Here is a 72,089-nt window from a genome sequence, read left to right as displayed (position 1 = left end):
AAGGTGTGGCACACAGTAAGCACCTCGTAAGGGCTTGGCAAATATAAGTGAATAAATGGCCATACATCCCTTTTGGAAAAACACAGATGAGCTGCTGCCATATGTATTTGCCATGGTGTTGTAGGTCCTTCCTGCTAGAGACGCAGCCTCTCCTTCCAGGTCTGAGAACTGCCTATGTCCAGACACCATTTAGGGATTGCGACTTTTAGAAAGGGATGCCCCTGCTCTTAGCTTCCTTGATTTCTTTTCATTGAAATTGAGATATTCCCTTGCTGACACTGTCTTGCTGTGTTCCAGGATCCACCTCCATGGCTCTAAGTGGGTGACATTCCCCTAACTACTACTACAACCTTGCAACCTGCAAGGTTCCCTGGCAACCTGGAGACCCGGGGAAAAGTCGGTGCTGCAGTCCAAGTCTGAAGGTGGTCCGCTGGCAGAATTCCTCTTCTAGAGAGAGGTCAGGCTTTTTCTATTAAAGCCTTCAATTGATTGGCCGAGGCCCACCCACATTATGGAAGGTAATCTGTTTTACTCAAAATTTACTGACTTAAAATTTTTTAATTTTAAAAATACCTTTATAAAAACACCTAGGATAATATTTGACAACATATCTGGATACTATGGACTAGCCAAGTTGACACACAAAAAAATAACCATCATTTCACATAATAAAGCTTTCTAGGGAGAGTAGGGCAGCTCCCAAGCGATCTAAAAAAGGCTTGAGAGTTTGGAAAAAGGATTGACTTTGGTTTTTTAATGGTGATGAGGGGGTTGGGGGCAGGGTGAAGGTTCCCACTCACAGGCAGGGATTTGCATGATCAGAACCTCTCTCCAGCACCAGAGGAGGTGGCATCCAGACTTTCTTATCATGGATGTATATATGTTGGGTGCAAGAAAGAAAAGGAGAGGTGAGGCTTATAAGATGACAGCAATTACACATCAAAAAACAGGGTCAGACTGTTACAAAAGGGAATGCAGATTTTCCTTAGTTTAATGAATAAGAAAATTTAATAATGGAGGTAGCAAACCAAGAGAAAGAAATATTAACCCAAGTAGGTATAAACCCTACTGGATTAAACTACAGATACCTGCCCCTTAAACAGGAAGACCATTTGAAGCTACCACCATTGCACAATGGAGAGTAACCCAGGACATCACAGCCAGCAACTGGAATGAGGTCAGGTCACGTCTAGGTTTAGACAGGAGTTAGGCCTTATTTCCCTAACACATCACTGATTCTTGTTCTCTCCAGATTGAGAGCACATTGGATGGAATAACCACCTAATAGCCCAGTATGTTTGTAGGTGGGGAGGAATAAAACATAAAAACAGTAGAAATGTAGAATAATAAGAGATAATCTCTACCCAATGGAATTATCCAGAAAACTCCCAAATAGTCTCTAACTTTGCAGAGAGCCTTTTTGTACTATAAGTTACTTAAAGTAAAATGCTAGTGTCAAATTTCACTGTCCTCCATTCCCAGCGACTAAGGGCACCTGAGAGCACTTTAGGCCCCTTTAAGCCATTACAAGATACAATTCCGCCCTTCCAGGGAGCCAGGAGGGTGGTGAACTCAACAAGCCTATAAATTAAGTCATGAGTCTTATTTTCCCAGCAATGCAAGTTCAGAATGTACCATATAATTCTCCAGGCTTGACATACCTCCATTAAAGGGGATGCCCACTGAGTGTGGGATTACAAAAAGAAATTACAGATTTTCTAATAAATGCTTCAAACTGCCAAGAAAATCTGGTTCTCAGGATATTTTTTTCCTTTGTGGCTGAAAATAAACATGTTCATTGCTTTATAGTTTCCTGGAATGATGACATTCTAACATAATTGCAAATTCTTGTGACAGGCAAACAATCTCTACTGACTGCAATGATCTAGGAAGCGCATTTATAATGGCTCAGGGGAGCCTCTATGAGTAGACACAAGTATCACGCAATCATCATGAGGTCTTTTTTTGCAAAAATGGAGCACTTGGTCTTGTACTTTTCTATCAGATTACAACTGAAACCTTTGTTCAGTCTTAAAAGGTACCTCTCCAAGTTCACGAGTGGAGAGATGGGCAGTAAAACAAAGACTTAACACAGTACTGCTTTCCTTATTATTGAAGTCAAGAGAAAGCCAATTGAAATATGTATTACTATATTCAAGTCAGTTACACAGAGAATAAATTTTTTTGTAAGTTGGCTAAATCATCTGAGCAAAAGATTATATTAACGTTCGTGCAAGTAAAATTTCAAGACTAGGACTATAAAGTTGAAGTGAAACATATTCTAGAAGAGATACTGGTATGCCAAGGATTCTAAACTTCACAATTTTACTGGACAATTTTATAAGCGTTTTTGCCAATTACCTAGGCCTGAAGTAATCATTTGATATGGAATATCCGTCCATCAGCCACATCTGCACTCGCAGTTCTAATCTATTTGTCTCTCTTGGATCTAACAGACACTGGAACCCTCAGGCTGTGCTACATGTTGGCAGAATGACTGCCCGAGCATGCTAGCAGAGTCCTGCGACACCTCCAGGATACAATTCCTCTTTCCCTTCATGAGGCCCCACACTTTCCTAGCCAAGGTTATATTGTACATCACCTGATTTACTGGTCTGGCAGCCTGCGAGCAGCCAGGGTATATTTTGAGTGAGTTGCATCTTGTGCTGCAAAATAGACTTTGCATCATATTCAAGCAGGAAGGGAATGCCAGACATTGACAGGAAGGAAAAGAGCACTCCTGCAGGCCCAAAGAGCTCAGAGGAACCTGAAGATCTGAGATTTTCAAGCACATCATCCCACATGTCCCTATTCCAAGTCTCAGGGTCCCAGTTTTATTCAATCCTGGCCTAACCTCAGTGTAGCCAACCTCTTGGGGTTGAGAATCGAATCTATATTGATGCCCCACTGCCTTTATAATTAAGTTCAGGATCTGATCCTTCGCCTTTTCTGACCTTTAATTACAGTAGATGATATCGTCACTATATGCTACAAGTGGGCCCTGTTGGTAATTGCCCTCAAAATGTCTTGCTCCAGTGTATCAATGACTCCTAACAACAGCTACCTAATTCCAAAATCCTTATAACTACTATTCTCAAATGCCTGAGATACTCCTCTCCCTGTGCATTCTGGTCTACACATATCACTTCCCTGCTCACCGCCTGGTCAAGTTCATCATGTACCAAAACTTATGCCAGGATCTATCAGTGCTCCATCTCACAACAGTAATGGGGGTCCTCACCACCAACCAGCGGCATGTGATTCATCTCCAAAGCCCTGTTGTAGATTGTGTTCCTTGGGAAACAAACTCTGAGACTCTGGAATTGCATGCTAGAGGTTTTATGAAGGAATCCTCCCAGAAACAATACCTGTCAGAGGTAAAGGAAGCAGGATTAGGTACAGGGAATTTAAATGCAGTGTAGTTGCGATAGAAGCCTCAGCCAATCCACTGGGGGCTGGCAGAGCTTGGAAGCTCCCTCGGAGTTGCCCCAAGTGAGACGAAGAAGGTCGGGTTTTATACTACCCATCGAGGAGTCATTGTGCAGGTTCTCTCCAGGGAGGAAGTGTGACTTGGGCAAGATCTCTCCCTTTCTTTAGGGACAGGTCCTGGGAAGAAATTCATCTGTGAGCTGTCAGCAACCAACTGTCCCAGTAGCTGGAAAAGGAGGGTTTTTGGAAAGGGTCAGAGTAGCTCACCATGGTGTCCACTATGCCATCAAAGAGAGATTTGTAGTGAGAGGGTAGTTAGAACACACAGAACCTGTGCCCGTTTAAACAGAATTGCTGCAGTTTGATATTCATTTGAATAAAATAATAAAAATAGTAATAATAATAAGTACTTAATGCTATTCATCTTAAGATTTTCCAACTACATGATAAAGTAGCAAAATTCATTGCTAACCACTGTTTGTTCTTTCATCTTCCCCAACATGAATTACGTGTTCTGCTTCATTCACTGTTTGGTTGGAGTATTTTCACAGATCTCAGATGTGAATGACCTGAATTACTATATAGCATCAGATACTTTTCTTAGGTTGTAGTACTTTTACTCAGAACCTGCAGATATTTTTTCAAATTACATTTTTATAAAGTTTTAGCTATTACTAGCAGCAATTTAATGCTGCTTAGTCGCCAATAAAACAATGATGTTGTCCTAAACCATTGTGTGTTATACCGCTGATTGTGAGGTTGTTCAGTGACCACAGGCATGAACATTGTCCCAATTCTTGTCTGGGACAACAACAGGCTGCCCCCAGCTTTGTTTATAGGGTGACATTTAGCCCATGTCCCAGTAGCCACATCACTTTTTTGGCTCTTAAGGTATTTACATATTTTCCCATCTACCCTAAAAGACCTTTGAACTTGATAGAATCCCATTTCCTTTCATATTTTTCTTATTTGGCAGTGATACAATTACTTCAGATAGTAAAATGATGTCTAACTGGATTCTGGCATCACAAAAGCATTTGAGTCTATAGGCACAATTTCTAAGATGATCCTTCCAATAACACATATTTAACATACATTTACCATATTATATCACTTTTAAGGTACATTTCTTTCACATCTCAATGTTTCTGAAAACAAGGTATATCTTCAAATGCTGTCAGTCAAGTGTCAGTCTCGAAACATTAAAATTGCTTGAATATTGTATTAGTTTTCTATTGCTGGTGAACAAACTGCCACAAACATAATGCCTCAAAACAACACAAATATACTATCTTATAATTGTGGAATTCCGAAGTCTGAAATGGGTCTCGCTGGGCTAAAAATCAAGGTGTTGTCAGGGCTGTATTTCTTTATGGAGGCTCTGGGAGAGAATATTTCCTTGCCTTTTCAAGTTTCAAAAGGCTGCCCTTTTTCCTTGACTTATGGAAAAAGTAACCAAGGCAATAAGGTTTTAGCCAATCTTTTAACAATTATAGTTACAAACTTATTTAAATTATTCCAGACTATAGCATCCTCCACCTTCAAAGTCATCAACAGAGAGTTAAGTTCTCCTCACATTGCATCACTCTGACCTCCTACTCCGCCTCCATCTTCTGCATTTAAGATCCTTGTGATTAGGTTGGGCATACATGGATAATCAAGGACAATCTCAATATTTTTAAGACTGGCTAAGTGGCAATTTTAATTCCATCTGCAACCCTAATTCCCTTTGTAATTTACTCATTAATTCCCTTAATTCTCAGGTAATTTACTCAGAGGTTCCCAGAATTTGGATGCAGGTAATTTGGAGGGACCTACCACACATTTACATATCAAAACTTGCAGAACTGGAGACAGAGGTTTGGGTGAAAATCTCAGAGACAACAGTGAAGTGTTCTTTTAAAATATGCTGCCTCCTGATGCCACTGAGGATGATATTTTATGGGAAAATAACATTAAATATCAATGTCTGGGATTTGAAAATGACTCAGAAAAGTCAGATTCCAAATGTGAAGAAGTTTGGGAAACACTTCATCTAATTTATTTCACTTATCCATTCTATTTTACTTACACGAAGGAGTAATATGTGATTAAAAATCTATGTCTAAAGATGTCTAAAAGCAATCTTTAAGTACAAAATAAAAATTCTAAGTGTTAAGAAGCATTGAATCATGGAGCTATGTAACTGGCAAAGATTTTTCTTTCCTAATGGTAAAAAAAAAGACAATGACAAGACCTAGAGTCAATGGCATCTTATATTAACTAAAATACAGTATATGGTCACAGTCAATTTTAATATTTTCATATTTAAATAAAAACATAAATTGTATAAATATATGTGAACGCATTTATATTTTTTCCAAAAATATAATTTTGTTTTGTATCACTGGATGATAGTGCCATTGCCACTAAACACAAAATTGGAATTGTAAGCACTGCATATATTTATTCCATGCAAAGAATTTGATTTCTGCATTAAAAAATAATGGCCAAAACATTATAAAAAGGTAATGTGACCACAAGCTTGCAGATAAAGCTCTTACATACAAGGGCTAAAATGCTGTATAACAAGAAGAACAAAAACAATGTCTTGAAGAAGATAGAACTTATTTTTCTCTCACATAACAGTGAGAGGTCTTGGCAGGGGCTGTGGCTCTCTCCATAAACTTATTTGGGGACTAAATTATTTCCACTTTGTTACTCTGTCCTCTCCAGGTTCTCTTTGTGCTGGAATGAGGCAGAGCCTGGTGTATTTGTATTTTAGCTAAAGGGAAGGGAAAGAGGAATTCTAGGGGAAGTGACTTTTTTAAAGTGGAACTTTTAACAGAGCATAGTCTATGATAACAATATAATAATATTGAAAGTAAATAATAAAAGAATGCCCAAAATCGTCTTAATAACCTTGAAATTTTAAAATACTCTCTTAAACAAACTTAAACTCTGAAAATGAAGTAAGAAGAAAAATTGGGAACTGTTTTGATAATAATACCTATGAGATACAACAAGATCTTTGCAGAGAAAAATTTAAGGCCTTAAGTTAGTTGTTTTTACTGAAAGCAAAGGGGCTAAACATTAAAGAATTAAAATCACCACAAAATAAACCTAAAGAAACTCGGAAACAGGAATCGATAATGACAAGAAGTAAATTAATAAAATAGAGCACACAAAAAAATGGAAAGAATAAATATATCATAAAAAGTTCTTTCTTTGAAAAGATTGAAGTGATTTTTTAAAAAAGACTCAAAAGATAAAGGAGAGATAACAAAAGTGAAATAGGATGCATTTTAACCACAGATTTGAGATTAAAAATTATGAGAATACTATATGTAACTTCAAAGAAAACAAATTTGAAAACCTAGAAGAAATGACTGATTTCCTAACTGAACATAAATCTCCAAAGTAACCTAAGAAGTGAAACTTGAAAATGGTAATTACAACAGAAAGGAGCTTTCATTTCGAAAAAGTCACCGGGGCAATACGGTTTTCTCCAATCTCTAAACAACTATAGTTGCAAACTTCTTTCAATTATTCTAGACTATAGCAAAGATGAAAATCTCTTGAATTTATTTCATAAAGCATAATCTTAATATAAAAATTTATTAAAGATGATAATATATAAAAATTATTTTAATTATAGAACAATTTCACTGTGAATACAGGCAAAATTCTAAACATAACATTAGCAAAAACAGAATCAATGTGCCAAAGGAGCAGTTAAAATGACCAAGGGTGGTTTGTTCAAGGAACACAAGGTGGTTTGATAGTAGAAAACCTATCAACATAATCCCTTACATCCACACAGTAAAGAAGAAAAATCATTGAAAATATTAATAAATGCCAAATGCTATTTGATATGATTCAGCAGTCATCTCTAATTACAAAAAACTCTAAGAACAATAGCAATAAAAGAAACTTATAACACAGAGTCTTTATTTTAAAAAATCAAGGGCATATATTGTCCTAAATGGTAAAACAAGACAATCATCTTAATTAAAATTAGGAACTTAGTAGATATGCTCAGTACTTTCACTATTATTTAATACTGTCTTGGGGATTTTTGAAGAAAACAAAACAGCAAAAAGATACCATATAAAACTATGTATTTTCTGTTGGAAATACAAATGTATGACCAGGAAGTTTATGAGAAATGCAAGTTTAAAAAAAAAAAAAACCTTTATAATCAACAAAATTGGCAAGATGGCTGGATATAAGATAAATATCTAAATATCAATCTATTTTCTCCACTTAGGTAGCTTGAAATGGAAAAAAAAAGGTTATATTTACAGTACAATAATAAAATACTTAGAATAAATTTTCCAAGAAAGCTACAGAACTTGTCCGAAGAGGATCATAACACTATAAAAATATATCGAATAAGATATGGCTTTTGGAATGACATATAAGGTTCTTGATAGGGAAGACAACTTCATTAAAATGTCAATTATATAAATGTAATGCCATTCCAATTAGAATTTCAACAGGATTTTGTTGTAAAGAGCCAGGAAAAGGATTAAATAATTTTATCTTAAAATATTTTGAAGGGCTTTGTAAAAAAAAAAAAAAAAAAAAAAAAAAATGTAAAACTTGTTTATAGCATAAAATATCTGAAAAGCAAGAGAGAAGCAATGCACATAGAAAAACATATGTACATCAGAGATGATATACAAAGGGGAATATTTATAACATACAAAGAGATCTCACAATTTGATTTTTTAGAAGGTCAAATCTAATAAATGGGCAAGGATATGAATAGGCAATTCTTAATGGGCAAGGATATGAATAGGCAATTCTTAAACAGATACAAATTTTCAATAAATACATTCTTTAAACTCAACCAACAAATTCATTAACAGTCAGGAAAATACAAGTTAAAGTAACAATGAAATTTTCCTTTTTAGCAAAAACTAAACAGAATTATAACACTTATTGATGGTAGGGACATGTGTAAAAGATACTTGTAAATACTGCTAGGGATAAATGTAATGTTACAGCCTTTTTGGAAAGTACCATGATAACCACTAAAAAAAATTTTTTAAATATAGTATTTTTTTTTGACCCTGCAATCCCAACTTCTTGGAACCTATCCATAGAAATAAAACCACTACCAGTGAGGACATATATATAATGATGTTTATCAAAGCACTATTCATAGTAGAAAAAACAGAAACGAAGTGGTTAAATAAATTATGAGTATTCCACTCATAACATGGAATACTAAGTAGCCATTAAGAAATACATAGGAACTACTGTATATCAATTAATTTGGAAGGATTTACATGAAATCCTGCTTTATTCTTGTACATGCACATATATAAGTCTGTATATATAACTATATGAAAAGAAGGGAAAAAATGAAAGGTTACTTACCATTTGTTAACAGTTTATTGGGATAGGGATAGAAGAAGAGTAGAAAAGGGATGTGGGAACCCAGCAAAAAGAGAAAGAAAAAGAAGATTTTACTATAAGAATGTGTAACATTATTAAATTGTACACATGTGTAAAGTATAAACTTGTATGTGGGTATACAATTTTTTAAAAATAGGAATATCTAAATGTCACCTATTGGATTGTGATTGCAAAAACATGCAACTGAATTAAGACCCAGGGGAAAGACAACATCGTAAAGCACCACAATTCAATCACTATGGTAACTTGCAAAGTATTTTTGCAGAGCTGTTCTCATAGCTCCCACATGTACAATCAAACAAATATGCTAACCACTAAAATTTAAAGAGAATTGGTCATTTTATGTGTTGTATTAACACATTTAATAGTGTCATTGTACATAATGTGAAATTTATTCAAGTCCATATAATATTAAACAGTCAAGGCCATCTATTTTTGTTTACTCTGATGACTGTAGCTTCCAAAGGACTAATAATATAAAGAAAAAGTTTTGATGGTACAATACGAAGTGATGAGAGACTACAAACAAATATAAGGTGTTCCTTTCAAACATATGTGTGTATATGTATATATGTATGTATATATATTTATGTGTAAAAAACACTTCACTATGAATTTTGTTGAAAAAGAAAAACCTAAAAATAACCTAAAAATGGTAGAAGATAGAATTTGAGAAAATTATAATTTTTCTATTATACTTGATAAATTGTTGCCAATTTTCACAAATACTTGAACTATGAAGTCCCAAAGAAATTGTGCAACAAGGTCCCAGAGAATAGTAGGTCTTTTGGTAAATTTAGAACCAAATGATACTACGTTGTATATTGAAGATTATTTCTCACCTAGATCTCATTTCTATCCAACTGAATCTGGTGTTCTCTTTGTTTGTCTCATTCTTCAAAATTTACCTCCTTCTGCAAGAAGCCTTTACAGACTCCCTCCAGCAGAGGATTTTTTGCTCTCACCATTTATAGTCACTTACCACTGGTGCTATAATGGATGGTTTACATATTCTTCTCCCAGCCTTGCTGTGAGCTCCTTGAGAGCAAAAACCAAGGCCTGGTCCTTTCTGCACATCCAGTGTTGACTGCATACGTGCCAACCACCAGCCCAGCTATGGATTGCTTTTTTCCCACTTCTGTGCTCTTATATTATTTTATTCTTTAATATTCTCAGCCTTTTAAGTAAACTGTTTCTGTAAAACTGATTGTATTTGCCTCTGATAATGTCTTATCTCTACAATCTATTTATGCCCAGCATGAAGATTTATCTCCTTGAATCAATGCACTGCTCCGAATTGCTCTCTAATTACTCCATATGTGCATACTTTGTATTCAAAGCAAGATCTCAAACAGAAACCATAGGGACTATTTTCTAAATTTTCAAATATCCTAGTACCAAGCGTAAGTAATTTAATCATCAATGCCCGTCATATTAAGGAACATGTCTTTTTTCTCTCTCTGGATTTTCATTATACTCTCAAACGTTATTAAATTTATAATTTCCTAATTTAGGAATAGATTAGGGATCACACCCACAAAAACAATGACTTCAAAATGCTTCTAGAATCATACAATGGCTGGAGCAGACCCTGGGAAAATGATGAAAGGAGCCTACAAGAGAACCCAAGTTCTTTCTTCCTCCTAGAGACAGCCCTTTATCCTAATTGCCACACTGGCACATATGAAATTAACAGTTCTAACTACCTGCAAGTATCCCTATGCCAAAAATTCCCTCAGAAAAGTAATGAGACTGGTAGAAATGAAAATAATACATTACGTTGGAAAATAAGAAGAAAAGTAAGTGAAATACGAATAAAGGACAAATAACCCCAGGCAAAATTCTTGTCTAGTCTTCCACAAAAACCCTATGAGAATTAATGCAAACTGCCTGGAAATAGATGGCAAAGTGGGATAGGTACTTGAGAAGCAACTCACAGAAACATAAAACATATATAAATGTTCATCAATACAAAAAAAATAAGAAAATAACTGAAAATAAACTAGAGAAAAGAGGGGATAAAAGTATTTTCGAAGTTTGGTTTAGTGTATTTATTTAGACATTTTGCCCTGAATCTTTACCACAAAATCTTATCTATTCTTCCAAGGTAATCATGATTTGATTACAAAGACAATTAACACTTTAAGCCAATTCTTTGACATAGGCATTTTCATTTTTAAAAATGTAAAGTCCAGTATTAAAATAAATGTCTAGTATCCATGAATGAAAGGAGGGTCTAAATGGCTATTGGACTGATATTCCTTCTTAAACATATGGCATTGACATCAAGAACTCACAATCACTCAGACCAAGACCTAAAACCAGCTGTAATATGAATCTGCTAAAGAAGTAGAGAAAATTCCTGGGCTGCATTAAACTCCAGGTACTTTCCAGAGCTATTGTTTTAACAGATACTCATTATATGTGCGCTTCACTTCGTTATCATTTTTTTTCTCTGCAAGGTTAGTCCAAAGTATAGAACTAAAACCTTACAAAAAGGAGTGACATAAAGAGTAAGATCTGCATCTCTAGTTATCCCAGTAGATGGCTTTTCCATACATTGATGTTCAAATGAATCAGTACCTTGGCTGATGTATCTAAGCTGGAAACAGATCTCTAAACTTCACCATTGAAAATACAGATGCCCTAAAAAATGTATAATTCCAGCTGACCAGTAACAAATACTAATCTTATTAATATTATCTATTTGAGTGTGGACTGGTAAAAAAGTTGGGAGCTGGTAAATTTTTAATATATTACCAAGGCTGCTTAAAGGAACTGAATGGCTTTTACTCATAACAGTGGGCTGGCCGTATTTGCATAGAAGAACCAGCATTCCTAATAAAGGACATAGAGCTTAAAAATAAGAAAATTATTGTGGCCAAAGCAAATATTTCTCATTTGAGAGGAGAAAGGAGTCATTGATTATGTGGATCAGTGGCCCAAAGAGTCCAACTTACATGATAATAGCCACATTGCTACTTCTCCGTGGTGGAAAACCTTGCTGCCATTAATGAAGTCAACCAGAGATTGGTAGCCACTTGCTATGTTGATGTTTCTCAGTAGACAATTTGGTCTTTCTTACTCAGTTAAGAACATTATATTAGTCACATATTGAAGCTATTTTAATAATTCGTTCGTGTTGCCATTTTCTGGGCATTTTACCCTCTTGAAAAGGCAATAGCATTCAAGGAGAGACTTTGGGGTCAGACTGATCCAAGGTCACATGCTGGCTCCACCATTCACAGCTATGCAGGACTGAGAAAGTCACTTTACTTGTGAAGCATCAGTTTCCTTATTAGAGAAAAGGATATCATACAAATTTCAACTTGGACTTTTGCAAAATACCCAACCCAATGCCTGCCATACAAGGCACTCAATAAATAGTAGATAATAAAATTATTTTTCCAGGATGTTACTGGAGAATAAAAGACCTTTTGATCTGAGCTCTTTTAAGTTGTCTCTTCCCCTCTTGTACACCATGTGAAACATGATCATTCTGTATAAGGTGGCTAGGGACAAGGGTTTCCCTGGTTTATGCCTTTCCCTGACTTGCCTTTCTTCCCATATAAGCACACCCTGTTCTTTCCACCCTGTCTCTGCTCAAAAGGCATCTTATCAATGAGGCCTTGTCTAGCCATCTTACAAAAACGCCAACATGGCTCACCCCCATGTCCTTCTTACTCTGCTTTTAGTTTCTACGTGGTATTTAGCATCATCTGAAAATTTTTCTAATTGTTTATGTGCAGACAACCACTAGAAAGCAAGCTCCCTGAGGGCAGGGTCCTCGTCTCATTCACATCTATCCCTCTCTTAGAACAATGCCTGACACACAGCAGATCTGCAATAGTAGTTATTGAAGAAGTACCTTTCCAAGAAGAATAAGCTACCTCCTGACAAGTAATGGTCTGGAAACAACAGAAGACCCACACTCCCCAATCCTCCGTTGGATCTCCTGCAGGGAGATTGCTGTGCTCACTGTCAGGCTGCAAGTGACAACACAGGGTTTGAGAAATGTTTGTCCCTCTGATCTGTGAGTGTACTGTCCATACCACATTGTCATTCATCTTTCTCTCGCTTGTTTGGGTAACTGCCATCTCTCTTCATTTCGAGTTTTAGAAAAAAAGTGCCATGTCTATATAGTTTTCTACCATCACTAATTTTCAGGTGATTTTCGCTTTATGAAAAACTTGTAGCCCTCTTAATTTTTGCCTTGAAGACAATCTACAGTCTAGAAATGGTACACAACATTTTGGGAGATACCCTCTATTTGTTCCAGAGTTTATGCTATGTAAAAGATACAATGGAATATGTGGAGGTGATCATGATTTTAAAATTTTAAACTGGATTAAAAATAATTTTTTACTTTTTGTTACCACCACTTAAAAATATTGTGTGTTTATCATGGTGACAATAAAAATAATGACTATATGAGAAAAATTGAGGAAAATCAGAATTTTACCTAAATTATTTGGGACAGTTACTCCAAATTGCTATCTATATCTATATCTATCTATCTATCTATCTATCTATCTATATATATGTATATACACACACACACACATATATAAAATGAACTTAGAAATGTCAATAGTAATCAAAATATACTCATTCAATGAATTTTTCCTCAACTGAAGCGTATTTGTCTAGCAAATATTACCAATATTAGATTTAAAATATGTGAACTGTATTTACAACACTTACAAATTGTATACTACTTAAAATTGACTTCGTTGAATTAAAATGAAGAGACTATTGACCTCCTGGATGTTGAGTGCACTTGGTTTTAACTTTAAACAATCAACTCTAGGTCAGTCATTTCTTCAAGTCGATATTCAGATTTTAATGGATAATTGAAGATTTCAGATCACATACTCATAAGCTGATTAATTATGATCGACACAGTCCCTACTGCTGAAGTCTGAATCAATGACAAATTTACTCACATTATGAAATTTGTTCACGCAGCAGTTTCCTTTGTTAAGTATTGTCTTAAAAAAAAAAAAATCGGCTTACACCAAAATGCCTTTCTGGCTCAGAAAACAAACAGTAAATATTTAATAGCCTTTTAAATGTCTAATCCTTTAGATAGTAAACTGTATTAAATTGCAGCATTGCATGCTTAAAGCCCTCAGTGACCAACTCTACACTGTGAGATCTAAATGTTGGCAGTAACACTCTCTCCTTTGCAGCTTCTCAAAAAACTGACCATTAAATATTCTAGAGAAAAAGTAAAACATAAGCAAATCCTACATTTTATTTTACTAAATATTAGAATCACAACTACAACTATAGCTATAGAACATTAGTAATATGTAGTATGTATATTCATAAACTACAGCAATCATTTCTAATGAGAAATATTATATTGAATCGTTATAAAAGATAAACTTTTAATTTCATTTTCAATCTATGTTCATTAGCAATAGCAGAGGCTAAATCTTGTTTAAATAGAAATGAATTTCAATATGCGGAATGAATGAATCAATAACACTGTAGGTGAAATTCCACAGGATAAACATATATTTATTCTAAGTAGTATAAAGCTACATATTTCACCGTCTGGGTAAGAATACCTGAAATTTCATGCTTTTGAGTGCTTTAATTCCTTTTTTTTATTTACAAAAAAAGTCACACACCCAAAATGTTATTTTAAAATCAAAGAAATCTGTTCTGAATCTCATTTTACTATTTAATAGAGCAGCTGAAAAATGACTTAAAGATGTGGCCATATGGTGTGAAAATCCAGAATCAAGGAAAGAATGAAGCACTATAAACATGTAAAAAGCAATAAAAAGAGGCAACTCTGAGCTCAGTTAATGAAAAGCTGATGATGGAGACTGTCTTTTATTGATGACATTTGAGGACACTGACTCACTGGTATTTTCCAAAACATGCATTCTGCATTTCAAGTGTTAGAGAGATTTAGCTAAGTATCTTTCCCTCAGCCTAGAATTCTTTGTACAGAAAGACTCCATAGAATAAATTACTGAACTTTCCAGCACAGCTCAATTAACTGAATGAAGCAGTGAGAGAAAAGCTCCACAATCTGGTAGCCACAGAATGGAACCTGGCATCATTTTTGCTTCAAGAGTTTGTAAGTGGATCATGGGGTATTTAAAAGACAGCCTGAATTTAAGAGCAAAGACAATAGGAAGAGGTATTAAGCACGCAGACTAACACTCTGTCTTCTGTCGACATTTCCATGGGAAATCAGAGGCAGGTGTTTGCATTCTTGAGTCATTTTCTTGTCTGCCTTTATGGAGAATATTGATGTCTCCATCCCTGTTCCCCAGTCTCACACACAAACTGAGCCAAACGTTCTGTTCCCTAGAAGTCCCAAACAGTTCCTTCCTTTAAATATACCTACCTAGTGTAACTCAACTTCATGCAACAAAACCTCAAGTCAGTTGTTAAATAATTATCAAACCATCTCGACCTAGAAAGTTGTCTAGTCCTGACCCAACACCAGGGCTCTGAATTCAGTTATTTGTACATGAATTTACTTAACAAAGACTTTCTGACACCAGGCATTGGAATTACCAAGGTGAGTAAAACAGTCTCTGCTCTCAAAGAGCTCACAGTCCAGTAGGGAAACACCCTGGCAAACCAAAGTTAAAATAAATGAGTTAAATACTCCAGTCAGGGCAGATAGTTCTCAGAGGGAACTTCCAAATTAGGGAGGCTCTCCTGAGTTAGAGGTCACCCGTGTCCATGGAGGAGTTTTAGATTTAACTTCTTAGGAAACATGCAGCTGCTTTAAAGGCATCTGAGATGTTTCCCTTACTTCCTTGAATTTGAAGTGTGACCCTTCCTGTCCACCCCTTCCTCTTAATTCCAGTATGTGGCTGGCAGAGAGAAAGAAAGCAGAAGGGAACTGCCCTGAGGTTGACTTGCAAAACAAAGAACTTGGACTCTCTGCCCTTTGGCTCTCCCAAACCACTTGGTGACAAGACAACAATAAAGAAGGAATAATGCTAACGATCCTAGGGTTTGCTTACACATTAACAACTGACTGTTCCCCTCAACCATACATGATCCCACAGTCGAATAAAGTCAGAAGTTGGGAAAACCACAACTTAAAGGCTTGAAAGCTCCACATTGTACCAATTGACATCCTCATCAGTAGCAAGTGCTGAAAACACAACAAATGACTGAAAGATAGGAGGGGCAGGCGTGCGAGAAAGGAAAGAGATGTTTGTGATGACTGGGAGGAAATCCTGACACACCGACCTGACACTCTCCCCCCAGATCACTAGGCCTCTTTTCAGCCCAATGCTCCCTCCTGCCTGGGGAATTTGGCCTCATTCCAGTGGCACTGCCCTCATGTGTTACATTGAAAATAAAACAAAGGATACCATTCATCATATTTTTCAACAACTGGTTTCTTTTCTTAGTTTGGAAGAAAAACTTGGCAATCATAAAGCTAAGTTTTTATTTTTATATATTTTCTTCTTAGTGTCAAAATAAACTGAAAAAGGAAAAAAAAAGTGCCCAATGGTAAGAAAAGAAAAATACACAAAACCCTTCAGAGCTCTGCTGGCCACACACTGCCATTCGACTGATACCAAATTGTGGAATGCAACACTCTCAAGTGCTCCCAACCCAAAGAGCTGACTGCCTTCTGCTTCTGTAAGATGTGGCTACTTAGGGAAATTCAAATAGGCTCCCAGTGTTAACTATGCTGCATATTTACTTTAATCAAAGTGACATTTCCCAGATGGTGTCATCTAGAATACCTCATCTGAAATGAGGACTATAAGAGAACTCGGCTGTACATTCCAGGGAAAATTGGATACAGGTGTTCCCTCATTTAAAGATGACTCAGTTTACGAAAATACAAAACTAGGAAACAGATACGTTTATGGCATGAATGGCCATCATCTCCAGCCCACTGGATATGGATACCTGATACCTAGAATAGGTGCCGACTTTCCATATGATGGTGTTAAATAAGCTCACCTTCCATTATCAACTGCACAACCCTAACGCTCTTGGGTTTTAATTCTGAGCCTAATGTTTTGTGGTTCCCAGACCCTTCCTCTGCCTGGGAGGAAGAAAGGTGAGAACGAGACTGAATCCAAAAGCTGCTCTAAGGTAAATTCTGAAAATTAGTAGGCCTAAAGGAACCAATTCACTGACTATACACACAGACATCTGTACTGTAATTAAAACAGCAGCTTCCTCCATAGAGGTTGAAGCATAACGCTGACGTTCTCTTTATTAATTCAATAATTGTGATATAGGTTATGAAGGAAAGGACAGGCTTTATGGAGCATATAACCTAACCTGGAAATGACATGTTGCTCTAGAAACTAGAGAGCAATGAGTAAAAGCATGAATTTCAGAAAGGACAGACCTAACAGGAACCTGGACCTGCAACTTACCAGCTGTATGACCTCAAGGATGTTACTTGACCTCTCTGAGCCCTAGTTTCTGCACCTGTAAAGTGGAAATAATATCAATCTCAGATGGCTGTTGTGAGGATTAAATAAAATAATGTATGAGTCAAGTTTCGCATGTGTTTAGCACACAGGTTCCATGAGGTCTGAAGTTGATACAATTGTGAGTACCATTTTCAAGAAAAATAATCAAATGGTAACAGATGTTAACTGGTCTTATTGTGGTGACCATTTTGCAATATATACAAATATCAAATCATACATCTGAAACTAATATAATGTTATGTTAATTATACCTCAGTTAAAAATAAGTATACAGAAAAATAATAAAAATAAACTCAAAAGTAATGTAGAATGAGAAATAATTTACAACAAATCACATTTTTGAAAGCAGAAAAATACTATCACTATTGTAAATTCTGGAAAAATAATGATATTTTTATTAATTATCTCTGTAATACTTTTCTACATGTTTTTTCCCTATTTTTATGGCTGTATAAAAATAGAGAAAACATGATTATCTATTCAGATGACAATGATTTGTCATTTTATATAAAGAGACTAAAAGCTAATTTATTCTTCTTTCTAGAATGGTTGATAGAAATGTTTTTAATTTTAATGTTTGGTGTGCAATCTCCTATACAGAAATACATGTTTTTTTATAGCTCTACCAGAAATTTATTCCCCCAAACAGGAAATTTGATCAATCCTATTTCATAAGATTATCATGGGGGAAAATAATCTGGTGTATTTATAATTGCACACACCACATCGGCACATACGTCCCTGCAGGACGGAGTTTCTGTTCTGGGTGGACATTATTAAGAGCTACATCCTTGGCTTACCATTTGGTGTTACTAATAATTGGAAAGATTTTCGCAGAATAGCTCTGGCTGCATACCTCTTGTTTTTCCTTCACACTGACGTATTTCTGGTGCTGGACCCTGGAGGACACATTCATTTGTGACAATCCTCTGGCTCAGCTTCATGCGTCACAACACAGTGGGTGAGTGGAGTATTCCTGGAAGCCATTCCTATACTGGAAGAGTAGGCAACAACTTAACTACACATGGAAGTGACTATGAACCACGAAAATATATCCCACTAAATCCTAATTATCCCCAACTCAATTTTCCCTTTAACTGCATCCAAAAATGCCCATAGCCATTCCCAGAACCAGCTACATAATTTGTGGGGCCCAGTGGAAATGAAAATGGGGATCCTCTTTCTTTATAAGTATGTGGAATTTCAGTGACAGCAGGGCAGTGAACCAAATGCAGGACCCTGTGCTATTGCACAGGTTGCAAGCCCACGGGGCCAACTCTGGCCACTTCAATACCACTAATCATGAAGGGAAGAGTAATAAAGAAATATAGGTAGGAAGAGACAGCAGTTTCAACAGACTGTCTAAAATATCTTACATTTGCAAGTTTTACAAATCATACCACTACACGAGCTTATTATAAGTGTCTGTCCCAGGCCTCACAAAGCTGAGGGCACCTGCTGCTTAAGTTTCATTAGCATCATAATAAATCGGTCCCACTGAAATGCCATAGGTGCTCAATAAATACTTGTGAATGAAGCTTTATCCTTAAGGATACCGTCTAGCTGACAAGATGAATGAGAGATCAATAAAACCCTGCCACAATTCAATGTGTCAAGTCCAAAAAACATAATTGCATAAGATGTGGGGATGTGAATTCAAAATAACAGAAATAACCCAAGTGACCATACAGTCAGCCAGCCAGAAGTTCTGGGGTATTGGCCAAATGGTCCAAATCCATCCTGGCCCCGGCTGCAGTTTTGGCACCATCTGGTGGCAATTCTCCTCCATGACTTAAATACTGATGGGGACCATTCTGGGTCCTATGGCTGACTTGGCTCTTTCGGGACAGCGGGAATGATTCCAGGAATCTCCCAATTAGTTGCAGCAAGTTTTGTGGCTCAATCCAGGAAAATCCATCTGGGAGAAATCTGGGGATATGGGGATTCATCCTCCACTTCCCTCACTGGACGAAGCAGGGCTGCATCTAGCATCAGAGAATATATCAGCCTACAGAGAAGGTACTGAGAGTCCAGGGGAGGAAGCTACGAACTGGAAGCTGACGCGTCTTCCAAGCACAGGAAAGAACAAATGGGCAAGAATTCAGTACATGATAATTATATAAAAGACGGATCTGGAAGACATTGTAAGTGAAAAAAGATTAGAGAACTATTGGAGAGGTCTAAAGTCTGGAAGAGGTTTCAAGATTCTGAGGCAGGCCATAGAGAAGGAAGGTCGACCAACTGGCTGCACAATTTCTGATTGGTTCTTGAGAAACTAGAGAGAAAAACTGACTGGGCCTAGGAGGAGAGGCCTGGAGTCCTGAGGATGTGGGTCCAAGGGCACTGCTTAGGGTTACGACAGTTGTAGAAATCGACAGTATATGTGAAAAAGTAGTAGAAAACTTCTGGTTTACCCAGCGAGCTAAAAGAACTTAGGGGAATTTTATTATTACTCTACAGGCACCTACTCTAGAGGGCTGTTGTGAAAATCATATACTGGTACCTGACATTTAGTTGAAATTCAAAGATAGCTATAATTAATGATGCTAAAAGAGTTCATGGAAAACTTCTTGTGTCTTGCTATTTTATCTTCCTTTTATCCTTGTGAAATACTGGAGTGGCTATCACGAAGGAAGACGACTAAACATAATGTTGGGATCAACAGAGAGTAATACTTATCAATTGCCAACAATTCTTTACACTTGCTAGAAACAGAATAGTTTCATAAAGATGGGTCACTGCTAGACTGCTTTTCACTTTATAATGATCAGTTTTTCCAGAGCAGCTGGTCTTCATGAAGATACAGCCACCTCAGAAGTTAGGAAACTAGGACTGGCTGAAAATGTGGTTTTCTATGTAAAATTTAATAGGATGACAGAAGGTTTTGGAAAGAAGGTTTGGTAGGCTGGGAGCCTATCACCAGCTAAAAAGTACCATCTGGCTGGCAGGTGAAGAGAACTACAAAAAGAAAGACAAGTAACTATTATAACATTAAAAAGGCTGTAATTCTTTTAATGATAAGATGATATTAGTCTATATCTTCAATGGTAATAGCAACTACCATGTGAAAGACATTCGTTGAAAAACTCCACCCAGTGGCTTACCATATTTCCCAACCTCTCCCCAATCAACACTGTCAAAAGGAATACAGAATAGAACTTGACAATAAAAAAAAAAAAAATTGCTCCACTGATAGGTTTATTTCTGACAGGATCCAATAAGGAAAACAGAAACCACAGAGCATTTCAAAAGAGATTGAAAAATTGGTGAATAATTGTAATAGAACTATAAGAGCAAAGGGAGAACATGGTGCCCAGAGACCTAACAGCAGGAAGCACTATGCCCTAAGGCTGAAGGAGCACAGGGAGGAGGCTGGGTCCTCAGAGCCTAGAAACTTAGATGCGAGGTCTTGCAGAGCTGGGGCTCGGACGTCTAAGATAGCGGCGCTGCTAAGGCTGGTGCTTCTGAGGAGCACGATGAGACTAGTTCTGAAAGTGTCAAAAACAAACAAACAAACCCCTAAGATACACTATCATATCAGGCACCAGTGCTGAGGTGGAGATGCCAGAAAGAAGCAAACAGGAAGGAACAAGTTCCTCTCTTCCCTCTAGCTCTGCAGCCTCCCCATCCAGCACCCCACACTGACTGGCAGAGCCTAAAGGGAAACCAACTGGCAAAGAAGAAATATAGTTTGCGGAGTCCCAGAAGCATAAAGCAGTGTATAGCAGGGTGGGTGAGCTGCTGAGAGACAAAAGCTGGACAAGCCACATAGTACACATTTATAAAGAGAAACTCATCTCACGTTTAGGCCTCTGGCTCACATCTTAATTCGCAACAAACTAGATTGTTTCAAAATATTTCAAATAGGTACAAACGAAGTGGCAGAGTAATCCAACATCAAGCTGAGCTCAACCAGAGCCACACTCAGCAGGATTTTTTCTTCAGCTTAGGGGAAGAACATTCTAAGAGACTTCTGTTAGTGTCCGAGTGGTTCCTACGTATGAAAAATGGGCTCCTTCAAAGCCATGTGCAGGCCTGCTAAAAACAATAAGCTTTTCTAACCCCCTGGGTATGACATACTCCGGGTGCATGGTCTGGATGCTTATCGTTCTCTGAAGTTTCTGGGGAAGTACAAACAACAGAGCCAAATATATGCCTTTTAAAAGCAAGGCAGTGGAGCACGTACCCTGTCAGTGAGATCCTCATATCCCTACAGAGTAAACAGTAACATGAGAATATTTATACTAAACAAAACTGTATATCAAGTCTGTGTTGGCTCAGCCAGAGGGAATGATAAATTCCTTGCAGATCTCTCACAGAGTGGTCCTTTGTGGACCACGGACACCACTTCCAAGACAGTACAAACCAATTACAGAGCAAGCTTTTCATTATGTTGAAGAATGAAAATATTATCCCCCATTTTGTTTTATTTTGCAGTTATATTTTACTTAGCCTGTCCCTCCCCCTTAGCTTGAAGTAGTTTTAATCTATTGTTGAGTCAAGCCCAAGTTCAGGTTGCAAACAAATGACAAAACAAAAACAATAACAAAAGCCTTTACGCCCTCATAGGTTAGCTTTTTGCTTTCTTTTCCCTCTTCTAAGAAACTAAAAGTTGTAGTTTAAAGTGGGATAGAGCAGAAATACTAAAAAGTTGATGGAATGTAACTCTATTTGTCCGTATCAATTTTGCCCTATTCACAATCAGCACAAGTCATGGGCAAAGTTATCTGGCAGGAGATGGAAGTTAAACGAAGTATGAAGCCACACTCGATACAATGTCCACTTTGTGGTCTGACGGGGGAAAAAAAAAATACTGCAGAAACATTTGCGCAAACTGTCAGTTTGTTTCTAAGAAGCCAATATGAGAAATGGTTAATATGAGTCAGGGTATTTGTTAGTTCATTTTGTCAGATTTTCTCAACCAAATTTAATAAACCTTAGTTGCCATAGATCCTTCCCAGCTAATTCTGCCAGCTCAGGCATAGAAAGAGTTGATAATATGGTATCTGTCCACAGGCTAAACCTTTAGTGACATACAGCTGTTTCAGATTTTCTGAAGAACCATGATGGAGCAAGGAAGAAGGGGATGAGAGAAAGACAATAGAAAGAACAGGGGGATTAGAATATGAGTAAGAGGTAAGAAGTGTGATTGTACTGGTTTTGAAAATTATAACAAAAATAATAAATTACTGTTTTTGAATAGACAGCTAGATCAAAGACTAAATTTAATTAACTCTGTTTTAAACCATTAACTAAACTTCGTATGTAGTGCCAGTCCATCATACTAAATTAAGAAAGGAAAAACAGGTCTTACATGTGTGTATACTTTAACGGATATTAGAAATTTGCCAAAATTTTTTTTAAAGTATGGGCATAGTGTAATTATCTTAAGTAGATGTTTGCCATAAAATGTACCATTTTAGCCATTTTTAAGTATATAATTCAATGGCATAAAGTATTCACATTGTTGTGCAACCATCATCTCCATAATATTTTTCATCATCCAAACTGAAGCTCTGCATCCATTGAATAGATACTTGGTTTTAAATAGGCCCTGCTCAAAGCCGGCAGTCTGGAATGCAGTAGGAGAAGCCTGGAGAAGTTCATCCAGGTAACTGGCAAATAAATCAACTACTCTTACAGCCCCCAGGGACTCAGCAGACCATGTGCTTTTACCGTCTCTCATCTGCTGAATATTGATGCCCAAAACTGAAGTAAAGCTCAAAATAGATCTGGAAAGAGTATTAACAATACGTTTCATTTTTACACCACAGCTTACAAAGTACTTCCATTTAGTTCCCCAGAATACAGCTTTTGGTCAGGGTGAGAACTCTTTGCCCTGTTTCCTAGGTAATGGAACTATGGTTACAGGAAAAGAGACCAAGGACAGGAACCCAAGCCCTGCAATTCACTGTACAGTACACGTGGCCCCCATCAAAGTGACAAAAGAACTATGGGGCTGCTGCTTCTCACCTCTGCAGACTAAGAAACTGATCCATCGGGTCTAACTGGGCAGCATTTGGTCTCTTCACCACAACAACTAAACTTTCTTATACCTGAAAACCAAACTTAGTCCATCATTTCGCCATCATTTTTATACTTATACTGAGAGCAAAAAGAAAACATCCAAAGAAACAGAATTCTGGAAAATTAAAGTGCATTCAGATTCAAGAGTCAAATGTAAGTTTAAAATATATATATAGATATATATATATTAGAAAAGATTACTGGATCTATAAAAAGATTGACTTCAACTTCTTTTTTTTACTTTCAATTCCTTAAAATAAATTCATATTATGTGCTCTTATTAGACAAGACTATCATCTTTCTTGCTAAACAAAATCTATGGAAAAATACATTTTTGTGTGCTTTGTAGATAGAAAATACCTTTACTAAAGCAGCATAAATACTAAAGATTTATATAAAATTGCCAGAATCAACAAGTGGCTTCTTTCGGATCACTAAAAGGCTACATATTTTGATTTCTTTCAAATAAAATTCTTCCGCCGATACTCTCCTTTTTTGTTCAAAAGCAATATGTTCTCTAAACCTTCAGACTTTCCATTTAAATTCCAAAAAGTATAAACACAATTCCTTGAAGTCATGCCCAACGTCACCATTTCATCTCTTTAAATAAACATTAAAAATTAGACAAATTGGGTTTTTGGAGTTATATCTATAATGAGCAATAAGTCATCCTAAAAGTGAGAAGGCAGGAAAAACAATTATGTTTTGAAGGAGTAATTTTATTTTCTAATTCTCTCCACTTTTCAATCACTTAGTACTTGATTTTTTAAGTGCATATTTAAAAAAAAATGATTACTCAAAAAAAGAAAGTTGAATACAGAATTTGGAGATAAAGAATTTGGAGATAAAGAATTAGTTTTGTTCATAAGAATTAAAGATGGCCATTTTACCCAGCAGATTCAGGAGGGCTTCTAATGTACACAAGTGCACAAACTTGATTCAAAGCAGGTTCTCATGAAGTTTTAATGTCAACTAGAATATCATAGGGCAATTATGATGATCTATAAAGACTGGTTGCTGAACCAAGAATGCTCCCAATTTTCCAATACACAATTATAACAAATCTCTTCTTCATTAGCCAAAAGAAAACTTTGTAATAATTGATATTTTCCCCTAAAATTTCAATGAAGCTTTAAACTGGATTATATGAAAATATCTCCTCGTATCTTCCAGAATTCCCTAATATTTTTCTTTATAGTATATTCAACATGTTCTTGCACTCTTGAGGTATAAGTCCAATTAATGCTCTCCCTATAGTACCAATTCCCTGATCGCTCACCAACTTTTTAATGAGCTTCTATGTAATAAGGAAATGTATAAGAAAAATTGCCCCAGGACACTATAAGCCATGTACCAGGAGCATTTTGAGGTTTCTGTAGTTTCTTGGTCTTCAGAACTCTCTACATTGCAAGCTATCTCAATTCCCCTTCATGGGGAAAAGCCACTGCTTGGACACCCTTCAATCCATTCACACTTGGGCCCCGAATGGCACTTGTACTTTCTTTTCCCAAAGTCAAGTCTTGAGAGTCTATGGTAACATTGCACTTTGTCACATGCAGGCTGGCACCAATGCGTGAATCATTAGAAAAGCATGTCACCGAAACAAAGCAAAAGCCTCATTTTGAAGATTCTATTCTTCAGCCAATTTTAATCTGAGGAGCTTCCTTTACTTTGTTTTATTTTAAAATAATAAAATATTTCTCATTATCAATTCCAGAATTTTCCAAAGGATCTATCTCTCTCTTTCTCTTTCTCTCTCTCTCTCTCTCTCTCTCTCTCTCTCTCTCTCTCTCTATATATATATATATATATATATATATGTATGTATGTATGTATGTATATTTAATAACAGAGCTATTTGAGCTACAAGTAGATACTTTTATTCACTCTAAAAGCACCTGGATCTTTTTTTTTCTAGAATGATTAAGGAGAACCTATGTTTTCCAAAATATCAATAGAAAAAGGAAAGTACACTCTAGGATTAATATCAACAGCAGCAAAAAGCCTTGGCCTTCCATTCATTTGGAAGGCTATCTTGACAAGGGTTGGAATTCAGCCTGGGAGACAGTAATAAATCACACTCTGTACCCATCCTTTCCTCCCCAGACACACACCTACCGTCACTGAATTCAGTTAACAGCCAGTGCAAGTGAACCTCAGCAACAGTTTTGGTTATGGAAGGAGGTCATTAAAAAGTGGCAAACAGCCTTGGAATCGGAAAGGTCAAAGACACGTGTCTCATGACAATGTGGATTTGGCAGGGTTTGGAACACTATGTATACTTTCTTTGGTTTAACCTGTTGGGGGCACCTCTTTCATTCATCCCCAGCTTCCCAAGGGACTGGGGCTGCCACTGCCTCTCTAGAGCTCTGCTGCTTTAGAGCCCAGGGGCAAATGTCCTGCTTTTGCCTGTTCTGGGGATGGTGCAGCTCATGTTACATAAATAGCCCTGCTCTGATTATAGTTTACATTATAAGATGGACAACTTGGTTAAATTAGCATTGGTATAAAAGGCTTAGGTTTGCAGTTTCTCCATTTTGGGGGAACCTTACATTTCTAAAAGCAAAGTTGATTAAGGATTGATGTGACATAAAAGGCTGACTTCATCTTCAGTATATGACAATTCATTAGCTACTATTTCAACATTATTTTACTGTCAATGCTTTTTTTTCTTGCTACTTTCAAACTTACTATTCATGATGACAGTATCATGAGAGATATTATTCTTGGTTCACTTTCCCCTAGACAGCTGTGCTTTGGGGGCTTTGCTGCCTAGTCTGGGCACTCTCATACTAATAGATGCTTTACAGAAAATCAGCACATAGAAACCACATTTCATCTTTTTCCAACACATGTACATAATGAAACATTTCAACTCTCAAGGCTAGGCCTCTTCCTATTGGGAATTCTGCAGGAATGAATCAGATTACAGTATTTCTCCATAATGCAGATTTCATAAAAATTAAATTTCCTAACAGTCAATACATCTCTCTCTCTCATAATCTCATACACCAATCACTTACTTTAAATATCTTTGAGAAGTATATCCGTTTTAACATTTCACAGAGTATAATGGAAATTCTTTTTTGTCAATGCTAATGTCATTCATTAATGGAACACATTCAAGCATGGTTTTTCTTTCTCCTCCACCCCTCAACAGGTAACATTACAAATAGTCCCATTTTTGTAAATCTGATCCGCACACCTTATTCTGACTCAAGAACAGGCCTCATCTTTACCATCACTCCAACTTTCTCATTCTGATTTTGCTGAAGAGTATATATACACTTGGCTATAGTAAGTAAAACTATTTGAAATACACATTGGGCCTATTACATTTTGCTATTTCAGAACTTTGATATGCCCAATCAACATTCAGATATTCGCATGTAATTGATCAGCTCAGGGGATCAGCGGCAGTTCCTTCGTATGGACCCATATGGAGGGCTCTTCCTCCTTACACTATGGTGGCATGGGCCATTCCATGCCTACAGCCACAGAATGTATCCTGAATCTCCCACATAGCAAATTGCAAGGTACCTTTTATCACTATGTGCCCAACTATCCCTTTTATAGTAGAATTTCCAAAGTTGATCATTCTTGCTAATAAATGAATTCATTGTCTAAGATAAGTCATTAAAGATAGAAAAAGTTTAGATCTTAAGCCCAGAGCACAAGAGTTTGATAAAGAATACACTTGTCTCAGTATTAATTTTATTAATTAAAAACAAAAACTTATCTTAAAAATACCTCAAAAGCATACTTAAAAGTTAAGTCTTAGAAAAATAAAATTAAATACCAGAAGTAACTTTCATATTTTCTTTTAAGTAAGAGGTAATCACTTAATACAGGGTAATTATTTCTCATGTATACCTTTGCTATGTATATTTAATTTTTTTCTATTAAACTTTAGTTACACAATAATTTATTTTGTTTTATCACTATATCTTACTTAAGCAGTAAATAAGCACAGACAGTCAAAGAATCTGAGACATTTCTGACTTAATCAGGTAGTAGTTTTCTTTATGATGGGTATAAGACCATGACCCATTTCTCCTGGGAAGGGAAGGGGAGGGGAGAGGAAGGGAGGGAAGGGGAGGGAAAGAAAGTAAGAAAAGAAAGAAGAAAGAAAGAAAGATAGGTAGAAAGAAAGAAAGAAAGAAAGAAAGAAGGAAGGAAGGAAGGAAGGAAGGAAGGAAGGAAGGAAGGAAGTAAGGAAGGAAGAAGAAGAAAGAAAGAAAGAAAGAAAGAAAGAAAAGAAAAGAAAAGAAAGAAAAAAGAAAAGAAAGGAAAAGAAAACTGCTTTCTGACCAAATACATACTTTTCCAGTTTCCTCCATTTAATCCTTCTCAGAGTCCAACAGTAATATGGTGATCTAATTCTAATAAATCAAATTCTACTTTTTAATCCAGCAGCCCCATTGACCTTATTCAAATGCTGAATTTGACTTTTTATGCTAATTAAAACTTAGTAAGGATTTTTAAATAAGGGAGATAATTAATCCTGGCAAATTGTTATTTCTAGTTAAATGTCATATAATTAAAGTAATTCCATTTTTTACTCTAAAATTAGAAACCTGATGTGAAAGTTTGTTTCTCAGTTTGCGGTTTAGCTCCGCTCCTGCCTCCCGCAGATTGGCACTCGCTGCTCTGGCGGCAGCAGAATCTCCTCACTGCAAAGCTCAAATTCCAATTTTATTCCAACGCAACTGTCACAACGCCCTGAAGCAAGCTAAAAACAAGGAAAAAAATCTTTGGTATGATTTCACTTTCCATGTGTTCTTTAATGAAAAATTTATCATTCTAAATATTGGTGTTTACTCCTAGCTAAATACTTTTTTTTTTTTTATCAAAAAAGAAAAAGAAACTGAGATTCAGTTGCTATTATTTCACAGGGAAATATAACAGGCCTGATGTTTTCCTGACAATTCTGTTATTTTCTTGTGTGGAAACACTGTATTTATCATATACTGTACGGCTGGTGATTCAGATATTGTAGAGACCTTATGGTGAACTGATATAGATGTAAACTCTCTATGCCAGATTGTTTAAGCAGAAAAATACCAAATGCACTTAATTAACATCTGATGTGTAGCTTTTGCGAACATAAATGCAATATTTGTGTTTGAGCACTGGCAGTAATGACTGTGAACTATGCTATTAATGTCTGGTTTAAGGATGCTTGTGGTAGGACCACGTCTGGAATAACACAAATAAAAACCTGCATTCAGACAAAACAATAGCAAGGAGCCCATTAGAACAACGAAAAAGCAGCACGCAGAAGAAACGCGTGTCCTTTTTCCTCCTATTCTCAAAAATAGTTCCAGGCACCATCATCTTCAATCAATTAAGGTAAAAAGATTCTATATATTTTCCTCTGTAGAAAGAGCTTCATTTTAGGAGGTCAGAAGCTGCTTAGAGATGTCTTTAGAAGTTATTTTTATTATATTAAACTCCTCTTTGGTGGCTAATATTAAAACGTGTGAGGAGAAAGCGGAGGTGGTGTTTTGAGATAGTGGGTATTTTTATATCTGAAGAAATAACTTCGAATTTGTGGATTACATTTCAGTTTGAATAAATAGAGCGATTCTTGTGGACTGATGTACAGCTCCCTCAGCAAACAGGTTTTTACTGAAAACCTGCTGACTATCAGGGACAAGGCAGGTTGCTGGGCATAAAAACATGAAGAAGGTTAAAATAAGATAAAGCCTAGCTTGCAAGTGGTCTTTGCTTCAGAGTAACAATCAGAGCAAGGTAACAGACTTGAAACTCAGGTTCAAAAATATAAACAGTTGTTACACCAAAAGCAATTAGTCATCATTACATATTGGTATTTTAAATTTTTTAGAACATGTACTAAAGAGAAACCACAGCTGAAACAGGACATTTGATGACTAAAGCCGTAAAACTCAAGCATAATTGCTAAGTCCAATGCTTCCATGGCAGGAAGAATGCAGGACTCTTATGCATGAAGCCAAATCCATAGCAAAGAAAGCTAAGTGAGAACCATGTGGCACAGGGCTGGGAATGGCTCCCCAGGGATCCAAATTCAAGTCCACTCCTTCAGGACACTGCCTTTGCTCAGCCGTTTTTCTCCACTCTGTTTTCCCACTCTGCAAGGAACTGTGAGCCTCAGTTTCTCAATTTTGAGTCTTTCAGAATAGCAATAATCCAGGGAGGAAATTGTAGAAGTAGGTATACATTAACATCGTCATGAAATGAAGCCAGCCCACAAAAGGGGAACCTCAGGCGGCCTGCCTGCCTCCTTCCAAGTTTTCCACAGTAGAACAGTGAGCGCCCTTCACCAGTTCATGTAGAAGCAGTGCCTAAGCCCTTCATGTTTCCATTACAGGTTACATACTTAATTACACGATAAGAATTTCATCTTCCATCATCCCAACTAGAAGCAAACATAGAAAACTATGAAAACAGTTTCCTAAAAATTAAAAAGCTCATTCTAAAACAGGAAATTATTTTTCAAAGATTATGTAAAATTTTCGGTGTGGAGTAAATTGTACCATTCAAAGTCAAGAAAAGTGCCTGATGCTGCACTTATTTACAGAGGGAGAAGTAGCAGGGGCAGCACTCAGTAACCCATTTAAATAACTAAACAGAAGTCCCTAATTCCAAGATGTACCAATTACCTCCATCTATGATTCCTAAAGCATCACATAAAACTATAGTTCAAAGAACTGTCCCTGTCCCTTTATTTTTAAACAATGATGTATACAGTATATGCAGGCCATTCATATAACAGATCAGCCAGCAGTGTTTAAATTATCCCATAAATGTTTAGGGTTTTTAAATTTATATGTATAAAGTATTTATTTATAGATCTAAAAGTATCAGCTATTACTGCTTTGCCCTTATTTATGTTCCCCACGAGCTGGCCAACTACAAACTTTTAAAAAGAATTTAGTTTAGAAGATTTTGTGTATTTGGCACTGACTAAGAGTGTTAATCATTTCTGAGCTCACTTTCTTTGTCTTCTGTTTATAATATTCTCAAGGAACTTCAAAACAGAAACCTGTTCCCTTATAGATTCTGCTTCCTCTTGGGTACTGTGTAGATTAATTTGTCACTGGAAAGTTAACAGTAAGTGTTCAGTTGATAACCAATCATTTCTATTTAATTCTTTTAGGAAAAGAAATAAACAGCAACAATGTGTTGAGGCTTTTCTATTTTGATGGGAGAAGTGGAACAATATGTTGAGAAACTGATATGATTTTTAAAAAGGTAAAAATATATAAAGCCATTAAATTTAAAAATAAGAAGGGAAATCCCCATTGTGGGGAACTAAATTCATTGAAAAATTAGATAAATAACATTTATACCCTAATGACAGAGGTGATATAAATTCTACTTCAATAGACATTACTGTAAAAAATGAAAGCATTTTCCTCTTTCTTACATAAATGATTTTTATGAGAGAATTTGTACAAATAAGGTAACCTAAGATTTGGGCTAATTTTGGTCCTTAAAGTTGAATTCCAATCTGGCTTGTGAAGTATTAGAAACTAATTATTTATCTGCATCCCATATTCACTCTTCCTCCTTGAAACATTTTATTTTTCTGCTGTTAGCACCTATTAAATGAGGGGCCTCTGGATGAACAACAGTTGCCTAACCTTAGCCACTCTTGTTTTCATGGAGATTTTTTTTGCATAAATGAAGGCTTTTACTGCTTGTCATGAAACATTAGCAAAAAAGACATGTGGGGGAAAAGTGGTGCTACTTTTTCCTTCTTATCTCGAATCTTCCATCAAATCCAATCTGAACGAACGCATTGAAACCCAGCTTTTATAAAATTAACCGCTGATAAGCCTTAATAATTATTCATTATGAAAGATGATGGAAAATAACCACGAGACTGATTTGGAGAAATTATGAAACTAAGTTGGAAACATTACAAATTTAAAACTGTTTTTCTTATAAAAACGAGATAAATGAAATAGACGTATATATATTTTATAATATTGAGATCATACCATTTATACTATTTTATATCCTTTGGCCTTGACACTGGTTATTCCCTCTGTCTGAGACTCTTGCCCACACCTCCTCATGGCTAACGGCCTCACTCCTTCCAGTCTTTGCTCCAATGCTGCCTTCACAATGAGGCCTACTTTGGATTACCCTATTTAAAACTGCAAAACACCCCCATCCCCAAACTCATGATTTTTTGAGGGGTGTACCACATTTATCATTTTCTAGCATGCTATATAATTCATTATTTATTAAGCTTGTTATTTGTCTCCTCACCCCCTGCCCACTGGAATATAAATTCTTTGAGAGCATATAAATTTTACTTTGCCCACTGATGATAGTACCTGACACATACTAAGTATTTAATAAATATTTGTTACTTAATTAACTACAAATTCTCTCTCCTTTATATTGTATTTTCCATGTCTCTAAGAATTCTTTCAAAATGTCACACTTAATTGCCTGCATAATAGTCTTTCACTTAGGTACACCATAGTTTATTTAATCATTCTCAAATATTGAACATTTAAAATGTTTCCAGTATTTGCTGTTACATGTAATGCTCCAATAAACATACTTGTTCATAAGTACACGGACCTTTTATTATATCCTTAGGATTTATCACTAGAACTAGAATTCTTGCAAAGTAGCCATATACATTTTTAGACATCTTGATATATATCACCAACTCACTTTCAAAAAATTTAAACCAACTGATAGTACCATTAGCAGTATGAGTGCCTGTAACTACATTTTATCAGTATCAAATATTACCTTGAAAATACCATCTTTAAACATGTTAGTGCCAATTTTGAATATGTGGCCTTTATAACTCAGATATGCTTGTTATATCAGATTAAAGTTTTTCCCAAATACTGACTCATGCATTCTCACAGCAGCAGAAAAATGAGAATTAAGTTTCTCAAGGGTTTGCCTAACTAACGCTAAAGCCAGCTCTCTTGGCCTCTAACACAGAGAGCGCTATTTCAAATTCCTGTCTACTGACCGTAAACTTAGTCACCCAGCCCTGCACCGAAGAGGTTTGTGGTATAATCCCTTCAGTCTTTAGTAAGGCTCAAATTAGAAACCAGGAAACAAATTTTTGAGCATTTAGTCACAAAACTTACACTTCTACATTTGTGAGAGAAATCCTGGGGAAATATGTGATGTTCAAATTGGCAGGGAGCAATCAGTTTCTTCCTTTTTCCACAACTAAATAAGGAAACACATTTATAATCACTTTTTTACATACCTCCTCTTTACAAGGAAGACAAAAATGGTCCTTTAGTATTGTGTTTAACACTTAACAGACATTATTTCAACTTCACAGTCTTATCAGGGAGGGAGGTACAATTATTATGTCCATTTTATAGGTATGGGAACTGAAGCTTGATGAGATTAAGGAATTCTCAGAGATCACACACCAAAACAGTAAGGCCAGGATTTGAGCACAGCCTCAAAGCTTGTGCTTTTCTCACTGCATGACTCTATTTTGATTGTAGACACCATTCATCTGAAAGCAGAATTCTGCACCAGGGCTTAGTAACTAAAGGCCTTTGTGTAACCGCGGCAGAGCTGTGCCATGAGGAAACGTGTTTCTTATGCCTGCCCACCTCTTGCTTCTAGGGTAGATGGCCGTTTTTGTAACTGCCGAGATAGTAACTGATTACCAAAATGTTACCTAACATGGTTTAATTTGTGACCCCTACAGAAGATATTTGGGAATGAAAGATTAAGGCTCAAATAAATGACACTAGAATGGTGAAGGGTAGGAATTGGGGATGGAGTATGGAGCGGAGCCCTACTCCTTTATCCTAAAGTAAGCCCTACGCATGAGGTGAGGGGCAGGGGCCGGAGAAGTACTGTAGAAACAAAAAGAAGCAAGAGTTGGTGAGATCAAGAGGAAGAGATAATACTATTCCCAATGTCTGTTCTCTCTGTTCTAGAAGCCTGTTGTCTAGAACAACTTTTCCTCAGGTGCCTCTAGAACTGATTTCCAGGAACATTCATCAACTTGGCCACACTGAATGGTCAATTTTTGAAAGACTTTCCTACCAGTTAAAAGTAACCTCCACCCACCAAGTCCTTATCCCCCAAGTGTCTCCATCAAACCCCAAGATACAACCTCACACCTGGCATAACAGTAGGCCTCCAGGATCCTACCCCAGGGTCAGGGATTACGACCATTCTCAACCCCAGTGGCCATGCTGCAAGGCTCATTACATGTCTTGAATATCACTCTCAGGGAATTTTCATCAAATATCTGACAAGGGCTTCTAGCCTCTCTGGTCAGCTGACAGAAGACCCTCACTCAATTCAATAAGCTCCAACTATAACTTATAATGCAGGAGGAGCCAAACTAAGGTATCTCAGAATGCTATAATCAAGTTTTAAAACAAAGCAGAATAGAACCTTACTGAGAACCTGTTAAACCACATCTTCAGGCAGGTGCAGCTCCGAGGTGAGGTTCAATCGCACTGAAATCCCTCCTTGTGAATTGGCCCAGTTGCTTCCTTCTCTGGACAAGAGTGTGCGTCTCAGGCAGGTCAGCCTCACCAGATTGAAACATGCTGTAGCCAGGAATGTGCAGGACCAGATCCTCAGCAAGGCCTATGGGCAGTGGGAGATTTTTAACAAGATTAAATTAAAATCAGGCCCAATGAAAGAAAATAAAGCATAAATTTTTATTGTGTAAATATATTTAACAAAATTTATCATTTTAACCATTTCTAAGTATATAATTCAGTGGCATTAAGTTCATTCCCATTATTGTGTAACCATCACCACTAAAGTATATAATTCATACTCATTTTAAAAATCAAAGTTTGAGCCTAATTTATTTTCCCATGAAGTTAGTCTCATAATAAAAGTTTATCTTCGTACAAGGAGGTTCAAATGCGTAAGCCATTACGAATCCAATTTTACAAAGGAAATTCATCACTCAGATTAATGAAATTGGTACCCCCCATTTTTGAACAATTTTGTAACAGCCCCAAATTGTATATATTGTTAGGAGAAATGAAAAGAGTAGAAGGGACAGATCTGTACGGTCCAATATGGTAATCCCTACCTATATGTGCCATTAAATTTTAGTTTTAATTAATTAAAATAATATAATTAAAAATTAAGTTTTTCAGTTGCACTAGCCACATTTCAAGGACTCAGTAACCACACATGGCTAGTGGGCTCCCTATTGAACAGCACTGGGCCAGACGTTCTGTAAAGAAGCCTAATATTTAAATATAATTTTGTGAAAACTACTCTAAATGACATTTTTTATCCTCTTTTTCCATTCTTTGTAACTACTCTAGATCCTGTCTCCGACCTTATCTGCTCAAAGCAGATTACAGAATTGCTATCCTGTTTTTTCTAAAGAACTGCTTCAGAGAACCTGTGTTCGCAGCTGAGAGCACATTTTCATAAGGCTAATTACAATCTCCTGTGAGCAAGGATTGAGCATAAATTTTTGTCTGATGTATAAAATTTAAGTATTTAGGGAATTTGGGTACTGGCCAGGGCCAGCAGGAATGTGGGCCTTCTTTATTGGTAGTAGATCATGGGACATCAGAGGCTGAGAAAGGGCCTCTAGCCCCAGTAAGCACAGGAAACCTCTCCAACTGAAATTTTAAGGTTCGTTATTTGTTTGTTTCTGATGTAGAACGCCATGTTGATGAGAGAGGTGAAATGTGGAGGATACTAAAAAATATTTTATACTTCTGGGTTGTATGAACTCTTGGAAATTGTTCTTTCTCTGAGTCAGATAGGGACTCCAGCATTAGAAGCCTATGACATTGTAGACTTCAAGAAGCCAAGAAAATCTCCCAAATTTACAGTGGGATCTCTGCTTCCTTAATACTAAGGTACTAAAGGGCCACTGTGCTGAAAGGAGGGTGGGGCCAGATGACAGGACACATGCAGCCAACTGAGGTTCAGAATTGTAAAATAACGCTTAGGCAGTTAGCTAAAGTCTCCCCTTAAACCTGGATGGTGGAGGATTGGGGTGGCAGAAGAAAGGGGAGAACATTTAAGACAGTTAGGATGTTAAGACATCTTAACATCTAACAACTTTCCAAATTGTTCGGCTCTCTGATATCTGCTCCAACCATATACTTAGAGTGACTCATCCTTTGGCTGCTGCAGCAGCCTAAAGCACAATCTGTGATGCCTAAAGCCTCTCGTACTAGATACTATAACACGTTTCCTGGCTCTGCCCGGTTCTTTGCCCATCCGGGCTAGCACCTTCATTTGGAGCTACAGTTCTGGAGTATTGCATAAGTTTATAAAGCCCAGAATGTTGCAAAGGAGGATTCTTGGAGCTCGATTTCTGACAGGGAAAGCAGTGGGAGATATTTGCAGTAGCAACCCCCAGCTGTCAGCAATTGGCAGGTGGAAGGTAGGGGGTGCATTTTGGGATAGTAGAAATAGCATATGCTTTCAAGGCCAGAAGATATTGGTTTAAAAACCATTTCTGCTCCTTAATAGCTAATTGAGATCTTGAACAATTTACTTGACATCTCTGAGCAACAGCTTCTCTATCTGTAAAAGGAGGGGGAAAAAGCTTCCACTAAAGCTCTAATTCCTTATCTAGAAATTTGGAAACTATAAGAAAAAAATATAATCTTTTATCCTGTTTTTCCTGTAGAAACTATATCTCAGGGTAGCCAGATAGCCTAAACTGATGAGGAAAAGAACTTTTTTAATATAAAAAATCCAACAAATAAATGTATAAGTAATGATATAATTAGAAAAATCACAATTTTGCGACTTATAAGAAAATAATTGTTTCAGGCAAAGATCGTTAACGAATAAAACCCTCATGAAAAGTCAATTAGGAATAAAGGTAATTCATGTTTGCATCGCCAGATTGTGGCCTTCTGGTATGACGCAGTGTGAAACGCACAGCCCACTTTTGAAGAATTTGCCCCCCAAAAACTGAGATTCAATCCCATCAAGCCTCTAGAGCTAACTTAAAGTTTGTAGAAAATGTGAGATATAAAGATACAAATTAAATGACACAACAAGGGGACAAACAGACACATCCAGAACGTGGAAATTCTGTAGGACAACTGGCAAACCGGTTTCTGCAGCCAGTAAATGGGGGGGGGGGGGCAGCACAGGGGGAAAACAGGTCTAGATCAAAGAGACAGAAATACAACAATCAGTGTGATACGTGAGCCATGTGTAAATCCAGATTCAAATAAGCCCATCAGAGAAAAACATTTGCTTGGATTATAAATGGGTGTTAGATGGTACCAAAGAACTTTAATTTTGTTGAGTGTGACAATGTCATTGTGGTTATTAACAAAATGTCCATATTGCTCAAAGATATATATTAAATATGTGGGGGTAAAGTAATATGATCTTTAGAACTTGCTTTAAAATCCTTTAGTAAAACCAAAGGAAAAAAGAGGGATCTGAAAAGAGAGTAATGGAGAGAAAAAAAAAGAAAGAAAAGCAACTACCCCATAGAACAGATAAAGAGATTAAGATTAGATAAACTAAGGGAAGTGTCTGGCAGGTACCTAGTAGGCACATGGGACTCAGGAAGTGCTGGCTTTCTTGCCCCTTGGGAAGCCTATACCACCACTCTGAATTCTGAAAATACTGAATACTTTCCTGGATTGGTATTTCCCTGCTTACTAGAAATCTCTGTATATTTTAACAACACTCCCCTTCTATTAACTCTTCTACACATATTCATGGTGAAAGGAATTAACTTTCATTTTTGTTCTCTAACGAAGAAGAAAATAAAATATTTCATTATTCTCATACAATGAAAAGACAACAAAAACCAATATGATACTTAGTAACAGAGACAATACAGTATACTCTTCATACTCAAGGAGGTAACCTGTTTCTAATGGTCACAACCCAAGGTAAGTATTTGTAATTTTGCTGAAAAGTAAATGGTGATTGTCTGCATTTCAAAGAACTGTCTCAAATTTAGTCAGAAGAATACTTACTAGCAAGTATTTTATTTGTAATATAAATTTCATATTCAAAAGAGCTAGTTTTAATTTTATCATTTTATTTTCACGATTATTCTATATAACAATCACTTCATGTAATTTCAGATTATGCAAGCAAATAGGCCTCTTAAAGAAGATAAAAATTCTGAACATGTCAAGTGCAAGCCTGTGGGGAACTAAGTCCCATCAGCTGTCAGGTAAGTGGTATTATTATCTAAAGCAACAACTATGTGTGCATTTCCTGAAAAGCCATTTTAACCTCTAAAGTGGAGTCTAGCATTCCCAGACAGGGACTTTCAGCATTTCCAGTGATTACCAAGAACCGGAACTATCGAACGAACACTGTTTCATAACTGTGCTCTCCCTTCACTGGAATTCATTTTTCCCTCTCTTGTGTCTGTGTGGTATTTTACAGCTTTCATTGGCTATAACATCAAAACTTTTGTTTCTTCATCTCAGTTTCAAACTCCTTGAGCAATCAAGGTTTGTTAAGTTGAATGAACTGAATTTGGTTCCTAAGCACTTTGTAGACATGGGACACTGCGATAGTGGAATGGCAGTGACCATCCCAAACCTACGAGTAAGAGGAAGGGGTCACCATGCTAACAAAATGCAAACTGGGTTTGACACCAGCCAGAGTACAATAATCTGTGGTGAGAAACCTTGGGGTCGGTCTTCCACCATTGTCATCATGTTTCATGAACTGTCTTGGGAACAGAAGTCCCATCCACAACTGTCAAAGCCGCATATGCCAGTGGGCTAGCTGAGCCAGTCAGTAGAGTCAAACATGACAAACATCTGAATCACCTCGTGCTGAAAGAATCTGCTGCCATCACGCCATATTGAAACAGGCAAAGTAAAAATAAAACTCTGCAGCTTCCTAAATCGTTCTTTATTAAAAGAACAATATTTTTTAGTTTTTCTTCCATTTTTGACAAGTTTTTCCCCACAACCATTATGACAGTTATTTCCATCTTCACTGGTTATATTCTGAAAAAGCTGATTTGATGACAGTATTTTTTAAAAATTTTTTAACCTTCACAATTAGCCAACCTTATTTACTCAAAAATGATTTTTAGCCATTTCTATACAGGTATATTTATCATTTTCCATCTTAACTTTAGAAATATCTGAGTTTGGTTATTTCTCTTTGTGAAAGGAGGATCAATGCAATGAGATGTTCCTCTGCGCAATGAAGTTTAAGCTTCGTATTATTATCAAAAATGTTTTACTCTGAGCCTATAACAGACATAAGTGTGGCCAAAAGGTACTGTTTTATTGAGTTAAAGTAGTACGTGAAGGCAGTATTTAAGAATCTGCTTAATTAAATGTATGTGCCCACCTTATACTAACATGTACTTCATGTCAATAGCGGTTTCTAATATTGTCCTTTTCCCTTATGCTTTTGTTTCTTTCAGGAACAATTTAGGACTACTGGTATAAATTGAGTGGAATTTAACTATTAAATAGAATTCCATTTCAGCAGCTCAAGAAACATAACTATAAGCTCACTTTTGTTACATTTTCCATAACAGCCAAAATGTACAACCAGGATAAAAATGTAAGTCTATCATTCCCTTTCCTCTAGGAATAGATAAATTGTCTTTCCCCTGGCCCACGTAAGGAATAAATATGTAGCTTATTTATTTTAAACCAGAATTCTAATGATACTCAAAGGAGTAGCAAATCTTTTCATAAGTACACAGCAAACAAAAAGAGTATTTTCAACCCCATCACCTCATACTCAATAAGTAGAGGTTAAAAAGCGCAAAATCTAAAAATTAAACTGGGTGCTAGACTTGAAATCTTACAAGAATCTTCTGGTTTTAGTATAGCTCTCTTACTATGGCCAAGTTTTTTGTTTAGTTAATTTTTTTATTTAGTATTTTTTAAGGAGAAGGGGGGGAAAGATTCTCTACCAGAAGCCATAAAAACCTCTCAGATGGTAAAACAGATAGCCCTAAAAGTTTTTGCCTAAATTCGTACACATACCTAAAATAAAACTGGCCGATTAATCCTGCTACAGTACTTTGAAAAAGAAGAAATTTGAAAACACAGAGTAGTAGTGTGATGCCGCACTGACTCTAATTAAGTGCAGCCCAGGAAAAAAATATTCTTCGTTTAGTCTATGGAAGGGGGGTGGTAGGAATTTTTCTCTTTGCAATTCAAAATTAAAGATAGAGCATTTCTTTTCCAATGTCTTCATTAAACAGAGCTGTTAAAAATTGTCTCCCAACCATCCCCAAAGAGCACCAAGCTACCCAGTATTCACCCCATATGCTCGGCTTTGAAGTGTGAAGCTGTGACCATCCCACTAAACTCTCACGCCACCATCAAAGCCATCTCATTACGCCCAGCGCTGAGAGTTAAAGCACGGGCCCTAACCGCTCCAACACAAACACTGCATTAACAAAGCAACCGCAATATTCCTCCCCCACATGGCTAGAACTTGAAGAAATTTTTACCATATGCACACATGCACGAGATATGAAAATTTATTGTGCTAGAACATCGAGAAGTACATTAAACATGCTGACTAGAACTGGATGTTATTCTAAGAGACTGGAAAAAAAATAAAATGCAGCTGATCTTTATGATGAAAGAACAGAAACATTAGGCTGAAAAACGAGATGAAGTGCAATTCCTAAATTGCATTTCTACTGACACATTCTGTTGCCTGTTCTTTCTTGAGACAGCAGAAAACAATTTAAGGGGGAAAACAAAACTGCAACACATCGCTGGATGCTACTGTTTACTCTGTCATGTTTCATTTCTAAAGGACAAATAAGCTTACGAATAATGATATGCTGATAACAGCATCTATGATTCAAAATAAACAACTTGCTAAAAAAAGGAATTTCACTTGTGTCACTGAGTTTTCATTGGCACGGTGATAAAAAAATAAAATCGAAAGAAAAAACTTGTCATGGATTATGAAAATGAGGTCATGAGAAAATGAGGAGAAGCACTCGATCGATTTTCATGTAAAAACTAATCTTTGAAAAGTAGTTTTAAATACTTGTACCTAATGAATATAAGAATTATGTACCCCCAAATTCTTAATATACTATACACTTTCATAGAGATGTAGTTATCCATGAAAATATATAGTATATTAGTAGTTTAGGGCACATTATGCATATGTACACCTTCATATCCAAGAATCTTATTTCCTCGTATGTAGCATGTACTTTCACGATGCTGTACATACAAAGAGCTTGTAGGGCATATGCTGATATAACTGCCACTTTATGTAAATATGATATTGTTCATTTAAAGAATTATGTCTTGTAACCACCCTGACAGGATGCGATTATTCCCCATTGTATAGATACAAAAACAAGAAATACTAATACAGGGACTAAAAATTTTCCTTAAAGTCAGCTCGCAATTAAGTAGCAGATCTGGGACATGAACTCAAGTTAAGTCACCTCCAAAATTCTTAGTTTGCCCACTTACTCGTCGACTTCCCCATCTAGCCACTTGATGGGATGTAACTGTTTAGTTCATGCTGACTCAAAAATTCATGGGGACATATACCTCATATGTAATGTGTGGGTGAGAGTGAGATTGGGCCTGTCGCTTTCCTATAGTGCTCCGCCTTGTAAGGACCTCTCACTCTCTTCCAGTGCAGGGCTACTGAGAAGCTGGGGCTGCCTCCACAGAGTAGTTCAAACGGGACATGGCAGAGTCTTGGGGATGGTCAAGAATCCTTCTTCTGGCTAATGTATCAGCAATGTGTAAACAGTCTTCAGTATAAAGCCCACTCCCCACAGCAATGAAGAGTGAATTTAGTCCTTCCACCAGTGCTCCTAAAATGGCAAACAGACAGTTTGATTTTTCTGGCTACAGGCTACAGAAAACACTCACCAGCCTCTCAGCAGTCTCAAGCCTAGCCCAAACTCTCACCATCTCCAACCCACCCCACAACGGGTCAAGTCCTCCCATCCCTTTTCCCTCGCCTCTCTGCCACCTCTCGGGGGGATGCCTGTTTCCACACATCCCATGCCCGCCTCTTTGAGTCTCCTTTTGGAGAAAAATGCTTCCTGCCTGCTACTGACATTTTTCCCACACAAGGAAAGTTCTTTGGCTTCCTAGCTACTATGGGTTAAACTGTATCCACCAGCCTCTAAAAAAACTCATGTGTTGAAGTTGTAGCCTCCAGGACCTCATAATGTGGCCTTATTTGGGAATAGGGTCATTGCAGACATAATTAGTGAAGATGAGGTCATATACTGGAAGTGGGGTGGGGCCCTAATCCAATATGACTGGTATCCTCATAAAACAGGGGAATTTGGACACAGATAATATACAAGGAGAATGTCATGTGAATGTGAATGCCATCTACAAGCCAAAATGGAACAGATCCTTCCCTCAGAGCCCTCAGAGAGAACCAACCTTGCTGACACCCTGGTCTTGGACTCCTAGCTTCCAGAACTATGTTTATACGCAAACTTCTCTTGTTTAAATGACCCAATCTGTGGAATTCTGTTAGTGCAACCCTAGGAAATTAAGATATTGACCTTGCTTCTTTCCAACATTCATTCCCTGATGGGGACTTTGGAAGAGAAGCTGGGTGTGCGTAGGCCTATCTCTTCCTCCTTCTTCCTTCTTAAAAGGTAGCTCTCAGCAGGAAACACACATTCTGGTCCACTCCTCCTTGCCATAAGCTTTCCGAGGGCAGGCCTGTGCTGCCCAGTGCTGCCCCTGACTGGCTAAATGAGTCTAATTCTCCAGTTGGATAAATCCAGCTGTCAATACGAGTTTTATCAATAACAAAATTAGTATTTCCATTTCTCACCTGCCTTTCTCTACTGTTCAATTGGTTCAAAATTTGGGAAAGGAAGATGCATACTCTTTATAATGCCCTCCGCTCAAACCCTGCCCTAGTCCTCATCTCCTCAGGGCAGAGAGTAAAGTGGCCTCCTTCTTTCTCTATTTTACCGCTATGGAATACTTCGTGCCCTGGTTTTCCGAGGCCTCTCTATTCGGCTGGCAAAAAAATCAAACATGAACAGTAACTGTTACTTCCTCATTCTGATTATAACAATTCTATACCCCTCAAGGTAGCAGATAACTCAGACTGCGCAAGAAACAGTCACACATAGGCTATAGAGGAAGGAAACACACAACAATTAATATCTCAAGATATTAACCCACTACATATTTTTGGTTAATTAAAATCGAAGAATGAGTAATTTAATATATGCAATTTTAATAGTTAAACAATAAATGATAATCTAATTAATAATGATGTGATAACCATTTGTTGTCACCATTACTATTATCACATGCTCTGGGCCTCCTGAAGAATCCCTCTCAGTTTGACCAGTAGAGACCAGGCAGGGGGGCTGGTGGGTGCCTGATGGTGTGGAAGACAAGTTAACACACTTAATCTTACAGGCCCATCAATACCACTAGTATCACTATGTCATTTCTTCAGGATTTTCTAATCCTAGGGGCCTTGACACTGGAAGTCACAACAAATGCTAGGACGCAGGAATAAAAAGGAAAAGGAATTCAGGAAAAGCATCTCCATGGTCAGAGCACCTGGGCTCAAAAACTTAGTGTGGCATCAATTACCTGTTATAAAACCCCTATTAGGTCCACATTCATTTAAACACCATCAGTAATCATAAAGCATCAATCTCTGGGGACTGTAGATAACTAATAACTATTCAAAATCAGAAAACCATGAGCATCTAAACTTTGAATAGGAGGTAGGTCTCCAAGTTTTTAACTCTAAATCTTACAAGTGACTTCTAGACTAGGAAAGAATTACAAAAAGTATACAGTCAGGCAGCGAGATTTCATGCACTTCACCTATTCACTCCAACTAGAAGATTCTTATAGTACATTTATTCTTGTCAATATGTTCAATAAACCCTATTCGATATACATCAAGAGTGAAATAGAGAAGGAGAGAAAGCCAATACGAGGATGTGTTACCAAGCTGGTCAGCGCTGTGAGCAATGGAAATGGATAAGCCTTAGAATTGTCCATCTCAGAGACAAAAGATAAGACCATTTATCTACCAGCTCTGGTTTTAACTTGTTTGAATTTCAGCTTACCACAGAGCCAAAGTAAGAGAAAATAGTGCAGCTTTTCTAAATATGGTTGGGTTCACCTACAGTTGCTGGTCATGGAAGAATAGGTTAGTTTCTCTCCGTTCTCTCACTTGTCCTTCTTCTTCCTCATTAGTATCTCTGTTTTACAGGGTAGATATAATCCCGTTGCGTCTATTAAGCCTGTAGGAATAAGCATGGGTGAACAACCTGATAACTCTCCTTCACGGAGAAAATGTACTAATGTCACTGGAAATCAATTTTAATATTTTAAGTATTTTCCCAATGCACCATCCCTTGTTTTTTCAGTTTTTTATATGGTGGCAGTATTGTATAATTCTCAAATTAAATGCTATGTCCTAAAACTATGTTAAAGTATGCTTGTAAAATCACCCACTGTTTTCATGCTATGGCAACGAGGGCAGTGCTGATGGTGGAGAGAACTATATCAGAACCCAGCATCTAAATTGACTAATCTCAACCAAATCCAAGGCTGTTTTATAAGGCAATCTCCATAGCAACTGGAGAATCAGAGTAGAAAATTCTTGAAGTGAAAAGTTGTTCCTGATTTGCCAGATCAACCCATGTTTTGACAATCTGTAATAAAGTAATCAAAGGGTCTCAAGACTATCACACAAGTGTTGACGTCGTGTGAATTTGTCATGGCACATGTCCTCCAAGTCATAAAAATACTCGAAAAAACATCTAACGAGGCTGATAATTCTAATCAAGTTCATTAATGTTTTATATATTTTAAGATAAATCAAAAGAAACTCAATCATGTAAGAGCTATTTCTTTATACATATAACTTACTTAGCTAACACTTTTTCTTTCCAGGCTTCTAAATAATGTCAATTATACGGCATTGAACAAACATGATTTTATTTCATTAACGACATAAAACAAAAAGCAAGTTTCCACATCATTTACAAAATTTATAGCTATGGTCCAGACTTTTAAAGCTAGACATTTTGAATTACATGTTAAGTAAGCCCATTTATACTGGTAAATCACTGGAGAATTTCGGAGTACCTTCTGCTCTGACCCCTCCCCTCCATTTTCATTTAATCCTTCTCGTGAAGGTTTGTGTGTGAATGAAAAACAGGTCAAGTTTCAGAAACACTGGCTCCTGCACATGAAAACACCAAATAAGGAAGAAGGAGAAAACATACAGCAAGCACTATGACCCACAGGGACCCTTCGAGAAATGGTCAATAAAAATTTCAGAAAGTCCAGAAAATAAGACTAAACATCTTCAACACTGACTTACACATCAGGCAAAAGAATAATGTTCCTGTAGATTTACCAATGATTCCAAATTACCATGGATCATCAGACATTTGAAGAAAGCCTTTAAAACAAACAAGAAAAAGCAACCTGGAGCTGGGGTTGGGGTGGAGTACAGACACTATGCAGGAAGAAGAAAATGTCAATGACTCAGTGACACTGCATTCACGGGACAAGACCAAGATGTTATTTTAAATAATAAAATAAAAGAAACATTTAGAGATTAAATTAAAAGCACTTGGAAACAAATATAGAAGAAATGAAAAACTCATGGGCATAGAGGAAATTTGCCAGAAAGTATTATAAAAATGTAGTGATGGAAAAAGAGAAAATAAATTATAGAAAACCAATTTTAGAGTTCCAATGTCAAAGTGAAGGGCCTTCCAGGAAAAAAAAAAAAACAAAAACTGAGAAAAATGAAAGAAATTGTCAATAGAATAATTCAAGAGACTTGTCCAGCACTGAAGGTCAAGAGGTTTAAGGATTCATAGGATCTACCAAGTATCTAGAACAAGGAATGAAAACAGACCCATACAAAGGAACATCACAGAAATTTCAGAATGCTAGGAACAAAGTGAAGATCTTAGAAGCATCCAGAGAGAAATGACAGATCACATACAAGGATCAGGAATTATAAAGGCTTCAGAAGTCTCAATAGCAACATGAAAATAAGAATTTATTGACACAGTGTTTTCAAAATACAGGCCTGGAATTCTATAGTTGGCTGAGCTAACAATTAAATGTGAAAGTAGAATGATGGCATTTTTCAGACATGCAAGGTGATAAAAATGTACTTCTCTGTTTTTTAAAGCCTAATACAGGATGTGTTCCACCAAAACAAGGGCAAATATTTTAAAAGAGAGGGGTGAGGGAGAAAATGGAATTCATGAATCCAGGAATCCAACACAGAGAAAGATAAAGGGAACCCTCCAGAGATCCTAGAATGACAATTATTCTCAACAAATTGAGGGCAAACAGTCCTAATTGGACAAGGTCAGAGAGTTCTAGAAGATATTTCTTTAAGAAGATGAAATTGGTAGAATATTCAACACACGAAGTGTTCTGTCTCAATGCATGAATAAATGTTGTCATTGACAGACAGTATGGAGTTAAACCAGTAATAAGTATGTTAAAAAAAATGAAATAAACAATCAAAAAATAATGGTCAACTCCAGCAAAAAAGTTGTGCAGAAAGAGTGAAATAATAATATTTTAAATGATTTCTTGTGAACAATGTTTACATAGTTATAACAATGTAACCACTAAGTATGGATCCAAATTTTGATATAAGTATACTGAGAAGAAGGATTGGAGAGAGAAAGAGAGAGGGAAAAGGAGTGAGAGAGAAAGGGAGGGAGGGAGGAAGCGAGAGAGGGAGAGAAAGGAATGGAGGGAAAGAGGGAGAAAAAGGGACGGAAGAGAAGGAGAAAGGGAGAAGGGAGAGAGGGAGAGAGAGAGTTGGAATGAGGGGCAGGGTGAGAGCAAGTCTAGATCTATGTGCCTCCTCGCTCTCAACCATATATCCAACTGCCAAACACCAGCAAGTAAAAAATATACCTGTGCTCCTTCCCTCCAAGTCTCCTTTCTTCCATCATTCGGAAGTGATGACATTTTCATGCCACTGTTTTGTTCCCCACCCCACCCCATGCTATGGAGTCTCTCTCCATTCCTTATTATCTTGGGCCACCATCGACTTTTCAAACTGGTCTGCCTGTTCCTGCCCATTTTCTATCACACAGGCAGAGGGATCTTTCTAAAATTCAAAGCCAGTTATACCACTTTCTTGCTTAAAATTCTTCATTTTTTTCCACTGACTTTAGGATAAGGTTCACCCGGCATGTAAGACTTCATGATCTGACCTCTACTTCCTGAGCTTCATTTCTCAACATTCCCAGGAATGTCTTCCCCATCCCATCTCACCTCTAAGTTCTGGCCAGTCATACTGAAGTCCTTCACAGGTCCTGAAGCCCAGGCTGCAGTCATTTCTGACCTATGCATTGCTGTGCCCTTTATTCTAGAAGTTTTTAAACTAAAATTATATGCAAAATTATGTGTGAGTGTGTGTGTCTATGTATGTATACAAGAAAGCACATGCATAAAAACTTGCAAATGATTTTGACAGTATTTATAAATCTCCTGGACACCAATTTCGCTACCTACTTTAATAACCCCTTCCTTAAAATATAAGCAAGCTTACAGCCAATATAAAAAAAAATTCTGAAATATATGAGTCAAAATTTTTGCATATAAAGCATAGATGAATTACATATATCGACATCAACTATCTTTTATATCACTGGAATATTCTCCAATGCCCTTCTTCCCAAAGAAAGTTGGTTAAATTCTTTGAAAGTTGGTTTCCCTGAGAAGGGGTTACCCTAGTGAAAAATATCCCTTCACTATTCTGAGAATAGCAAGATCCTGATCCTAGAATGTGAATACTTTTTTGCCTTATAAGAATGCCTAAGCAAGCTGTTACAAAAAAAAAAAAAAAATTAAAAAAATTTGGATGATATTAGATGAACAGCTGTGTAGAAAGGGGAATGTAAAAATAAAAACTGCATGTTGGAGCATCAAAATAGTAACCATGTACAGTATATGACTGTTTTTAATCAGATGAAAATTGAAGCTATTACATTTCAAATCAAATGTTATAAATTAGTTCAAGAATGCAGCTGAGCTCTCATTTAATTAGAAATGTCCATGTTTAAATCATGAGGTACAGTAGCTGCCAATGAAGCAAAAGGGCAAGAGAAGAGAGAAACACTGTGTCCAGAGCCTCCGACTGTCAACCGTCTCCTACGCGGGATGAACATCTGGGGTGGACTGGTCGTGATGTAATGAAGAACTTCATGTACTAGCTAATTTGAGATTTAACGTAATTGAACATAATTGTTTTGAAGACAATTAAAATCATTACTCTGGTCTGCACAATTCTGAACTCTTCATTTCTGTGTGAAACATATTTTCCCCCATGTTGAATTAACTCTTTCTTGGATAGAAAGGAAAGCAAATTTGGGGCCTGATTTCCCTGGGAAGTAATACTTAGATTGTCAGGTCGTGTTAAAATGCAGCACAAAGTGAGGTTCTCCTTTGGAAACAAGTCTCATTTCCTATTTCTAGTGCTTGATGTAGCTCAGCTAGAGTCCAAATTTACATCCCAAATGTAAATAAAAATGAGGCAACATCATAGAGGGATTTCTGAGGTCATATAGAGAAGAATGCAATTATTCTAAGGCCGGACTTTTCCCCAAAGGTTATGAGCCTCTGCATGTCGTAATTAACCGTGGTACAGCTAGACAGTCCAGGCAAAAGGTCTTTCTTTTCTCCCAATTTGCCTAATTCAAAAACACCTCAAGTGACATAGCTCAAATTTTCCAAATTAAACTTACCCCTGGGGCTGAAATCAAGCATGTGACAGTTCAGTTCTAAAGAAAATCTTAAAGAGAGTTGTGCATAGGGGGAAAAAAAGGGAAAAAGTCAGAGGAAAAAGGGGTAGAAGTTAACATTTAAGTGGTTTTTCAACCTCATCATTACCCCTGCTCAAGAAAATAAGACACAGATGGGCAAACACACCATCGTTCTACCCTGAAGAGTCTAAGGAATTCATTAAAAACTACTGTTATTTCCTTATGATCTATCATGAATTCGTAAGGGACAAATGATTGATTTGCCTCATCCCATAGCAGTTAGTGCTCCATGGTCACGGAGTGGAAAGTGGAAAGATGAGTCACAAAGACACAGTGTGCCACTGCCACTCATGAAAGCTCATCGTTGACACAAATCTTCAAGGTCGACTTTTCCCGGGGAGTTTCGGAGTGATTATATTGTCACGAGCTGTTCTGATTTGTAAAAATGGTTTCCATTAAGAAATGACACACTACTCAAAACTTTCTCTCACTTCTGGCCACAGCTCCACACTCTCCCATTCCAACATCAGTGAGGGGATGCCCGGGAACCAGGTCCACTCTCCCAAGCGAGGGAGAACCTCCCGAACCTCTGTATTGATGGACCGAAAGGTCTTCAATCAGGCAGCCAGAACAGAATTGCCTTAAAAAGGTAAAATTCTAAAAAACAATCATTAAAATTTTAACAGCTAAAAAAAAGGCAGCTATATTTTATTGTACCACTAGTTGTTTTTCTTTTGTAATGTGTATAGAAAATTTTTTCATCCAAAATAAAAAAAAAAGATTCAACATTTCCCTTTGTCCCACCTCTTAACTGACATAAAATTTCACATTTCTTCCACCTCTTTATTCCCCAAAGTGGAAGAATTATGCACTGTTTATCAGTCTTAAACAACTCTGTATTTTTTATAATTGGTTATTTTAATTTTTTTAACTTTATCAAATTAACCTGATAAAATTTCTTGTTATTTTCAAAAATTTTTATAAATTTATGTTAAAATATACATACAAACATAAATTTTTAAAAAGTATACGTACTTATTTTATTTTTGCTTTTGTCCAGTATTTAGATTTTTCATTGTTATATATAAATATGTATTATAAACACCTAAAAGTTTTATGTTATTACTTTGAGTTTTCATTTGCAGTGTAGTATGACTATTTTAGCAAGAAAGATAAACAACAAAGAAGCAAATTTTACTTCTTTTGATTAATATTCAAGATAATTTGTCCTATGTTTGCTGAGTTATCAATTTGCTATTTGCTCCTCAAACAAACATACCTTTTGAAAAAAGAAAAAAGAACAATCTGCTAAGTTGAAATAAAGTTTATTTGAAAATATTTTGAACACTTTACTAAGCAATATTAAGATAAACAGGTTTTTGTTTAAACAATTATGATCCTTCAAATTCAAATTGTCCCACTAAACCTTACAACATGAGACCTGGAGCCCATTTCCTTTCAGTGCATGAACCAACTCAAGATTTCTAGCTTCTGACTCAAACCACAACTGCTTAGCGTGTTTCAGTCCACGCTATCAATGAAATCAAGGCTGACTTCAACACTATCATTTCACAGGTTAAAACTTGAAAATGTTTTTTTTTAACCACAAAGGATATGTGATCATCTTCAGGGAAAGAATGTTATTAAATCTTGGACCTCAAGGTTCATTTTAATGAAGAGGAAATGGAAAATGTTTGATATGTACATGCTCAAAAAAAAATGATGAAATGCAGTTTTAAGGTAGACTCTCTACGTAATGCAGTATTCAGATTTAAACAGGAAATCAGTGATTGAAGAGCATTCATGTCTACCTGAAGCCTATCCTTCATCAAAAGACATATATGTAAAGAAAGAAACTAAAATCTTACCTAACTCATCAATAGAAGCTGGTATTGGAATAACGGATCTGCCATAGTCTTGATCAGAAAATATGAGATCTGATACTTCAGGATGTTTTTACCCTGTAAAGGAAAAAAAAAAGTAAATGCAAAATTATTTTCTGTGATAAAATGTAATACTTTATTTCTTTGGATAGAATTAAATCTAGTTCGACAGAAAAATTCTGGGGTGTCGCCTTTGAAGTGACATAGCCTGATCATAAAATTCGTTCATAGCAATGCCCACTTCTCATCGCAACTTCTGATATAACCAGACTGCTCATCTCAGACTCTAGGCTTTGGTGTCTCTTAACTTGGTCTAAGACGTAGCCTCTTTTTTCAACCTCCAAATCATATCATTCTAAATTCTGCTCTTTGTCAATCTCATCTTCTAGGCTTTATCAATTTTTCCTTCCCAACCCTGGAAATCAAACTGTCTGAATCAAAACCTGACATCTGGAAAAACCAGGATAGGCCAATTAGTGCCTGAAGCAGAGATTTCTGGGATGCATGCACCTGTCTATTAGAAACCATTCTGCCTCCACCATCTCCTTTTCAGAGGCCACCAACAGCCTTCAGATGTTAACAACTTCCAGCTTCCAGTGGCTTGTGACTCACTTGAATGTGTAACCTGGAGGAGAACGCTGCCCTATCGTGTATGGCAGCCACACGTAACCCCAAAGCTATTTTTGAAGTTTATGAGCCTGGTTCAGGCCCCTTAAAAGCCTCCCTTAAGTCTACAAAAGCAAATTCAAAGTGAAGGACAAAAGTTTTCAGGCGGTAATTAAAGCTTTCGCTATGCCATTATACCTTTGTCGCCCTGTCCCCTGGCAGCTTAACAATTAATCTTTTCAGAAGAGAGGAAAAATAAGTTACACACAGGAACTACAGAGCTTACAGCAGCCCTACTATTAATTTTAATAACGTGAAAAGATAAAACTTATGTCACTCACTCAAAGCCAAATGAGCATCTAATACAGCCCTACCCTGGTGTAGGTCTAAAATTTATAACTAGGGTTTCTTACTTAAGACCTTTTGGACCATTTAAATGTTTTCACATTACTTTAATTAGAAAACTTATAGGTGATATAGTTTTATCCCACTCACTTTAAAATAAATGCCTTTAAGGTATCTGTAAAACAATAGGTCATTTTCTTAACTAGTGCTACCCTCCTTGCATTTTCGTAACCATAAAAGATGAAGCAAGAAAAAGATCATACAGTCCCCTTTTTAATGTATTTTTCAACATACTCTAGCTTTCAGAAGAAGAGATGACTTTATTTTATTTTTTCATTTTAAATCTTCTGAAAAGCTTTTATTCTCAGTTTCATATGATTCAATTAAATCAAATGCTGAAAGAATGAAACACTTTCTCCTGCAATTTCTTAAGCATGCAGATACAAAAAAAAAAAAAATTACTGCTGGCAGGAGGAGCTGTCAGTCTGAATCTCAGCAGAAGTAAATTGTTTGGTATTTGTAATGGAGTGTAATAGCTATAATTCCATTTGAGCTGCTGCCACTAATAAGCTGATAAAAACTGTGAGTTGAGACCCAGACGTCCATCAGTGTGTGGCTTCCACGAATGTCTCTGCACATTCACTTAATCACAGAGACAGGTAACCCAATCCCATTAGATGTACTGTGTCTGACAATGAGGAGCCCAAGCGGGCTCTTCCCACAAAGAGAATGCAAAAGCGCAGCTGTATGCTGATGCCAGAGGCGTTTTCTTATCAGTAATTATCAGGAATTTCCATAGACATTTCCAGCTACTGCAAGACAGTAACTTAAATGTGCTAATTGTTAGAAATGGGCTGGGGAAAACACTTCTTGCTCATGAAAAGCTGTAACCGAATCAAAAATAACCATCGGAAATTAAAATATACTGTCTGAAATGCTCTGGGGCTATGGTCCTAAAGCTCACCTGTTGCCAAGAAACTTGATTTAATAATACAATTTTTCTATTTAAACCACTGTAAGACTGTAAATACACTGCAGTGGGTGGGTGGGTGGGTGAGTAAAAACAAATGATATCTAGAACTGTGTGTCATCACAGCAACACTTTAACAAGGGTAAAAAAAAAAAAAAAAAGTAGTATCTTTCATAGTAAATACTGGCCCAGGGAGTAAGGAGGCTTGAGTTCCAATCTCCTGAACTGCTAAGCAATCTTATGCACATCACTTATGTGCAATTGCTTAACAGTCTTTATATGGAGAAAATGGAATAGAGATAATAGTGCTGTAATGACAGCATGGGCTTTACTGGCAGGAGTGCTTAGAAAAGTTGTTGGTATTTGGCAAGCTTATTTTTCATGTAATCTGCAGAACAAAAAGCATAATGTACAATTATGCCCATTCTATTAATGATCAAATAAATAGCCCATGAGGAGAACATTAAACCTTTATGTAACTATATCCTGCTCAGGAGCCTGTCAACATCCTGAACAGTGGCCATTTCAGACACTTAATCTCCAATGTGAAGAACCGGACTACTGAATACATGCAGACATTTGGAAAAGAACATATGTGCACATCAGAGTAACTGATCAATCTCAGTGTCCTGGAAAGAATCTGTAACAGCCCAAGAACAAGGGGGAAAATCTAGGAAGAGTGTTCCACAGATACAGTCTGCAGAGTATCGATTACCAAAACATTGCATATCCTTTTCAATTGTCTGTTGTTCCTACCATTTTTTCCAAGAAGAGCTGCTTTTGCTATGTCCTCAACAAAGCTTTTTCTTCTGGCTTCTGAAATGTTTAGTAAACAGGCAGCCAAACGGACCGCAGTCTGGAGGAAGACATGCTGAGTTTTTTCTAAAATAGGAGAAAAATGAGTCTTCATTTCAGTCTCTACAGTTCATTAATATTTTTGTATTCATTAACCATAAAAAAAATCATAGCTCTTTGGAAACTGCTCAGTCAAAACATTAACCCTTCACTATTACATTCCTAGAGAACACCTAAATGACAGATTGGCTCAACCAAGAAACCATTTGTATGAGGTCATACACAGACAAACATATGAACGTGGTAACAATACTGGAAAATATTCCTCAAATTAGCCAGCCTAATTCTGTCATATAAGTGAAACTTTTTCATTAAAGTATATTATTCCCTTTTAAGCATTATCTTCCTTAGCTTGTGCTGTTTTAGAGGTTTGCACTATTTAACAAATAAGCACGATCCTTTTGTTAAATGAGACTTACTAGGGAAATACAGAAAAGAGGAATAAGGGAGACTATTTAATATGCTGATTCTTATATTCCTCTGATAAAAAGAAAATGTATCTCTATGGGCCATGCCATGGGGACTATATGAACAGACAAAGTGACTCACTTGGGGGGCTTCAAATGACAACTATTTGACTAAGTTCCCCTCGTACTTTGAACTCCAAAGTTTCTAAATCAGTTTAAAATCTTCACAGGACTCTGTACCCTGAACTAAAAGCTGACATATACTCTGATGTTACTGAATAATGCCCAAAATGTGACTCTTTCACCGAAAATGGATAATTACACACATTTTGGAGGATGCTTTGATTCTCTTCAGTACTCCAGAATGGTATTTTTCAACTCGTTATCTTTCCATGCTTCAGATGATATTCTGAACTAAGGAAATTTAAATATCTCAAAATAAGAATTACGCTTTTCAAGACCAGTCCATTATATTACGGCATCTTTCAAATATATCTAAAAATGAATTCATTCAACAAATATTTGATGAAGATCATTTTGTGTCGAGTAATGTTCTCTGTGTGGGAGATCCGGCAGTGAATGGTGTCCAACTCTGAGACAAACATTAAGCTTGCCAGTTTGAACTAAACGTGCTGTGCTACAAGTAACACTGCTCTCCATGAATATATCTGCCGGTTTCTGTTCATTAGGATTATTCCTTGGCCTAAGCATCTTAACCTAGAGGAACTATGGTTTCCATGGTTAGTTCAGGTTTTCATACTGTGACTATCATCTCATCGAAAATTCGTAAGAATATGGTTATTAGGTTTTTCTTAGACATTAATAACATTGTTGTAATAAAGCAGCTCAGACCTCTGGTTTTTACGTAAACAAAAAATTGCTTTACACAAGGGGTGTGGGCGTCTTCTGGCTTTCATTTGTTTTCGGTGTGTTTATGTAGCTTAATTGTCTCATCAGGCACTTTCCCAACATAATTATGCTTTTTAACAAATGGTGTTTATGGCAACCCCTAACAGTGCAAAAGAAAGGATTAGTTTCATCTTCTCATTCCACATTTTGATTCCCTGTGGACAGCTAAATCACACAAAGATGGTGTTAGAAAAATCCACCTTCACAGCAAACGCTGAAATTAGCAGCGGCACCAGGCTTTTGGAGAGTAGTCAGGATTGTTAGTAGAAAGGGTTGGAATTTCTCTCCCTCCTCCTCTAGGAAAGTGACCCGGAAGCAAGCCCTCCCAACACTTCTGGAAGAGTGGGATCCTAGTCCACCCACCCCTTCAATCACTGTTCGGTTACTTCCGGCGATAGACCAAAAACCTGCCTCTCCCCAGAAGTAACTAGCAGGGCCAGTGGCGAGTGGAGCAGTTCGCGACGTTTCGGCCAGATCGCCTGCCTCCTACGCAAGCACCACCATTAACACTTTTGACGTCGCAGAGACTCGCCGACTAGACGGAAGCGTGTGCTCGGGGACAGAACCCGCGGCCGGGACCCCTCTGCACGCCCCACGGCGGTTCCAGTGTGGAGTGACCCAGAGCCACGTGGGCCGAAGGGTGACCCGAGACTCGGCGAGGGACTCTCCGACCGCCCCAGGAGGCCTGCCGGGAGCAGCGTCTGCCAACAGCGGGGCTAGGGAACCAGGGGCTGCCTCGGGCGCGGCTCGAACCTGCGGCCGCTCCGTGGTTTGCAAGAGGAACCGACCTGCGCGCGCAGAGGGCTGGCGGGCTGGATGGCACCGAGCCGGGGTCGCCGCGCGTGACCGACGCGCAGCTTCCGCCGCCGGCACCGCCTCCCGGGCGCCCCGGGCGCGCTCCAGCCCAGCCGTGCGCCGCCGGGGCCAGCTCTGCAGGTCTGGCCCTGACCCTGGCCTCGGCCCCGCGTGCCCGCGTCCGGGAAAGCTGAACGTTCGTTTTGGAATTGCCTCCTCGCCTCCTCTGCTTCATCTGGGGATTCTCCACAATTCTCCCCTTGTAAATGAATGGCTTTCTAAAAGGGCAGTAGAATCTAATGATGAGGGTATTAGCCATTGATCATACACCAGCAGGGGGCGCTTTTCTCTGGTTTACACACGCGCGCGCACACACACACACACACACACACCCGTTTGGTAAATTCTCTCCTGAGAAACACTGCCCGCGAGCGCTTGTAAATATGATTTGGACGCATCCCAGGACAAAAGCAGTACTTGCACGTGCCCACTTAGTCAAAGTAACAACCAATATGAACCAGGCATTAAGCTTTTCCCTTTTTTCTAGGCCAGTGAACTTTGAGAACACATTTCTCTTCCAAGAAATCAGAACCTGCTTTTTTTTAATGTAGCAGCAATTAAATGTCACCATTTTGATCCAATTTCGTTCCTAAACTGAAATAATCACTAAATAACTACTTTAACGGAATAAATTAATTTCTAAATCTATTTTTTTATTTTCTAATTATACTTTTTAAACACAGATTTGACGAAATTAACATTTATGTGGACATTTGGTTTCTAGCCTAATGTGGCATAAAAATAAGTAACATAATGAGTGTTAAAAAAAATCAGGTTCATGATGCTTCTCACATCATCATCATTGTACTTAGATGTCACAACAGTATTATGTGCGATTGTGTCAGATCCAGCCTTCCCCATCTCAGAGTGTTGGCAGGTAGGAGGGTTGTTGGCAAGAGGAGGGGTGTTAACCTCAGGATCCTGGATCCATTCCAAGGCTGGTAATTACATTCTGCCAGCCAAAATTCATCCCATAATTTTAATTGGATAAATCCTTTCTGGCCTAAGCTACTGCTATGCCTGTCAAACTGTTGCCACATTTCACCCCAGAGGTGTCTGTGTTTTAGTTACAAGAATCAGTCCCTTGGAGGTTGGCTTATCAGTTTAAATCCTCAAAGTGGTTTGGGATCCTATGAAATTAAATATATATTTAGGTATTTTTTTCTACTGAATCTGCATAGAAATGCGTAAAATACATATCCATGTTAATGCCTAAAAACCAGTATCCATCTAATGTCGGCAGATAATTTTGAGAGCTTTCTAATCAGATTGATGTCCCTTAACTTTCTCTTCCTTGCTTTTGATAGCTTTTATTGTCTATAACAGCTTCCAATTTCCAAAAAGTATTGCATCATCCAAAGTTGACTTCCATGAAGGACAGTGGAACCAAAGCCTTCGTATTTCACCTTTCCAACCAATTCTGTGATGAATCTACTTGCTAAAACGGAAGATGAAGTAGTACCACTACACCTAGTCTTATCATATTCCTCCAGATAAAAGTTTGACAGCTAGGGCCTTCGTGCTTCTAACTGTAGCAACTGCCATAACTAAAGCTTCTTCCCCATGTCTCCTAATACCCTCTTTGAGAATCTCTCTCTTTTACTGAGCTGCCAGAGTATCAAGTAAGATAACATTCCTGAAAGCATCAACATCAGGAGTTACTCAGTAAACCTTAGTCCCTTTCTCCATTCTATCCACATCAAACACAAATTGAAAGAAAGCAGAGCTCCAGTGTTCTATATGGAGGCAGGGGGAGCATCTGGCCCTGCCTCAAGACTGTAAGCATGTCTTTTGAGAAAAAAAAAAAACAAGGAGACAGATATCCACGAGTCCGAAGAGAAGTTTAGCAATAAAATTGGAAGTATTATTTTCTCTTCAAGAATGGAAACTCTACCACATGTAATCCTGACCATTTCATGATTCATAAAGACCTTTATGGCACATTTACAATGTATGTACAGCAAACCTCCCATTTTTATCTAACGGCTTGCTTTGGGGGAATTTTTTCATGGTGAATGTGTTGCTCTGAGTCCTCATTTCTCCTGCCAGATCCACGTTTAGGGCATCGGTTCCTTTGCTCATTATGGTTCCTGTCTAGAAACAGAAGAGAGCAGGGCTGCAAGGCCCAGTGTCAGTTCTATCAATGACAACCGTTCCCTAACTCTCCCATGGGTTCCCTGTGAAACAAAGAGGACACTTTTCTGTACTCATTTCATTTTCACAAGCGGGCAGAATGTAGTTCTTGGACTCTTCCCTGACCCATCAGGGCTGAGGCCGTAAAAGGGAAAGGTTTCGCTCTAGTGTGCCTCCAAAGATCTGCTGGGACCCAGAGCCTAGGTCCTTGGCTCGAGAGGGGCCAGGATTAGGGCGAGTGAATGAGGCACTCACCTAGGGAGCAAAATTTAAGTGGGTGCCCGAAACACGAGGTAATGCGATATCTTAAAAATCAAAATTAATGCAAAAGTAGAAATCCGTGGTGAACAAAATGGCAAAATTTTAAATGAAGACAGGATCCTACCCTGCACTTGCCCGACTCAGTCGCACTGGCCTCACCCCGATCCCTGCCCTGTGGTTGTGGTCCCCTTTGTGCCAGCCTGTTTCTGATTGTAGAGTTGAGAGGAAACTGCACTGCTCAGCCCTGCCTGCATCCTCTTTTCAGGCCCCCCAAATGGCAACAAAACCTGAAATGTCAAGGGTAGAAATTTCCAGGCTAGTGGATACATGTAATTTATAGTCTGTCAGAAGTTTCCTCGACTTCCATATTTAGGAGATTTTGACTAGCTTATGTTGCAAGGAGGTAAACTCTTCTTAAAACAAGTAAAAGAATCAACTCTACTAACCTAATACTTTCATTACCTGTTTACTTGATATATTTCAGAATATGATAATTAGAAATTTTCCTATCGAGCTGTGAAATTTAGAAATAATGTTTTAAAGAACATTTTAATGAATGTTATGGCTGTTTTCTATTTTTGTATTATAGCATTTACCTGTGTTCTGGAAAATATGAGTAGAGAATTTCCCTTAGAAAGAGAGATGCCTAATTCCTAATTCAGCTTTTTTTCTTTGAAGATTTTACTTTCACCATATTCTGGCACTATGTCAGATTTAATTCTACCTTTTTCTGTCCTCATGGAACATAAAAAGATTTTATTTCTTTCATGTAAATGTGGTCTGATAAATGAAAGATTTTTTTAAAGTGACTTGAGTTGTCAATTTAGGATAAGTTAAGTACAGAAGTGGTCTTATGGTCTTAATTACTTGTGTTGTTATTCAAATCGTGATATTATGAAATATTAGTCATTTTCTAAAATAGTGAATGGATTTCACTGCTGCCACTTTTAGTTTGGAGTGGGGAAAGCTATGCTATTCATTTATTTTAAATGAAGAAAAGGAGTTTAATGTCCAGAAAGAAGTTACAGTAACTAACAGAAATACCTCCATTGCCCATACAGCTTTGCCTCAATTATGGGAAATGAGCTCTAGCTATGTTTGTCTTATTGAAGTAGGACAAAAAATCCTTAAAATTTCCAGAATTAACCTTTTTTTCACTTTAATATTTGGGAAATGTCCTTCTCTTTACACAACGTGGATTGGACTCTTTCCTCTATTGGCTGACCTCTTTATCATGAAAGACCAGTAGACTAGAATGAAAGCATAGTTATTAGCTTAACTTGGAATCACTTGGTATGCATTCTATCCATTCACACTCAAAATATCTCATGTAACTAGCCAAAAGTTAAAAGTCTGTGATCTATCCACCCCTTAATTGATGCCTTGCCTTTTTATACCTTCCATGTAGTCATTCAGTGTGCATTCCTTTATTATGAGTCCTAGGCACCAAATGGAATGCAGTGTCTTCTAGAGCCTCTCTCCAAAGCTGTTTTTTTTTTGGTTTTGTTTTGTTTTGTTTTGTTTGTTTTTTAAATAGCTATTAGTTATGTTGCAGATATAAAAGTAATTCCTAAAGTAGATTTAGAATTTTTGCTAAAAATTTGTTTTAACTTTTGGGACTACGTTGATTATTTCTAACTATTTCGATTTATAAAATGTATCTTCTTATATCCCGGAAATGGTGAGAATGTGTAAAAACATTTTCCCCAACTAACATCAATTTTTTTTGTGTTATGAAATTATATCAATAAATATTTACTTGAAAATTTCCACCAGTGGGTGATAACTTCCAACTTTCCTTAAGAAAAATGGCATATCTTGTGACAGTCCAATAGTGTCCAATCATGCTCTGTGCACCTGTAGGCACTTCTGTCTTGTTGCTGTTATTTAATGTCCAAGGTATATACAAGTGAATATCAACTCTTAAAGACACCAACAGGGCAACCTCCTGTGTGGGCATGAATCAGAGACCCTAAACAGAAGCATTTGTGTGATGTCCTCATGTCCTAATTCGCTTGTATGTTCAGAGCATCCCTTATTTTGAAAAGAAGCCCTTCTGAAGAGGACCACTTCTGCTCTTGGGCAGATCTCCAGCTCTGTCTCAGCAGGATATTCAAACTGAAGGTTTAAGTGAAGGTTTTCCTGCTGATCTGTTTGTCTTTTACTGTATATCTCAGTGTTTGAAGGGATTTAATATTTCAATGTATTTTTTAGTTATATTTAAATAGAAAATGTGTAATTTCTTAGGAAAAGGTGGGAAAGATTATTTTATTTTATTGTATTTTGCTGCTATTGTCTTTAATGTTTTCTTTACCTGCCTTGTGCCTCTCAGTTATTATGCAATAATTTCAGCTTAAAGTTTTGTTTTGGAGGAAATTTTAAAAATAAACATTTATAGAAGCTCAGGTCAAAAGGGACATTAGAGATCACCTGGCACCTCCTTGGAACCTTTACTCGAATACTGTCTGATCTGGGATGAATAGGTAACAATGCTGGAAGGAGAGCTGGTGGCAAAGCAGGGTAGGAATGGGCAGTGGTGATGTCCTGCTCCTATACTTTGCCCCGATACTGCTTCTTCCATGGCCCCTATGTGAACCTCAAGGTGCTTTTGAAAACCACCAACTAGTTCCACCACTTTTCTGGGGCATGAAACCCTTTTTATAACATTGTACGAGGGGATCTTTCTTTGAAGATTAACCCTCTATCTTGAAATGAATTCAAGATGCTGTCTCAAAATGTAAGCACTGTGGAAAATCGACATTACTTTTTAAAATTATTGGATGGGTTTTAATAATAATTTTTGTGGAGGAAAATAAGTACGAATGGATCTTCATATCTGAAATGATCCATCAAAGGCTTTAATTAATACTTGAGGAAAAGTGATATAGAAACCAGAAGAAGAAAGATTTTGGGAAAGGAGAAAAAGGATTCAAACAGATGGAACCAAATTGAGTAGACAATTATAGTCGGACAACAGGCAAGGATGAAAGTGGCTTGGTTACTGTATCACTAACAGTTCAGAAGACTGTGATGCAGCCCAGCCCTTCTCAGAGCCTCCGTCACTTTTAACATCAGTACTTTCATTTCTCTATTAGGGGCAAAAGTATCACAATCTTTCTCATAGGAGAGTTCTGGTTTTTTATTTAGATAAGGTGCCCATTTTTTCCTTTTCTGCACCCCCTCCCCCATCCACATTTTTTTTATTTCATGTTATGCCATTAGATCTCCGGGCTTAAATTCTGAATGACAACAGAATTGGTCTGTAACAGTGGTTTCAGCTACCCATATTTTAAAGCTGAATTTAAATTACAAGTACAAATATACTAAATAAAAAAATATACAAGAATAATACATTTTGTGCATCACAATCAAATTATATTGAATAGTCACTTGATAGCTACTATTTTTATTCAAGTAAAATCCAAACAATTGTTAATCTTTGGGTTTTCTTCATTTATTAAGGCAAGACATAAAAGACACCTTTGTTTTATTTCCCTTAAATACTAATATTTTTGAAGTAATTATTTAAATTATAAATAATACGTCAAACTACTTAGATCTAATTAGATTGTCTAAAACTTATCGATAAAAGTACAAATAGTAAAAAAGGTTGAGGAAAAAATATTTCAAAAATTTATCATTGGTGCAACCTAAAGTACTTATCGATGTAGGAATAAACTAATAGGAAAGCTGTATATTCTTTAGAATAACTCAATCTTAAGTATTTCCAGCCTCAAAACAAACACCAAATATATTAATAGGAATATATTACATTTTATTCATTATAATGAAATTAAATATTTGTGACAATACAACTTTTATGTATAAAAAGATATTTTCTTTATAGGAAATGATCTTTATTGATAGTTGTAATATAAATCTAAGAATATGCATTATTAAATATCTGTAATAGAGCGATTTTATAATTGTATAACATAGTTTTAAAAGTTTTAAAAGGAAACCTGAAATGTAGCTCATCAAATAGTTTAAAGATGTGAAACTAGGACCTAGAGGGGTTAGTTAAGTGATTGCCACATATCTAATACCATTCTTCTATTTTAAATTGTAAAGGCCTGGAGGATGAAGTCCAAGGCCCTTCCCAAAGGGGCCCCATTCTACTTTTATAAGATTTTCTCCTTCCCTTTTTCCAACATTCCTCTCACTCTAACCTCATACCACAACAGTATACTGCTTACCAAACACAATTTGAACTACTAGATGCCTCTGGCTTTGCTTGCGCTTTGCTCAAGGTTTCATTCTATAATCACCCTCCACCTACCCAAAAAACCCTCCACCTCCGTGAAGTCTTCTCGAATTCTATCCTCTTCTCCAGAATTTATCGTACTCTTTTATATGTTCCCAGATCATCTTACACTTATCACTGAAACACTGATCACATAGTACATTATTTCATAAGTGTCTCTCTCTAGTTAGATGGAACAGGAATAGAATAATTCTTGTCTTTACAATCCCTAGAGCTCAGTCCAGTCTTGAATCATAGCAGACACTGTTAAAATCTGTTGAAGGAATGAATTAACTGAGTGATGGGTAGGTAAGAGCATCAGTGAATGAATGTGTGGAACTAATTAATAAATGAACAGACAAACCAACAAAGGAGTGAACAAATAGGTCAAGTTTCTCAGCCTTGGCACTGTTGATATCTTGAGCAGGATGATTCTTCATTGTGGAGATTATCCTGTGCATTAGCAGCATCTCTGACCTCTACTCACTAGATGCTAGTAGCAGTCTCTCCCATCCTCCCACCGGTTGTGATGATCAAAAATGTCTTCAGATATTGGTTTTTAAAAATATTTCAGCAAAATTTCCCTTGGTTGAGAACTGGAATAGATGGAAGGATGGCTGGTTGCAGCAATTCAGGTGGAGCTTAGAGATTAGAATTTTGGTCTCTGTTTCAGTCCAGTACTTTTTCCATTATGACTTAGCCCTGCTGAGATCCAAGTTCAATTTTTAGCCTTCTCACGAAATATTCTTAAAGCTTGAGATCAATAATAGAGTTAACAGAAGTATAATTTATGAGATAAAGTATTAAAAAGCAACATTAGGAGTAAAGGTATGCCTTTCTTATATCAACTAATTTGGTTTACATTGCTTTTTTAAAAAAAATTATTGGGATGACATTAGTTAACTACATTGCTTTTTTAAAATAGCATTTATCTGTAGTCAATTTTATTAAATTGTTCTTATTTGGCCCAGCCTAAAAATTGCTCCTAGAAGGCATGTGGTTTTTAAAAAAATTTTAAACACCACTTCATAGCACCATCTTGTGGATTTTAGAGGAATTCATTGATTTCAGTTTAAAATGTCTAGTAATTTCTCCAGAAAAGAAGGAAAAGAGAATACAGAAATTAAATATTAGGATATTCTTATTAAAATGTTTTACCTTACTCAGAATTAGGACTTAGTAAAGTTTGACTTTGATTTTAGTATATAGCCAAGATTTCTATTTGCTTCAATTTAGCCTCCCCTTTAGCCTTTGGAAAATCAAATAGCCACACATGTACGTCATCATTATGTCTCCATAATGTACAGTCTGCAAAGCAGGGGCGTAATGCCAACAGAGGTCATTCTAATGTACTGGTTAATATTTGAATATTCACTTTGAATATACAGATATAACTTGGAATTAAAATTTCCTTATGTACTGGCAATATTGGAAGAGCAAAGTGTTGCAAAATTAGGGAAGAATGTGAAAGCAGATAATCTCATACAGGAAACAAATGAAAATATTTTAAGTCATTAAATTGAGAAATAGGAAAATAAGATGACAACAATCTGAATACTTGCTCCTGTACCATATCAAACTTTAAATTTTTTAATTACTGAGATTTTTTATTGTAAAAGTGTAATTGCAATTACATTTCAAATTTCTAATATCCAAAAACTTCATTCTATGATGATATCTAGTTTCAGCCTCTGAAAACTGTTTAAACACCACTATATTTAAGCTGGCATTCAGCTTAAATATGTACTTATATACCTCTACTCAAAGTCTAAAAAGAGAGTGAAATGGAAAGAAGATGATGTAAAACATAATAGATTTGAAGATTTTTCCTCTTTTTCAAACATGTGAATTTTTGTTTTTCACTTGAAAGAAAATATTCAGCACAAACTACCAGGAGCATCAAAATGCTAAGGGCAGTGCAGGAGCCTACATGGGATTTACAGACATGAAAAAGTCATTTCTACTAACAGATATAATTAAAATCTAATTTTATAGACAAAATGTTTAATGGGTTATAATTTGTATTTGTTTTTCCCATCCCAATACACAATCACCTTCTTTTTCCATGAGATCAACAGCATAGCCATATACCAAAAAAGTTTTGGTCCTTGATCATCCCCTTTGTTCACCTCTTCAAATGGAAATACCAAGAATCGCCCACTGGGTTCAGCTCAAGGCAGTTTGATACAAGCTCCATTCTTCTCTAAGATAAGATACCATAACTTTGGAAAGTGGGAGAAGGCAAGGTTGTTAGAAAGAGAACTTTTCTGTAGGAACTATCATATAATTGTTTTGACTCCAAAATAACTATTTTATGTTACAGGACAGGCTGTATGACTTACAACACAGCCCCAGCAGATGCATCAGAGCAGTGAAATCTAGCAACCAGGATGAAAATATGTAATGGTATTTAACCCACATTGCCTTTGTAAGAAGGCAATCAATGCTATAAATAATACAGTTTTGGCTTTGAGTGGAAATAGATCTCTATAGATACCTTCCCTGATTCCTCAATATAGCATAGTGGAAAAAACTTTAGACCAGAGATCAAGAAGCCTTATTTTTATTCCAGCCTGTCACCAAGCATATAACATTGAACAAATGACTCAGGCTCTCCGCACCTCAGTTCCCATATCCGTGATATGAGGGAGCTGACTGAGGTATTCTGCAGTGTCCTTTCCAGCTTAACGGGTTAAGATTCTACAGATTGAATTGGTCCTGGATGGAACACAGCCCAACCTGCACATTCTCCTTTCATCTTCCAAGGGACAATTTGACTAGTGTTGCCTCGTACAGTTTAGGGGTCTAACAAGTGATCTCCTCCTAGTGATCAAAGGTAGAAGTACTATCAATTAAGTTTTTAAACTTAATACCATTTATTTTCCATATATACCACCTCTGTAGAAAGATTATTTTTTTACAAATATTTCTCTCAAATTTCAGAGGATAGTTTCTAATTCGAGTACTCAAAAATCTAGGTTGCAATTCTCTGAATCTTTTGTATTTTACAGACCATAATCGTATATCCTTTAAAGAATCTTTTTCTGAAGAGGGCCCGTAGGACATTTACTCCTTGAGGTGCTAAGTTTTCCACAATCAGAATAAGCTTGGGTCTCATCTCTAGGTAGATTGTCATCCTGGATATTCACAACAGCCATTATAATTGTAATGATTATAAAATCTATTTTTATCTTTATCCTCTGATTGTTTTTGTTTCAGTTTAGTTGACTTTGGTTTGGTTAATCTGGCAAGATTTTTGCAGGGAGGAGTTGTCACTTCAGAAAATGGCTTTATCTTTCTAAACTTGTCATTTTAGCCTGATCAGACACAGAGCCATTCTGGGAAGAAGCAATGGTTCTCTGGATTTTTCCATCTCCTTTGTTTTTATTATATTTCTTCCTAGAAACAAGTAAGAACCTCTGAACTTTCTCTTTAATATGAAGATGGCCACTTAACAAATAAATGAACTACTTTAGTCCAAAATTTAGGCACTCTCAGTAATTCAGGTATCTCCTGTTTTCATTACTGCAACTGTCATTTCAGTATTTGATAAATTTAATTCAAAGGTAGACTAAAAACATTTGAGACTCTTGGTGGGTTCCTCTGTGCTACCTTGGTCACACGTGGTTTTTGAAATGAAAGTCGACGTTCAATATTCGCTGGAATCAGAAGTATTTGAGTATGAGAATTTATATATGTACACAGATAAGCACACATGTATATATATACACACATGTACAAACACAGACACACACAGACACACACGCGCGCGCACACACACACACACACACACACAAAGAGTTGTCTATTCACAAGAACTGAGAAGATCAGTATAAGGACCTGGAACCTGCAGCATTAAGAAGAGATAACATTTCTACTTAGTGTTAACTTCTTACTATACACTACTGAAATAACATTTCTACTTAATGCTACGCTTACCTCTCATCCACTGAAATAATATGCTAACTTCATAAAACCGAAATCATGATGTGTCTTCTGTTTAACACTAGGCAATAATTGTGGTAAAGGTGATGAGTCAGTTAATCTCAAAGTTAAGCATGGTTTGAAGTTTAACCTACGAATTTAACTTTAAACAAACAGTGTTCAGGGCAACCACCATAGTTTGCTTATTGATATTAAATGAAGTTACATTACCAAATATTCTGCTAGAAATGACAAGTCTTTTTTAATGTCATAATATGGACCCATTTACAGATGACAACTTTGTTTTAATTTAATATTTAAAGATTTTCATATTATGTTTTTTCTCTTAAACATATATATTCGTGTTATTTTTATCTTATTTACAAATTAAGCACATTTAAATTGCTATTATACTTTTAAATTTTAAATGAGAAATACTTTTTAAAAAAGTAACAGGAATTAGATGTCGAGTGCCCAAAATATTGAAAACATAATCCCTTTAAAAATATCCATCTCTCTCCACCCTCTCCTTCTAATTCAAACTAGTTAGTTTCCTTTGAACATGTCTTTTGCCAATGTTTCTGCAAACTATTTTTGTTTGAAAATTTCAGGGTGGAATAGTTTTTTAGATGAAGGAAACTGTATTTGCAATTACAGCTTATAAAGAAAACCATAAACTCTATTTAGCATCAATTTGACTCAAGGTCGAAATTAGATTTCCTCTTCCTATAATATTTGAATTATAAACTTCTCTTCTTGTAAGTAGATTTGAGGGGTTAGCTGGAAACTGTAATATAATATATGAATACTAGAGTTAGGGTACAATTTGAAGTGAACACCTCACTTAATTTTGACCTTGTTCTGTTACAGTAATGATTGTTCTGCCTTAGTACTGATGCCATTGTATGTTTTCTTAGCTCAGTAATAAGATTGGCTTTAAAAACATCAGTTTAACACTACTAAAGATTGGAATTATTTATTTTCATGTCTGGCTGTGTGGTAAGTGATGGTAATAGTTGCAGAAAAAAAAAAGGTATATTGGTCTACCATGCAACATAATTATTATTTATTAGGTGCTATGAGAAAGTACAGAAGGTATGTAGAAAGATAATTCCTGACCTCTAGGTCCCTGTAATATATAGATTTTTAATTTAGCTTTCATGCAAAACATTCACAAATCAATGTTAGTAAAAAAAATCCTTTGAGTAGGAAAGCATGGGGATTGATTGGACTAGAAAAATCACCTTTCATCAACTCTTATTTGAATGCATCAAATCATTTATGATGGTGCCTAAAGATATATTGAGAAGTCAACTTATTGAACCTTAATTACTTTGTATATATATATTAGACTATTTATGAAGTCACAGGTCACTGAGCTAAAAAAAAAGACCTAAAAATGTCCTTTGAAGAGGCAAAGGAATAAATACATGGGTTCCTTGATAAAGAATTACAGTTTAAGAGAAATGGAAAATCACTGAAGAGTTTGCTATGGTTGAATGTTTTTGCCCACTTTTTCCCCCACCTGCCCCCCCAATTCATATGCTGAAGACCTAATGCCCAAGGTGATGGTATTAGGATGGTATTAGCCCTCATGAATGGGATTAGTGTCATTATAAAAGAGGCCCTAAGTGCCTTTATAAAAGGATACAAAGAGAAGCCCACAGTCTGTAACCTGGAAGGGGGCCTTCACTGGAATCCAGCCATGCTGGCACTTTGATGTTGGACTCCAGCCTCCAGGATCGTAAGTAACTGTCTGTTGTTTATAAACTACCCAGTCTATGGTATTGTGTTATGAAGGTTGATTGGACTAAGATAGGGTTGTTAGGACAAAATCTAAAATTAATTGTATTTGATAAATAAATCTAGCTCATGATCAAGCAATAAGAATCACATAAAAACACTATAAAGTAATAAATTCCAGCACCTGATCAGAGGGCTACCCCTAAGTTTTTCTGCAGCTGGCCAGCAGTAAGTGGGTTATCAAGGTTACTTTAGTTATTTGGTTACTTTTCCAATAATCCCCTTGACTTCCTCAACTCTCATCCAAGTGAGTATGAAGATGTGCTAAGGATGACTTCAGCTTTGGGTAAAGATAAGTCCAGGCTTACATCCTCAGCTTTCCCCCTGAGATTATTAAAAACCTGGTATCAGTGATATAGTAATAATTGCTATCATAAATTATTATATATAGAGCTAAAAGTAATTTTTTACCATAAAGACATTTTTTTAAATTTCTTTATATTTTATAAGAAGGGCTATCTAAGATTAGACTATATCAACATATCAGGCAGTATAAATGTGTATTATGTCAAGCTCTAAAGAAATGGGTTATTTGTTGACTTTTATGTAAATTTTCAAACACAAACATAGAGAAGAGTAAAATAGATTCTATATACCTAGCTTCAACAATTATCAACATGTAGTCAATTTTATTTCTTCTATACCCCATCAATACCCCATCTATTTTTCCTGTTTCCTCCACCCTACCCCTTAAAGTACAATTTAAAAGGAAAGCTAAACTATCATATTTCATTCATAAATTTAAGAGGAGATTTTTTATGTCAATAAATTAGTGCTCTTTCCATGACTTACATCTGCTTTGGTAAAGTTCAGGTTACCCAAGTGATCATTTGCCTTCAAGGATCCCTGATTTCAACCATGGTTCTATTCTTTCAAATATCTTCTGTGTGTATACTTCCTACACCACTCACTGATCAATGGGATTACCGTCGGCTTATTCATGATTATTAATGTTAATTCGTCAACTTGATTTGAAATGTATCCAAAACAATCACTATTTATTTGTTCATTCATTCATTCATTCACTCATTTATTCATTCAACAGATATTTGTTGTTCAAGACAAGAGAGGTACAGTGTTGAGCAAATTACACAAAGAACCCACCCTCCAAACTTATTTTCTAGAATTTTGATAAAGAGGTAACAACTACTTAGTTGGAAGACTGCCTCTTTGTATGGGCATCAGTGTTCCTGCTTCTACTTTATTTTCTGTTTAGGAAACTCTACATCTCACCAAGAGCCCATGTTCTTATCTAAGGGCTAGCAAGTTTTAGGTGTGTCTGCTGGCACCCCACTCGCCCAGCTCTACTCCCTGCCCTGAAGATTGCTTCAGGAAGTTCTGGAAAAAATGTGAATGACTATATATTTTCATCTCAAAATAAAGTATTAATAGGAAAAAAAAACTAACCTGTATCCAAAACTCATAATTTTGAGAATGAAATTTCTAAATAATTACATGACAGCATTTAGAAAATATGTGTGTCTCTACACAGAATTACTGTATAATTTAGTAACTATGTAACTATGCTAGATTATTTTAAAATGATTATGCAAAATTAGTTCCTTTATATATCAATCTTTAATTTTTAAAATGGACGTTTAGAACTATAGAAGTTATTGTGGGTTTTTTTTTTTTTTTTTTGCAACTTTGAATACTATCTAATTTGAATTTCTTTAGAAAACCATTTGTGGTTCTTTGAATTTTTGCTTTTCCAAAATTGACTTTGTCTCTTGTCAGGTACTTGACAGAGAAAACTCAACATTTAAGCACACAATGTATACCTGTCATGAAACAAAGTAAAACAATAAGCAGTCACATAAAAGTTTTCTCCCTTTTAAAATTTAAATTAAACTGGTTTTAGCTGTTTACTTTTATTTCTTCAATCAAAAAAATTAAATTTTAATATTCTATAAGCTAAGGCATTTTCTGCCATCACTTCTTTGGAGATCGAGGATAGAAATGGTTTCTAATTTTAAAGATTGAAAAGATTTAATAAATGGACAAATTATATTTTAAATTCCCATTAATTTATTTTCGAATGAGGAAAACCCACAACTTTGAGAAACTGATTATTATGGGGAGAAAAATGCCTTGATTTGTAATTGTATCCAAATATGAAAGCCTACATTTTGCAAGTATAAAGATTACATTCTCTTCAAAAGATTTGCAAATTCTCATAGGCACATAACTTAGAGAATGAGAAGATTATAATTTGAAAAATTACAGATTTCATTGTTTTTTTGATGTGTGAAACCTATAAACAAATATCAAGAGATTGTATTGCAAGGCTGAAAATCCCTTGTTTAGTTTGTAAGGGACAGTGCCTTATGTGGCTTACAACCCTGACTTAAAAGAAAAATGCAGAGTAATGAAAAAGACACTCTAATCACTGCATCTAATTACAAAGAAGAATAACTCAGTAAAAAATGTAAGTATCCTCAGGCAGGCGTGTGGTCTGGTGGTCAGAGCATGGGATTTCAAGTCAGTAGTCTAAATTTCTATTTTAAACACCACTTCTAAATTTTTCCATGGCTTTGGGTATGACATTAACTTTATTTTTAAGTATGAATTTGAGATTAGTGCTTGATAATTACAAAGTAGCCTTTTAATCCTCTATTAGAGGTATAAATCTAATACTGTAGAAAAATTAACAGAGGGGCAAGTGTTTTTTGACTTCTTGATGGTAAAAAATTCACTTGATGAAAAAGAAGTTCAGGTAAATATAAACAAATCAATTTATTTTTTATTCTTTTATTTTTTATTTTTTTTACCATTTGCCAGTAGCATTGCTATACCCATGTGTTATTTCAAAGTCAGTTCAGAGCATTATTTAACAATCGACTCACTGATACGGTGACTAATTCCGATAGCTTTCCTTTAAATTGCTCTTTTGCTTTTGAGGAAATAGTAGTCCTCAGTGGAGCCAACATTGCTCTTTTTATACTAATTGTTATTGTCACTCTAAGGAACTTGTACTCCACAGCGATGTGCCTGCTTTGTATTTTGTTTATGTGTAGTGCTTTTTAAGTGTTCCTCCAAGTATAATAAGTACAGACAAATTACCATGTAAGTTTTCTTTAAACTACTGCTAGATTTCTAGGGATGAATGTAGGTAAGTGATTCAAATTCTAACATACCTCTATAAATCAATTACCACGGTAATTTTCACTGGGAATAATTAACATTTGAATTCAAGGAATGTGACCTGACTTATAGGACTGTTCTATTTCTTTCTTTCTTTCTTTCTTTCTTTCTTTCTTTCTTTCTTTCTTTCTTTCTTTCTTTCTTTCTTTCTTTCTTTCTTTCTTTTTAAACAGAGTTTCAGTACTCTATGGATTTTTCTGAATGTGGTAATATTCTTGTATGCTTTTTAGTCTTTGGTTTAGCTAAAGAGTGTGCTTTATTGTTGGGAGAACCCACCCAGTATAATTTGCTAAATAATACAGTATACGAATTAGAAACAAAGAGCAAAATCAGGAACATCGTGAGGTATTAATACAACATGCAGTGAGGTTATAGGACATATGGTCAAATCTCAACCCCAACAAGTACCTTCAGTGCCTCATCTATTGCACACTTTCCAGGGGGTAAAAAAAAGAACTAATCTTTAAAAACAGCAATTTATCCAGATAACGCCTCATAAAAGGAAATGGAGACCATTATAAAGCAAAGTAAAATGGCTTAAGGGTAGATCTTGCTTTATGTTTCACTGATTAGAAATGTAGAGTAAGAACAAGTACTTAAAGCTCTACTACTAAATGGTCCAAATCTCTGGTGAGAAATCACTGAGTTAAAGTTTCAAATCCTGACAGAGCGAGTTTGGCCTTCTGGTATTAGATTGGAAGAAAATTAGAATTGAGCTTTCATTAAATTTGTTGTCTAGGGGAGATCTTAAAATGGAATCCTTGTTCGATGGTTTGCATCCCTAGATCTAATGGCTTCAGAGAGAGCCTCTAGAGTCCCAAGTGAATTTACATTAAATAAAAAAGGAGAAAATCCAACTTATTAAGTTATGAAAGTAGTTATATTTCTTTTTTTAAAAAAATCTTAACTTAAAAAAAATAGATACTAGTAGTAGTATCTATTCTAAATGCAGAAATTTAGTCTGGCATTAAGTTCACCTCTTGATTTCTTGCTTGAGCCTTTTCAATGCATCTTGCATTCAAAAAATAAGAACCAAAAACAGAGGACTTTCTTAAGATATGATACCTTAGTTATAAAATATTAAATTTTCCCTTTTTAAATGAAACTGATCATGTTCTCTGTAGGTTCCCAAATCCAACCCTATTTTGCCTCCCTACTTCCTAAACACAAATAGATTAAAAACGATACCTCCTACAGATGTGATGCTGTCCCTCAGAAGAGCAAGGTAAATATATGTATATATTTAAACCATGAGAATAAATTCTGCTGTAACAGAATTAGGTACAATGAGTCAACTTCTAGCATAGGGCATGCAGGATTTTTACCTTTATACTTCAGAAGACATTTTCCTAAGTACCAATTATAAGGATTAACTATAATTCCGTGATTAGCTGAGTTGATCCTTCAACTTTCTCCAAGAATTCATATTTCCTACCATTAGCCCCAATTTTACCCATATTACAACATAAGGTTTGCATCCCAATCCTAAATCTGTGAGATTACTTTATACAGATTTGGGACACTTGGCTTGATGCAATATAGTTAGAAACCTAGTTGGAAACTTTGGGAAAAGGGAGAGTCCCTCTGTGGTCTCAATGTATTGCTCATCCTATAAAACTCAAACTGTTTTATTTTATTTCATTTTTTCTAATGGGAGGCATCAGCAGGAGATTGGAAGGTGTAAGGGAAGAAATGTTGGTTCACTTAGTTCCCTGGCTCCCTTC

General features: G+C 36.5%; 1 protein-coding gene across 1 annotated transcript; it reads right to left on the bottom strand.

The window, feature by feature from the left end:
- Window positions 1–23,538: 23,538 nt before the first annotated feature.
- On the bottom strand, window positions 23,539–65,501 carry FTCDNL1 (formiminotransferase cyclodeaminase N-terminal like). The gene is given in 11 exon segments (XM_036236674.1): window positions 23,539–24,519; window positions 24,522–24,601; window positions 24,603–24,638; window positions 24,640–24,733; window positions 24,736–24,882; window positions 33,720–33,905; window positions 48,519–48,605; window positions 48,608–48,667; window positions 49,896–49,988; window positions 52,588–52,713; window positions 65,434–65,501. Coding segments are annotated over 11 exon segments (984 nt in total). The 5' UTR covers window positions 65,441–65,501; the 3' UTR covers window positions 23,539–24,451.
- Between the last annotated feature and the right edge of the window lie 6,588 nt (window positions 65,502–72,089).

The sequence above is a fragment of the Rousettus aegyptiacus genome, unplaced genomic scaffold (assembly GCF_014176215.1).
Source record: "Rousettus aegyptiacus isolate mRouAeg1 unplaced genomic scaffold, mRouAeg1.p scaffold_m13_p_2, whole genome shotgun sequence".
NCBI lineage: Eukaryota > Metazoa > Chordata > Mammalia > Chiroptera > Pteropodidae > Rousettus > Rousettus aegyptiacus.
Note: the sequence above shows the minus strand (reverse complement) of the source record. Positions and strands in the feature narration are given on the sequence as shown.